Raw genomic sequence first — 57129 nt, 5'->3', positions numbered from 1 at the left:
AGAGAGAGAAGCCCTCAGCACTGCATTCCTGCAGATTCCCACAAGCTCCCGGGCCAGCCTCCTCAACCACGCTGTTAGTGGCGGGAGGCGGTGGTTACAGAAGCCATGAGTCAGGCTGTCGGAACCAACCCTGCCAGTTCCTCCTTCTATCCAACCACAAAGTCAGCAAAAGGCAGTCCAGGGGTTGGCTGGAAACCGCTGTCGCTACATACTCCGCAGGTGGGCAAGGCAAATGGAATCTGCCCGTGTGAATTGTCCTCCCTCCGGATGGACCACGCCTTCCTTTCCCCGACGGCTGGCAGCAGCGAGTCTTCTTGTCTCCTGCAGCAGGGACTCCAACTCTGGAGCACTTGCTGGAACACAGAACAGTTGAGATTCAAAACCGAAGTAGAGCCATCCAGAGCAAGAGAGGTAGAGATTGCTGTGTTGACACTGCTCCCCCTACCCAGCCCAACCCCGGCCAATGCCACCAACCCACCTGGGAAATGAGCGCGAGGGTCCAGCAGCAACCAAAGCACCTCCAACCAGAACCTTAGCCACTGGGGTGTGGGTGTGGGAGCGGAGGAGTTAAGGGATCCTGACATCATTTGTACAGGCTCACAGGTGCTAAGTGACAAAGGTGTGGATTTTGGAAGCTCTGAACCAATGAGTTAAGTAGTTTTCTTTGCCCGAGATCTCCAGAAGCTTTACTGCGCCGAGTTGTTACGGGGCAGAGAGAGTGGGGGAGAGAGACAACACCAAACCTTCCCGTGAGCCTCTGCAGAACGCTGGCCAAGGAGCCATCGGGGCTGCGGCCTCGGATTGTTTAAGCTCACACGCGGAGAGAGATTTCATATTCCTAAGCCAAGGGCTCCCGGAACACACCGTGGCAAATCAGTACACAAGGAGAGCTCTGTCTCTGCTAAGCCTGTGCTGGGAATGAGGCCTTGTGTGAGGACCCTTGGCAAGTCCAGCCCTGTGCCAGCCACGTGAATGGGCTGGTACAGGAGCAGGATTCGGGTGTCGGACAGGTCCATGGGCTGCTCTGTTGTTCATGGAACTGGACATGCTCTCTTCTCTGTCACCGGTCTGTACCAGGGGGCCTACGGTCCCAGACTCTGCCTTTTCAGGGACTGAACGCCTCAGCAAACCATCAGTCAGAGGACCACCCTTTGAACTGCAAGCTTCCCGGAGGGGCGGGCTAATTCCAATGGAACAACCTGCATGGGAAAAGCAGAAGAAAGTAGAGTCAGGGCTGCAGAACGGCATGAAAGTGGGAACAGTTTAACAGCGAGGCAGGTTCCCGCAGCTGAGGCATCAAGGAAGTCAGGTCCTACGGAGACCTGGACCTTACAGATAGGAATAGAAGGGGAGACTGGAGCAATGGCTGCAGGATGGACAACATCCAGTCATTGGCGAATCTCTCACAGGCCCACATTTGTGACAGACAGTGATGGTACCGGGACCGGAGACCATAGCCGGGGTCCCTGCTGACCCCTCTGTTAACAGGCATGATTGGGCTCCGGGTTCCTCTCTTCAGAAGAAATCTCTGCCTTCCTGATAGGAGATGGGATGTCATCAACACCTTTTACCTCCTGTAGCTGGTTGGCTACACGCAGCAGGGAAGCGAGGCAGCATGGGTTGACTCACCCCACCAGGATCGTCTTCCCATGACCTGTAAGTCCCAGGCTTGGCAAGGGGAAGGAAAGGGTGGGAGGAGGGGCCTGACTACAGACACCCTGTGGCTCCACAGGGTGGGAGGAAACGGGGACCTAAACTGTGGGAAGCTCCGGGAAGCGGGTAGGAGGGGGAGCACTACCCTGGAGGAAGAACAGAGGAGGCCAGGGGACATCCGCCATCCCACAGTGTCCCAGAGATCACAGTGGATGTTCACATGCTTCCACCTCGTGCTGTTTTGAGGCTGATATTTACACAAGCTCGTTTAATCCCCACAAGAACCTGGTGAGGTCATTGCTAATATCATTCCCATTGTGTAGAGGAAGAAACCTAGACATCGTAACGCTGCCAAAGCCACTCAACAAATATGTGGGGGAGGTGGCATTGAACCCGAGAAGCCTGGTGCCACAGCTTGGTGCCTCCAATGACGCTCCAGAAGAAACTGATTCTGGGCAACGCGTGACATCTCCTCTCCCTGCCCCCCCCCCCTCTCCTTGACCAAGTGAGCAGAATGCAGAACAGGTTGCTTGCTGGTGGCCAGGAATGACAGTCTGCCCTCATGAAATCTCTTCAGGCAACCTCTTCTTCATGAAAGCTTTTTTGCTCACTCCCCTTCTGGCTGAAGTAACCCTGGCTTTATCCTAGACGGACCTCCTCAGACATCCAGCGGCTCCCACCCGGGCGGGGGGGGGGGGGGGGCTCCAAATCTGTTCACCTTTCAGAGTAGCAAGACTCTGTCTTTTCTAGAACACCACGTGTGTGCAACCTGTTCAACAAGAGGCCAGGACTCTGGGAGAGAGTCATTCATCATTCCTCATACCCAGAGAGTAGTCACTGCGTGTCACCAAGTGCCACCGTGTGCCCAGTGAACAAAAGGCCAACCCCGGCTCTGTTGTGCTTTCGCTCAAGTGGAAAGACGCCGTGAAGACAAGATGAGCCAGGGCAAAGAACAGCATGTAGCAGCAAAAAACGAAAACTCCGAAGGGAGCATGAAAGGGAGAGGGACAGACAGACCGACAGTAGAGCGCACGCGCAGAGCCGGCTTTGGTAGCCAGGGGTGGCCTCCCTGTGAGCCGGGAAGACCTGAAGAAGGTGGGGTTGGCCATGCAAAGTTTCACTCATGCTCCCAGTGGTTCTCGCCCCTCTGGGGGCTCGGCCCGCTGGACTGCGGGGTCTGTGACGGCTTCCAAACCACCACGGTCGCTCTTGCTTCCCACACTTGAGCTGTTGAGACTCCCTGATCCTGCTGGAGCTTGCTCGCCAGTCCGCTGTTCTCCTTCCTCCTCTGACCAGTACAGACTAGCCTGTGGGGTGAACCGGGAGGTGGCGGGCCACTGCCCTGTCTGCTGCCGGGAAAGGAGAGGGCTGAGTCTTGGTTTCATGGCTGTCTTACTGCTACCCTGGGGTAGATGATCCAGGTTCCTCTGACTTTGTGCCAGACTCGGAGAGGGTCAGGGGTAGGTGGGCGCAGGGGCACACAAGGCCTGTCGGGGGCCAAGAGTGAGTGTCAGTCCCATACAGCAGCTTCAGGGACTGGAGGGTCTCCCACCAACTCTCCAGACCCCAGCCCTGGGCCAATGCTGTGATGCATCCATCATCTTCAGGAAAGGCACCTTGTCATACTGCCTGGCCTCTCATAGCTTTCCACAATCAACCCCTTCAAACTACGAGGGTAAAGATAGTTGCTTGGAGCCTCTAGAGGTAGGAGAGATTCAGCCAGTTGTCCCAGGGCCCTGATTCCACCATGGCCTCCAGAAGTCTAGAGGATGTCAGGAGAGCTTTGATTGCTAGACCGTGAGAGGTAGGCCTCCCCTAACAAGACAGGGCCATCCTATTCTTTACTAACAGCCATCCATCTGACTCTACAAGGGACCCAGAGTCCATCCCAGTCCCAGATTCAAGCCACACACTGTGGTTGTAAATTGCTTGCCTAGAGCCTGGGCAATAGTCATAGTCTAGAACTATTTGGCAGGAAATTGGAGCTTCTGGGGACCCCAAGAGTGGCCTAGGACATCATTCTTAGAAGAAAAGAAAGAAAAAGAAAAGAAACTTGGTTGCAAGTTTTTCTTTCCCTGAAGTAGAGACTTGAAGCCCACTGGCCAACCACCCTAGCCTCCTTGGTGAGTTCTAGGCCAGTGAGAGACTGTGTCTCAGGAAGCAAGTAGACAACACCAGGGGAACAATTCCTGAGGCTGTTCTTATGTCCATCTTATGTATGTGCATACATGTACACATGCACCCCTGCACTCAAATAAAATAAGATTAAATAAAAATAAAATGCAGATCCCAAAGACAGCCCCAGCTGCCCAATATAAGGGCGGTGCTGTAGGGAACATCATGAGGGAAGGGAGGGGAGAGGAGAGGAGGAGGGGAGAGGAGGGGAGGAGATCCTCAAAGGCAGCACATCTCCTCTTCCCTGATTCTGGGGGCTTTGCCTTCACCGTCCCCCACCATTCTCTGACTCCGCTTCCCACCCACATCACCAGCTTGACCCACCAGACATGGCATCTGGTCCAGTCGTCCTGTGTCCCTTCTGGCCCTCCTCCAACCAAAGAGATTTTTAAAAGCATAAATCAGGCTAAACTAGTCATCTGTAATCGCAGTACTCAGGAGGCTGGAGCAGGAGGATTGCAGGGAGTTAGGGGCCATCATGCTCTGTCTGTCTGTCTGTCTGTCTGTCTATCTCCCTCTTTCTTTCTTTCTCCTCCCCCCTCTTTCTCTTCTCTCTCTCTCTCTCTCTCTCTCTCTCTCTCTCTCTCTGTTGTAATGTAGGAGCTAGATAGTGGCACAGATCTGTACTATTATCTCAGTACTTGGGTGATGAAAAAAAGTATCTCAAGTTCAAGGCTATCTATCCTCAGGTACATAGAGAGTTATAGCCTGAGCTAAATAGGCCTTTTCTTATGAATGATAGGTGATAGGTAGATAGATAGATAGATAGATAGATAGATAGATAGATAGATAGATAGATAGATAGATAGATAGACAGACAAGATATACGAAGAGAGAGACAGAGACAGGCAGGCAGGCAGACAGACAGACATGTAAACCAGTGTGTTTCACTCTTGCTAAAAATTCTCAATAACTTCCCATAATGCCCTTCCCCATGTCCTGCAAGGACTGACATGATCCTGGCCAGGCCTGGCCTCTTCTCCCATCCTCTCCAGCCCCTCTCAGTACCTTGACCACATCACATCCCCTGCCATCTCTCTGCTACCAACATCCTCTCCACTCGCTTCCTATGGCTAGCTGCTGTCAACCCAGAGAACCGAATCCAGGGAAGGTTTCTGCAAGGAAGCTTGTTCACCAAACCTTCAGCTAAATCAAGTCCCATGCCGAGCATTTTCTCTTTCTCTTGGTTTTTCTTCACAATTTGAAACAGGCATGCACAGCTTTAACTGTATATATGAATTATTTATAACATGTCTTTCTAGCTTCCGCTGGTGTAGTGTCTGCTTATTATCTCTCTCCCCTGGTCTGTGAAGATCAGTCTTGGTCTGTCACCATGATAACCTCATAATCAGACAGTAGCTGGCATAGGGATGTGTTCAATAAACATGTGTTAAATTTATAGATTACTGAATCGATGGATTGATAAGCTCTCTTAAAAGAAACACCTACACTTAACAGACCCAATGCTTACACTGACATGTGTATTAGGTAAGTACATTACTCCCCTTTGTTTCTTTTTTATTTTCTGTGTATGTTTTGCCTGCACGTCTGTATGTGCATCATGTGCATGCCTGGTGCCCAGGGAAGTCAGAAGAGGGAATCAGAGCCCTTAGAACTGGAGCTATGAATGGTTGTGAGCCACTGTGTGGGTGCTGGGAACCTAATTCAGAGCCTCTGGAAGAGCAACAAATGCTGTTAACCACTGGGCCATCTCTCCAGCCCCATCACACACACACACACACACACACACACACACACACACCACTACCACCACCACCACCAACAACAACAACAACAACAACCATGCTGCTTTTTTATTTTGTTTGTTTGTTTTGAGACAAGCTCTCTCTATGTAGCCCTAGCTGTCCTGGAACTTACTATGTGGACCAAGCCGGCCTCAGACCCACAGAGATCTGCCTGCCTCTGCCTCCCGAGTGCTAACATTAAAGGAGTGTGCCACCATGCCTGGCCACATGAACTTTTAAGAGAAAAATTGTTCTTCTAGAGCAGGAATGCCTTTTGACATAGTGAAATGCTATTGTTATCTACAAATGCATTGGGTCGTGACTATCACTTTCCTGGGACCCAGGCAGTCTGTGACCTGCAATGTGGGCAGCTTGTTATAAAAAGCTATCGCTTTGATTCATTACAGGACTCTGTAACTGCAAAAGATAATGTCTGTTTTGCTGTGTGTTTCAATCATGTTATAGTTGATGTCCACAAACCAGGTTCTATGCAGGTTACCTACTGTGGGAATGACTTCTGGACTCACTCAGTCTGTTTGGTAGGACACTAGGATCTATGAATGAATGAGCTAGGGCTCTAGGCATCAGTTTACATAAGAAGGGAGAAGAGGGGATCAGTAGCCACAACTAAATGAGAAAAGGGCTTTAATTCACAAGCCATGACCTGATTGACCAACAGTGATAGCATCTGACTGGCCAGAGAGTGATCAAAACTTTGCAACTGATAGATTTGTACATTATTTCACACAAGTTTTCACATGGCAAGGGTTGGAATGCACATATTTTGCTTTGCATAATCAGAAATCATTCGAATATTTGTTGGCTAGAATACTAAGTAATCTCTTGAAAATAGACTTCTTTTGTCTTCCTTCATCAGATAGAAAGTGTGTTGTGCAAATAATCTAAAATCATAATAAAAATGATCCTATATGCAATCATAATAAAAGTAATCCCAGCCCTATGTGACCTAGGATGAGTCACTTAACTTCTCTGGGCCTCAATTTCCTTGTGTATAAAATGGGTTTACTTATGTAGGACCTAACTTTGCGTGTTACTGTAATTAGAGTTTACATAGTACAGTGCCTAGCACACTATAGACACCTGGTTCATGGGAACTAATATTATTTATTAGTATTATCCGTAGCTCATAAACTATACCTGCGTCTCAGCGGAATCCATCACTCACTCCGTCATCCTCTGTGAGGGCCTAAGTCAGTGAGAGATGCCAAGCTAAAGGGTCCCCTGGGTCAAATTCTCAAGGAAAAAATACTTTGTTCGTTCCCCTAAATCTTCATCCCAGTTGCCGGCCTCTTCTGGGAGCTGGCAGGGCCTGGTGGGTGGGAAGAAGATGAACCCAGACAGCTCATCCTCAACAGGCCTTCAGACCTGTCACTCTGTTCTGCCAGCCCAGCACAAACTCAGCAGGTCTCGGCCTGGGAACCGCCCCACCCCATGCCTTGCCCACCGCTTTCCTCAAGAGCACCCCAGCCTGGCCCAGGCTCTGCATTGCCCAGGCCTGACTTTCCAGAGGAAACTACTTTGAGATTGGCATGAGCTTAAGGTGTGGCTCCTGTGGCCCTGGCCAGCGCTGAGTGTAGAGCCACAGGGTGGAGCAGGGGCAGGGTGGGGCGGGGTGGGATGGGGAGACACAATGCACACCCACTCCCCAGGGCCTGGGTGCTTTGCACAAGTGTGGAAACATTTTTCTCCTGAGTCTTCAATTGAGAGCAATTTAAATTCCTGTAGCTGTTGGGGTGGAGGCTGAGAACCTGGGGTGAGCTGGTGGGTGGAGCCAGGGAGGGAGGGTTGAGCGGGGCACCCAGACCTGACTTCGGGGAATCACAACCTGGGTAGATCCTCAGTGCGGGGAAACTGAGGCCTCTCCAGGGGAAACAAGAGACACTAAGGACAGACATAGTCAGAGAAACAGGGACTGGCCGCAGCCCAGAGAAACAGGGCCAGGTGAGCTCCGGAAGGAGAAGCAGTGAGACCAGGAAGGGCATTGCAGAGGCAAGAGTGGATAAAAATGGGGTGAAGGGAGCTGTGAGATGCCTCAGGGAGTCAGGGTGCTTGCTGCCACCTCTGAAGACCCGAGCTGAATCCCTGGAACCCACATGGTAGAAAGAGAGAATTGACAACTCCTGCAAACTGTTCTCTGACATCCACACGTATACCCACGCATGCGCACGGGCACACACAATGTGATTTTCTTTTTTAATTGTTAAAGATAATGCTGACCCCCCTTCTCTCTAGAAATAAGATGGCAGCGGCAGCTTCCAGGATCCACTAATCCTTCACCAACCCAGGACATAAGAATGGGCTATGCACTCCGACCCACCCACCCACCAAGAGAAGGCTACCTGCGCATCCTATGGTTCCTGAGAGCCCTCTTCAGGCTGGCCCCCCTCTGCTGGACCCCACATCTCCCATCAGGTCCAGGGCAGGGAGAGGAGGAAAGGGGCAATGGGAGCTGAGTCCCTGGACTCAAACTCTGTGCCCTGACCCAGGTAGACCCGCAACTAGTTCACAGGAGACGCCGACTCTGGCCCAGGTGCTGCATTTTGAGGAGGCTTGGAGTGCTTCTCAACCTACAAGGTCCAAGCGCAGAGAGGGCGTGAACTGACCCGGGTCGGTAGCGGTACCCCTCTCATACCCCACCTCCCTCAGGAACAGAAGCAGCAAGAACTTGCCCAAAGCTCCCAGAGTCAGACTTGGCAGAACCAGAATTTGACAAGTTCTCGGTCCAGAGCACGGGTCTACAGCTTCAAGAGTTGATCTCAAGGCAAGCGGACCCCTCGAGGCCCCTGATTTTAGTTGTCCCTCCTCTAAAGTGGGCGTAGTAGAAAGGCGCTCTGCCCAGGACATAAGATTGAGAGCAGATATAAGGGCATGAGAGCAAATCTGTTGGCAAGATGGAGCAAGGATCTCTACTGCTCCAATCCGGGGCCAAGTGGGGCATGTGAGTGGACAAGGGGCACCCAGAGCTCCTTAAGGCAATGGGTCAGGGACCCGGAGTAGCGCAAGGTTGAAACTGAGGGGTCCAGCAAGTAAGTTGTTCTTGGGGGTGTACAAGAAAGATGGGCACGCGGGAGTCAGGGTGCCAAGTGTGCATCGGTCCTACCCCCGTCTTTCTGACAGTCCCCCCCCCCAGCTCTAAGGTAGTCATGAGGCCCAGCCCATCTTGGCCATCCTGGCACCTCTGGTGTTAGACCCAGTTCCACAGTAAACACAACAGCGATGTCTGGAATGGACGAAACACGCAAGGCTGTGTCCTTGTGCTCCGGAATCTATCTGGGTGTTTCTGTGCACATGTCCATGGTCCCTCTCATGGTCCCTCTGTTCCCTCAGAGTATCAGGGATAATGTGGAGGACCACTTGGCCTCAACACATCCCTTGTCTGTTGAATTTAGAAGGGCTCCCTGCCCTGGCTCGTCACCTAGGTACAGCCCTGCACTCTGGCATTCTCTTGTTCTCTCCTCCGTGAGTAAGATAGGTCAGGGCCAACTCCTTTGGGCTCCACTTATAAGTGAGTACTTCATGACCCATGAAGGCCAGGGACTTCAGCCAGACATGGGGTCTCACTTGGATCTAGAATCTAGAAGATTGGAGCTAATAGGGAGACAGTAGAATGGGAAGGCAGGGGATGGTGTGTAAGTTCTTGGGTTCTCCCAGTCGATAATAATTCATTGTGTGTCGTGCATTTCAAAATAGAACAGTCTTCCAGTTCCTGAGGAAAGGCTCTCTCCTTCTCGACACCTGGAACAAGGCTAGGACCAAGACCTACCTACATATGTGGTGGTTTTCCTACCCACGCTGAAGTTTTGCTTGCAACTTAGGCACAGGAAAAGACTAACAAAGTAAGCAATAGCAAACTAGAACAACAGTACTAGTATATACCGTAATAAAGAGTTATTTGAGTGTTCCTCCTCTTTTGCCTCACCCTCCCCTGTCTTGATACCTTCTTGAAATGCTTGTGGTCACACTTCTTGGTGGCGGAGAGCGACCGAAGGACTGTGTACTGGGGTCCGGCCGTGGGAACTATTGGAACCAAAAGCTCATGACAAATATCCCCACTACAAAGAAATGGTGACCTTCGGAGAAAAGATACGTTTGGGGGCAAGTTCAGAGCAGAGCAGGAGAACAGGCTGCCTCCTGTTTCTAAGATTTGTAGACCTCTCCCCACCCATACACACCTCCCCCCCAACTGCCCCTGCTTCCCACTAGGACTCAGTAGACACACTTCCCTCCAGAAGTCCTCCTGCCTGTCACGGCTCTGTCTTCACCTTTTATGCCCATCACAGCCACTCCGTGACTGGCGCAGTGTCCAGCATATAGTCAGAGCTCAGGACATGGTTATGAGGGATGGGTGTGGTATGGTTTGAATGGGAGATGCAGCCTTCACACACACACACACACACACACACACACACACACACACACTTCTCTGCCTCACATGCACACCGGCTCATGTGTTCAAACACTCCATTCTCCAAGAGTGACACTGTTTGGGGACGTCGTAGAACCTTTGGGATGTGAGGCCTAACTGCCAGGCAATAGACCTTGGAGGTGGGACTGGAGGGTTCGAGGCCCACTCTACCTATCCTGTCCAAGCTGCCTGTGCTTCCTGATCCACAGAGATACGAGCAAGCCGCCTTACACTCTTCCCTGTGGTTTTCCCACCATGATGGACTGTGCCCTCCGCTGTTGAAGCTGTGAGCCAAAATGAACCCTTCCTTTCTTAAGTTGCTTCTGTCTGGTATTTTTTTATCATAGTAACGAGAATAGTAACTCGTTAGAATAGAGAGCGCTGAGTAAGTGAAGCCATGACCACAGGCTAAGCCCCTCGGATGGTATTCTTTTTTTTTTTTTTTGGTTTTTCGAGACAGGGTTTCTCTGTGTAGCTTTGCGCCTTTCCTGGGACTCACTTGGTAGCCCAGGCTGGCCTCGAACTCACAGAGATCCGCCTGGCTCTGCCTCCCGAGTGCTGGGATTAAAGGCGTGCGCCACCACCGCCCGGCCTCGGATGGTATTCTTTTCATGTCTGTATCACTGATGTCTGTTACAGGAACGTAGCTCAGGATAAATAGGGAGTATGGTGTCCCAAAAGCAGGACAAGTGATGCCTGTAGGAACAGGCTGACCAAGTAGTGTGGGCCGGAAGATGTAGATTGAGCCCAGATGCTCAGCGCAATGAGAGGTGAATCCACTATGCTTGGGAGATCCCAGGGAAAGTTCTGAGACAGGACTTACAGGTGTTGCTGATGGATGGCACAGGGAGACCAGGAGAAAGGATTCCAGCAGAGGGAGGTCTGAGAAAGGCCTGGTGGTACAGGAGAACCTGCCCCCTTGGGGGATTGCCCTAGAGGGCTGTTGAATTGGGTGTTCTACTATCTCTTGTGGATTATCTATCTGTCTGCTCAGAAACTGTGCTACCATGCTGTCTTCTTAGCTCTGGGATTTTTTAAAAAATAACTTATTTAAATTTATTTTATGTGCATTGATGTGAAGGTGTCAGATCCCCTGGAACTGGAGTTATAGACAGTTGTGAGCTGCCATGTGGGTGATGGGAATTGAACCTGGGTCCTCTGGAAGAGCAGCCAATGCTCTTAACCTCTGAGCCATCTCTCTAGCCCCAGCTCTGGGATTTTTAAGCCGTGGAAGATATGCAGATCATGGGAAAGGGGAAACTGAGGCACTCAGACTAGCCCAAGCCTCTTGGCAGCTCTGGCCTGAACAGCTGCCCAATGAAACCATCCTTCCTTCCTCCCTCAAGGGCTCCCTGCCCCTCAGACAGTGGGCTCTCAGTGCCCAGGCCAGGAGGAGAAAGAAAACAGGAACCATCCAAAGAGGCTCCATTGTTCCCCAGCAAATGACTCACATGGGGAATGCTCCCTCCCTATGTGACAGGCCTCTTCTCCAGTGTGCTGTTCCTGGTGACTCAGAGGCTAAAATCACAAACCCTGTCCTCTGTTCCCACCTCCCTCCTGGGCCCTGAGAATGTATGTGCATTACTCAGGCACCAGCTCCTCTCCTGTAGGTGGGTAAAAGCTGTAGGTGGGTAAAAGAAGACCAGTCTGGCATAAGTTCCTCCAGATATGGCAGATATGAGGTCTTGATTCCCTGTGACGCTCGGGAGAAACGACAGAAATACCACTCCGCGTGTGCAGTGTGCTGGCCTTTTATTCCTGGAGTGGTGCAGGCATAGGGGGGGTCGGCAGAGTACGGGCTTCTAGCTGGCCCAGCTCCCGCTCTCCAGACGGGAGTTTGCACTGGGTGCCCAGGAGGACCCAGAGCTGGGGTGCTCAGGGCAGGGACGCAGGCAAGGGGTAGAGCTTTGGCGAGAGCAGCACCATCTCTATTTCCAGCGCCCGGTGACTTTGGCCTTCCCACGGGTTTTGGAGCTGCAGGAGAAGCAGACCCCGTGAGATGGAGGGAGAGGGGGTAACAGTTCCCAGTGGGGCAGAGGGCAGGCGAAGGAAAGCTAAGGGTTGAGATGGACACCCTGGAGCAGGGGTGGGATATGACAACGGCCTTGCCCCGCCCCATCCCACCCTGCACGGGTAAGCAGTGGCTAAGGCTGAAAGAAGGAAGCTGTGAACGCAAGGAGAAGAGGGAGGGCTGGGGTCCGAACCCTCACAGCAGGACGGGGAAGAGAGAGGCAGGCTGCACCGTGAGAGAGGGGCCGTGGACACTTACACTTTCTGGTTGTCATTGATCCTGTTTCGCAGGACGTTGATCTGGAAGGGAAACAGGGAAGATAAAGGCTAAAGTGGGGGGTTCATTCAGTGAGGTCTGGGAGGGGGAAGGGGGTTCAGCATAGGGGTGCAAAGCGGGGGGAGGTAAGCACCAGAACACTGCGGGGGAGGGCTGAATGAGTCGAATGGACTGATGGAGGACAGGGAAGGAGGCTTTGAGGGTCAGCCTTGGTGGGGAGCAGGTCAAACCGGACCACGACCGAAGGATGGGCACAGTGAGCCGCTCACCTCGTACTTCTGCTGCTTGAACTTCTCCTGCAGGTCGAACTTCTCAGCCTCCAGGTTGTGAATGCTCTGCCACAGCTCCTTGGCCTTCTCTCTGCGGGAGCCGCAGTGGGAGGGGAGGGGGGCCCAATAAAGACCGTGGCTTCGGCTTTCCCCCTGGCCCCGACGGGCCTGCACGGTCCCCCAGCCTGCCCTCGCACATTCAGGTCTGCAGAGGGTGCCTCCAGCCTGGGCTATGGGCCTGGCCATTCTGAAATTCTGGGTCCCTGCTACTGTGCCCAGTGTTCAGGGACAGACACCAAGGGCTGCCAGAGCAGAGTTCTGAGAGTCCTGGTACTGTAGAGCATCTAGTTCAACCCTCCTTCCCCACCTTCTGCGTGAAGGTGGCCAAGCAAGGGCTCAGTTCCTCCCTGTCAGCAAAGCTCCCCCGGGAGGCCTGACCTGTGAGGCCCAGCACCAGCCCTGGTCATGAGCCTTGGTAAATGCGTGAGGGAGTGCCTCCCCCTGGTGGTTTGCAGTAAGAAGTACCCTCCACCCCACTCTAGAGAACACGGCCAGAGGCCCCTCAACCAACTGGGCCCACCTCAGCTGGTCTTCATTCAGGTGGTCGATGGCCAGCGCCTTCCTCCTCTCGGCCAGGATCTTCTTCTTCTTCTCTCGCTCGGTCTGTCTCTTCCCACTCTTGCGCTCTGTCTGAAGCCGGCGGGGAGCAGGGGCACTTGTCTGGAGATGGCTCCTCCCTGTGCCCTGACCCTCCCTGTCCCCTGACCCTCCCTGACCCCTGACCCTGGGGACATAGGGCCAGGTCCCTATCCTGTTGCTCTAGCAACATGACACACCATCACCTTCTAGATCCCCCCCCCCCCGGAGAAACTGAGGCCGGGGCAAGGAGGAGGCTAAGTGCCCTCCCTCCTCCCACCACAACTCCTCCAACCAGGTGTGCTCCCCTCCCAGGGAGCACTCTACAACTAAGGGAGGACTCGAGGTTTTGTACCCACCTGAGCTTGCTAAACCAGGAAACCATGAGAGAAAGACCCCGAGAGAAAGACCAAGACCGCCACAGAGACACGGAGAGAAGCAGAGTGGGAGACGGGAAGACAGTAAGGACAGGGTGATTCGGCTGCTCAGCAGGGGCTGACTGCTGTGCTGAGCACAGGTCTGGGGCTCAGGGAAGGGAAATGCTTAGAACATTTGCCTGGTATGGTCACTGTGAGGACAGAGACACAGGGGCAGAGCTGGGGGCTTAGGGTATCTAAAAGAAAATATTCCGATGCCTCCATGCATAAAGAAAATCGGGCCTGGTTGGGCACGGTGGCCCTTGCCTTTAATCCCAGTACTTGGGAGGCAGAGGATAGGTGGATCTCTGTGAGTTCAAGGCCAGCCTGGTCTACCTAGTGAGTTCCAGGACAGTCAAGGCTACACAGTGAAACCCTGTCTTTAAACAAACAAACAACAACAACAAAAAAGATGAAGAAAGAAAATCAGGCCCCAGCCCTGACGGGGTGGGGGGCTGGGGGGCCTGAGGGCGGGGTATCTAGTAGGCGTGAGCGTCCACGAGCAAACCACCTCACATCCGTGCAGCACACACTTGCCATGCTAGCTCGTTGCCTCCCTGAAGCTGCAGGGCAGGCAATACCAGGCCATGTGAGGAGACAGGATCGGAGGGCATAGCAGGCCATGCTGCTGTGTGTGGCAGAATCAGCTCTCCAACCAGAGCTCCAGGACCCATGATTCTCCCGGTTGCACCCAGTCACCTTGGGGAGCCAGCATGAGGAGGCATATTAGTGTTCTAACCTTTGCCCACAGCAGAGTGAAGCCACGGTCAGGCTGATAGCCAGCTTGGGGTGTGGGGGCGTGGGGGCTAAGCATGGGGAGACCTTAGACTTCAGCACAGCAGTTGGGAATTTCTTCATGGATCCAGGCAGCCTTGAGGATACACTGAGATCTCCTGGCGTCCGATGCCGCTTCCCACCTACCTTCTGGATGTACCCTCCAAAATGCATCATGTTAGACAGAGCCTTCTTCTTCCGGGCCTCATCCTCAGCCTTCCTCCTGTTCTCCTCCTCCTCGCGCCGGGCCCTCTCTTCCTGATTTCAGGGAGGGCAAATGAACGCATTAGTGTCGAGGGTTGGAATCCAGATTCTGGGTTGAAGCTGGTGTTCTTTACAAATGAGCTCAGCTTTCTTCCCATTGGACAAGGAGCTTTCCGAGGTACGCTCTGGCACAAGATGGGCAAAGTGGAGTTTACTGAATGGGTAGATGAACTGTTGTATGAATGAGTTAATGAAGCACGGATTCACATCTGTAAAATCCCACCATCCCACCATCCCCCCGCCCCCCAGGCTGAGAGGTCCTCTGTCCTCACATCCTGTACTAGGGAAGGGATAGGGGGTTAGGGGATCTTAAAATCATGAGCACAAGGCCCCAGCGAGTCTGTCCTGTTCATTGGTGTGATGCCAACACTGCGCCAATGACCTGAACTTCTGTGATAAATGCTGCCTCTCAGACTGATGCCTGTGAATAGAGAGGGCACTGGGACTTGTGGGTCTCCCTGGCTAGCATGGTCACTCACAGCCAAGCGGTTCTGCCGTTCCTTCTCCCGCTCGTTGCGAATGCGCTGCTGCTCAGCCCGCTCTGCCCGCCGCTTTTCCTGGGGAGAGAGGTAGAAACTCCTGTGTGTGCCCAGGAGGGGTGTTATCCCCAATCCAGGGACTGGGAGGTGGCCCTCTTCCACACGCTTCTGCTCTCAGCCTGCTCCAGGGACGCAGATGGAAGTGGCCCATCACAGGTGGAGACCGTCTCCATTCTGCGGGAAATGCCAAGTAGCTTCTCTTGTCTCCCTTAAGGGCTGTATCCATGCTCTGGCCCCTGTCCCGGCCCTGGCAGCTTTTCTGTGCTCAAAGATACATGACTGGAGTGCGCATCTGAGGAAAGCAGGCCGGGTACGGAAAAACAAGGAATCATATAATCTCCTCTCTCAGAGTGGAATTCTGGGTGTCACCTAGGATTGCTCAGGCCGATCCCGCATCTCCTCCAGTAGTGAGGCAGCTATGCCCCATGGGTAGGGAAGAGGAACAGGGAACACAGACTTGACTGCTGGTCCACAGCCAGTGGTGCCTGGTCAAGCCCAGCTAGAGCCAGAACTTATCAGGCTGCTATTGGCAAGGAGCATCCGTACTGATAGGCAGGTGGCAGGGACCCAAGGAGAGCAGCATCCAACAGGTTGGCAGCTTGAGGCAGACTGCGGAGGGGGAGCGCGCGGAGGGGGGAGGGCGGGGGAGAGCGGGGGAGGGCGGGGGAGGGCGGGGGAGGGCGGGGGAGGGCGGGGGAGGGCGGGGGAGAGCGGGGGAGGGCGGGGGAGGGCGGGGGAGGGCGGGGGCGGGGAGGGCGGGGGAGAGCGGGGGAGGGCGGGGGCGGGGAGGACAGGGTGGACTGTGGAAGATTGACACCTACGATCCTGTCTTTGAGCGAGATCAGCTCCTCCTCCTCCTTCTTCCGGTTCTCAAAGTGAGCCTCGATCAGCGTCTGTAGTTCATTCAAATCCTTCTCCATGCGCTTCCGGTGGATGTCCTGTGGGGAGAGCCTGGCTGAGCCTGACGCACCCGTGAAAAGAGTGGGCCCAATGCAAAAAGTACTAACCGGGCATGGGACCTGAACCTCTGCCGTCCCTACAGCGTCCTGCCCACGGCCTGCCCCAGCCCACAAGATCAGGAGCTCGGTCACTCATATTGGAGTCCTTGCCCCCACCCCAAGCCGGCCTGCTCGACCCGCAGCCACCACTCACATCAAAGTCCACTCTCTCTCCATCGGGGATCTTGGGTGGCACCAAGTTCGGCATGAAGAGCCTGCTGCAGAGAGGAATGGAGAGTCCAGGGGTCACCAAAGCGACTGGGGAGGTGAGGGACCATGTGTTCCTGGAGCCTCTGGGGCTGGCTCCCAGCAGGAGTGTTCACCTCTGTGATGATGTCAGCACCAACATCTACCTCACTTGCTCAGACTTTCAGCGAGTTAATTTCATTTTGTCCTCTCACTAGATCCCAGAAGGGGGCAGCGCTGAGCCCCCCCCCCCCCATCAGGAAAATGGAGGCTTAAAACTACACAGCGGGGAAGCGGAAGAGCTGAGCTTGGATGGTGTGTCCGTGTTTGGGTGCCCCCCCCTCCCCCCGTGGATCTCTGATTCTTGATTTCCTCACATGCTCTTGGGCCTTTGGGAGCTAGAAGGAGATGCTCCAGGATATGCAAGGCAGCTAGCCAGGAGAGGATGAACAGAGCTAAGACCCACACAGGCCACTGGAGGCCATGAGGGTGCTAAGGCGCCATCTGCTGGCGGTATAAGCATTGCCAAGAAGGAAATGCTCCGTCCCAATGGCTCCCCACTCAGAGCCTCCAGATGTGGTTCCAGGTACAGGACAAAGCTGCCCTGTTCTGCCCATTGGTAGCTCCCCGGAGCTGTCATGCCTAGATTGGCACGGTTTCACTGCTCGGCTCCCCGGAGTTTGCGCCCCTTTCCCCCTAGGTCCCACCCTAATTGAGAGGGAGGCCATCCTGTGGGATAGGCAGCGTGTCTGTCCAAGGCCATGACTAGCCCTTCCCCATTCTGTAGATGAAAGTAACTCCATCCATGTTAGGGCATAATTGGTAGTGAAGTTCAGGGTGCAGTTCATCCCCTGTTCTCCCCCGCAGGCAGAGATCTCTGTTCATGCTCGCTATACCACATGCCCGCCTGCCTCTTTCTCATCAGCCTCCCTAACTGCCCTCTGCCCCCAGGGCTTTACTACAGATAGGTGCATCCCACTCACCTGGGCTTGGGTTTGGACTCCTCTGCTGGACCGTCTGGAGGAGGGAGAAGGACGTATGGAGTCAGCAAGCCTGAGTAGTCCCAGCTCCACCCTGAGCTGGACACCTGTGGGTCTCTGTTTCCCCGCCAGCACAGGGAATCTCCCCCAGCCCTGGCAAATCTGGACTTCCATAGTCACCAACAGGCACGAAGGTCGCCTGGAGGTGAGGTCACAGAGCTTGACTGGCTGTGTCTACAGGGACACTAGACCTGGGGCCTCAGAGCCTTTGCTCATCTGTTCTGGGTTGGAAGATTGCTTCTCAGACGTCACAGTAATGCAGGGTCTTGTGGGAAGGTTCCCAGGGGGCTCCAACCCTAGAGCCTTTCTCAGATTGGCCTTAATGTTTTGGGCCCTGGAGTTCCTGGTGGCCACAGGGCCAGGGAGGTAGTGGGCATGATTCCAAGGCCTGGCTGGCTATCCCCCCCAAACCCCCAAGCCCCCAGCCTCAGTGACTGGAGCCAGCTGATAGAGGCTGCAGCCTGCCAAGGACCTTGATGACGATGTCGCTACAGCATGGAGCATCTATGTCTTGGAAGTCCATCCTACCAACACCAGACCTCACCGGCATTGCCTGGGTGCCAGGAGCCTAGGGTGTGAATGTGACTTCTGAGTCCACTACCCTTCACAGAGTAGGGGGGCTAGATGCTGGTTCCTTCTCCTTTTGGGCACTAAGGCCCCTTCTCTGAGGTAAAGAGGACAAAGGTTCAGAGCCACCCAACCCCTGCAAGTGCCACCAAGTTCTGCCTTCTAACCCTTTCCTGTATAACTTCCGGTGGAATCCCCGGGCACAGTCTTCCTCAAAGCTACTGTGAGAAATTCCCCTGTCATGTCTGACTCCTGTGCTGATACCCAGCACTTACCTTCAGCGTCTTTGGCTTCTTCATCTGGACCAACCTCTAAACAAAACACGAACAATCAACAGAAGTCCTATTCTGAGCTCATTTCCCTGGGAGTGCGCCCATGGTCAGGCATGCACGCCTCTTCGTTTGTAGGGTCAGCCATGAAAGAAGCACTGGACTGCTGCACACACACACACACACACACACACACACACACACACACACACACACACACCCCAGCCCAGCCAGGAATGGCAGGCACACAAGCTAGAAAGCACCTGGCCAACTGGCTTCTTCAAACACCACCCCTGAGGCCCTTGTCCCCTTACCCCGGCGTACCTTCTGCTTTGGTCTCCTCTGTCTCAGCCTCACCCTCGGGCTCAGCCTCAGCCCCGCCATCCTCCTCCTCCTCCACTGCCTCCTCTTGCTCTGGAGAGGTGAACCAGACACCATGATCAACCAGGCCCCTCTCTCAGCAACCAGACAGCACCCCCAGAACAGAGATCAGCCTGGGAGGGGTGGGAGAGGACTAGTAATATCCAGGTTCGCATGATTCGGGAGCCTTGGTTCGTTCCCGGTTGGCACCAGAAGGCAGCAAACTGGAGCTTACAGCCACACCCAGCCCAGGCCAACTTCTGTAAGCAAAGGTTCTGAGGCACACAGCCTCATTCACTCATCCACACTCTCATCCATGGCTCAACCCCACAAGTGAGGGGGTGCAGCTGGGACTGTGGGTCCTGCCAGCCCGAAGAGTTCACTCTCTGCTCCTTTGCAGGAAAAGTGGGACCCAACAGAAGGGTACCATCTGGCTGGTAAGTGTCCCAAATTTGCCACCCCGGGAGTTTGGAAATCAGAATGGGGTCTTCCACAGTGTGGACACCCATTTGCCACCTGGAGGTTTCTGGACAAGCCAGATAGTTGAGGTGGGAGCACGTGATGTGGTGGTGGGTGCTATAGGGAACACCAGTGATGGAGGACAGCAAGACTCACTGCTAGGGAACAATTGGGGTGAAGGACTATCCAGCCTCTTTCTGCCCAAGTTAGAACTTGCTCCTGTGACCTCCCTGGTGATATGATTCCATCATCTTCCCTAACTTTTCACCCTGGAGGCTCCAATCAGTGTCTGGCACCACAGGACAAGTCCTGACTAAACTGAGGTGCCAGGGAAGGTCTGCTGTGAATCCAGGGACTCTTCAAATCTACAGACCCTTCCTCCATGTCTAGCAGAAACCAAAGCCACGAGGTTGTGCGGGTGGATGAAACGCCCAATATTTAGAGGGTTGTGCTACCCAAAAGGTTGCCAGGAATTTCTATTTTCATCATTTGCTTGGCAGGATGTGGACCCCGCCTCTCCCAACATTCAGAAGGGACAGACAGATTAGAGAGGCAGGATGCCATCCAGACCATGACTCGGCTTGGCGGAAGTGCTTGTGACATTCAGTGATGGATAGGCTGACAAGTGGTGGCCTTGGCAGAGGGAGGAGAAAACATCTCATGACAGAAAGAACCGCCCGAGGGAAGAGGGCACCTCCACACGCTCTGCTCATCCCCTCCGGCCTCCTTTCCTAGGACTGGGTCCTCATTGAGGTCTGGGGTACTTCTTTCAACCCTGCAGGAGGTTTGCCAGTAGCGTGAGAATAGAGGAAGATGGCCAGTTCTGGGGTCCGCCTTGAGGCCACCATGCTGGCACCTCTTCCATACACCCTAGGCTTCATCTCTCTGTGCCACGTGCCCTTGGTCCCGTGGTCACACACAAGCCCAATGAGCAGGTCACACTTAGGGCCTCCCTTGGACGTCACTGTGGGAAAGCTGGTCCTGAAATTAAGCCCCATTCTGTCTCCTTTGCCCTCCTGTTATCCCTGCGAGCAAGTCCAGCCTCCCCCCACCACTCGGCAGCACACATCTGAAGGCTTACATCACACCCTCTCTGCTCTGGCTCTTCACAATCTTCTCTGCTACACTCTCCAGCGACTTTGTCCTCAGAACCCTAACCCCTTGGCCGCTGTGCCTTGGGCAAAGCAGGGAAGGTCCCCACATGGAACACTGCCATGCATGGCAGAGCAGTTGGGTGGGGTTCATTCGTGCCATAAGAACCCCTCTGTGACCACACGTGGAGCGCAGCCCAGATCCTTCCCACTGCCCACCCCAGAGAAAAGCCAAGAAGGAAAGGAAGGAATGGTCAGGGGGTCCTAGGGTCCTGGCTTGAAGTGACGGACCTTCCTAGCCCAAGCCCAGAGCCCAGGGGAACGGGAGAGCAGGGGAGAGGACAGAGGAAGCTGTATACCGTCTTCGTCTTCACTCCAGTCTTCCTCTTCCAGGCGCGCAGGAGGTGACAGCCGCAAAGGGAGCAAGCGGAACAGGTTAGTGTGCATGCGCAGACAGCCTGGTGGCGGCAGCGGCGGTGGTGCAGGCCACAGCCAGCCCAGAGTTAGGCCTGAATTCCCATCCCCAAGCCAACACTCAAGCCACATGGCAGGCTCACTCCTCAGCGACATCCCCACGCCTCAAGTAAACAGACACCATGACACTCAGTTCCCGATCACTACTGAGAACAGAACGCCTAAAACCAAGCGGAGCCTGGCACCTGAAAGTATTCAGCCCCGGCCTGCTTCTAGGCTACAGGTCCCAGCTTCTCCCTCACTAAGATAGTGGACCCCAGTATCAGAAAATGGGAAAAAAATTTACTCCCTCTCCATCTTCTCCTACATTCCTGCCCTGAGTGAGTTTGGGGACTATCCCACAGAACATTCACAGACTCCCAGAATCACATCTAGGACCACCACACTGGGGGTCATACCAAGGGAGCCGGCCTGGCCTGTTGGAAGGCATGGACTCATAATCTGAGGGGGCTGACTGTGTTTCCCCATTGTTCTCCATGCAAATCTCTGCTTAAGGAAGACTTTAAGACACCAGCAATGGTGGCACACGCCTTTCATCCCAGCAGGCGGATCTCTGTGAGGTAGGTTGGAGGCCAGCCTGGTCCCCAGAGCTAGTTTTAGGACAGCCAAGGCTACCCAAAGAAACCCTGTCTCGAAAAACCAAAAAAGATATGTGTGTGAGAAAGAGAGGTGGTGAGGGGAGGTATCTTAACAGCAATGGGAAGATCCTTTGCCCTAGAAAAAAAGACCCTTAAGACTCTCTGCCCTGTAGGTTTCAACCACTCATCTGGACCCTTCTTTTATGAGCCAGAGGCGGTGCCTTGGACCATGCAGGACAAGTAAGGCAGAGGCAGATGCTGCAAGGCGCTCACTCCACCGAGAACTTTGACTCCTAGACAGAAGCCGCTCTGTGTGAGTGTGTGTGTGTGTGTGTGTGTGTGTGTGTGTGTGTGTGTGTGTGTATAGTAGCCAGGCTGAAGGTCCCAAATCTAGCTGAAGTCTGTTTCCCAAACCCTACCACCAAGAGCCTGCTGTAAAAAATCCCCCAAGGCAAGGGAATCCCCAGAAGATGGAGTCCCTTCTATGGGGAAATTGCAGGCAGCTGGGCTCTTGATTCAAAACACCTTTTTGAAGCTGGACATGGTGGCTGTGGCTCATGCTTGTAATCCCAGTACTGAGCTGAGGCAGGGAGATGGCCACAGCTTGAGACCAGCCTGAATTATAAAAAAAAAAAAGCCTTGGTCTGGAGATTATCTCAGTGGTGGAAAGCCAGGTGGGCTAGGATGAGAGATCTTTCTAACGGCTCCTAAAAACCAGAAATGGCATCTGTGGACCCTTTGTGCTTGTGGCTCCTATTTGGCTACATGACCCCAGAACAGGCGTAAAGGAGCAAGAGACTCCTCACTTTTCCCAGAAAGCCTGAGGAGCGAGGGAGGTGTGGCTCCCTAGACAGTCAGAGACCCTTTTCCTTGTGTCCACACAGGACATGACTTTCCCAAACCACGGCAAGCCGGGCTGCAGACTGGTGTGGTATAGAAGCCAAGAGCCACAGGGTCATTCTGGGCCTTCCAGGAGGAAGAGGAGAGGGAGAGGGAGAGAGGGAGAGAGGGAGAGAGGGAGAGAGAGAGAGAGAGAGAGAGAGAGAGAGAGAGAGAGAGAGAGAGAGAGAGAGAGAGAGAAGAGCCCAAGCCGAGGAGGGTGACATGTCATCATATCTAAGACGAGGGGACAGCAAGATGGACCTTTGACAGGTTATAATAAAGCTTCATGCCCATAGGAAATGTCCCAGGTAATGGAGCACTTTCATAGCCACATTTTCGAAAGCAATCAATGGAATGTGCTTCGGTTTGTTCATGGCATTATGGCTGTGTTTGTTTGATGGACTTATTTTTTCTAACTTTCAATTTAATTTAACCTTTTATATATATGGATGTTTTGCCTGTATGTCGGTGCACTTGTGTGCATGGTGCCCGTAGAAGCCAGAAGAGGGTGTCAGATATCCTGAAACTGGAGTTACATATGGTTGTGAACCACCATGGGGGTAGCAGGTATTGAACCTGGGTCCTCTGGAAAAGCAGCCAGTACTCATAAGTGCTGAGCCAACTCTCCAGCCCACATATCTTGAGATATGTGCTGAAGTAATAAAGTGCGTATCCGGGAATGGTTTGTGGTGCCTCCTCAGATCAGCTGGGGCAGAGATGAAAGGTTGGCCACATGGTTATGATTGCGGAGGCTGGGTGACGAGAGCGTGAGGGCTCGTTATTCTTCTCTTCCTGTCTTTATACATTTCGAAGTTTTCATGGTAAAATACATGTATGTATGTATGTATGTATGTATGTATGTATGTATGTATGTATGTATGTATGTTTTATATACATCACACACATATATATATATATTATATATACATATATGTGCAAAAGTGATTACTGGGGACATCTCTGCTCAGCTAGGAGTTCAGGGCAAAGAAAGACAAGCTATTATCCCAGAAACACTGGCCTCCCAAAACTCCCCTCTGGCTCCCCATGTGCCCGAGGTACATACCTTCCACAGCTTCTGTTCAGAAGAGAAGACCAGGGCGAAAGAGAAGAGAGAAGAGGTGAGTCAGTTTCCAGCCGCACTGCCCTGCATCTGTGTGAGCATCCCCATGAGCGCTTACCTTCCTGTTCCCTGCGTATGAAAGAAGACACTGTCAGAACCGCTGCACATGCTACACACACACACACACACACACACACACACGCACACGCACACGCACACGCACACGCACACCCTCCACACAATGACCTTTCCTTGAAGCCAGCCAGCTGCCTTTTCCACTCCCTTCTTGTGCAAATGGCACCCCATCTTCTGGCTCGCCCTGCGAAGGCCCCCAGCAGCCTGACCCACCCTTCCCAGGCAGCACTATCTGCCACTGTCCCTAGCAAACCTCTAAGTCAACAATCATCTCAGCCTTCTTCCCACTTCTGCCTCTCACCTCACCTCTGAGGTTCTCCCGGGCAGTGCTCCTTTTCAGAAAGCCCTTCCCTCCCAAGTCTCTCTACAAAGGCTGCCAGGTGAGGCCTACCTTCTCCACACAGCTGCCTCTGACCACCCCAGTACCCACTCTCCCTCTTCCCTGAGCTCCTGCAAAACCTCGGCCACATCTGCCCATTACATCCCTTTGCTAAGCCCTTCCGTGGTTCACATCTCAGCGGCCCAAATGGAAAGGAGGTTCTGTGTGGGTCCATCTGACCTCCCTGACAGCATCTCTACTCAGAATACTTGTTGGAATGCCTAACTGTAGCTCATCTTTGGCTTCTCCAGGACAGGCCTGTAGATAGGCACTATGAGGGACTAGGGATCTGAGAAGGAGTGATACTGCTGTGCCCTGGGGAAGGATGAGGGAGGCCACCATTTCTGTGACCTCAGGAGAGCTGTTGAACTGTTAGCAGTTTCAACAGGCCCAGCTACTCAGCTTCCCCCCCCCCCCCCCCGCCCCGATGGCCAGGGCACTAGCTAGTAAGACCCTGCTGGTCCTGGAACTGGGTCCTGTGTTCCCAAAGTCCCCAGTCTGAGGTTGCCTGCTATCCAGAGCTACAGAAATGGGAAGGAAGGGGAGAAATCCCAGCTCCAAGTCCTGGAAGCAGGTGTAGCCCCTCCCACCAGGTCGTGGGGGTTGCTGGGCAGCTCACTGGCTGAGTATGAGGAGACAGTGCGCGAGGCGGGACGCTCCGATACTTACTCCTCCTCGTACTCCTCCACCACCTCCTCCGTGTCAGACATGGTCTCGGCTCTCCCTCCAGAAAGAGAAAAAAACATCATTGCAGGCAGTCAGAGAGAGGCGGCTGCCCTCTGCAGGAGCCTTCTGCACCTAGCTATACAGGGCTCCAAGAAGCCTGGGGATGAGTTCACTGTGTGACCCACGGGACAAAGCCAGTACCTCCTTCTGCAAGGAGGCAGCCAGGACCCCTGAGTCACCGCAAGGCAGCAACTGGTGTTCCCCCATTCCTGGCCCCTGAGCAGGCATGCCACCCTGGATTTCTTACGTTCCTCTTTGTAAGTCCCAAAGAAACGTTAGTTGTGTTTCTCGCTTCCCAGGGGAGCAGAGAGTCCTAGTGGATGGCGCCCTATTTCTGTTCTCACTACATAGGTCGTCCTGACACAGAGCTCCCTTGGGATACGGATGACACCAACTCTAGCCCTGCACAGCACGGAAGTCAACAATTAAAAGAGATAAACAACTGGTCTGTTCTCTCAAGCTACGGCTTGAGAAAAGCCAACCGTGATGGTCATACGCTGTGTGACTCCATTTATAACTTTCTGGAAATTGCAAGGTTATAAATGTGAAGAGTAAGTCACCAGGGCTCATGTGGAGGGCAGGAGGGAAGTGGACATGGTAATAGTCATATGCATGAGGGACCCTTGCTGGCCTTTTTGAAAATTGCATAGTTATTTATTTATGTGTGTGCACACGAATATCACAGTGTGTGTACAGAGGTCAGAAAACAACTGATTTTCCTCTTCCACTATGGAGGTCCCAGGGATTGGACTCAGGCTGTCAGGCTTGGTGGCAGGTTCTTTTACCTCTGAGCCATCTCCCAGGTCCCCTTGTGGGTCTTGACTGCAGGGATGAATACATGAACATACCCAGGTTAAAACTGTGTGGAACTCAACCCACACAAAGCGCAATTGAAGCTGGGGTGGTCTAAGTGAGAGCGTGGATGGACTGGATCTGTCTGCACACAAGTTGTGATATCACATTATAAAGTTTTGGAAGTGTTTTGTCTGGGGAATGTAGACAAAGGGACACAAGAAACTTCTCTGTTTTCTTTCTGCCTTTTTGGGGGGACTTATTTTTATTTTTTATTATGTGTGTCTGTATGTGAGGATGTACACATATGAGGGCCGGTGCCTATGGCGTTCAGACGAGGAATTCAGATTCCCCAAAGCTCAGTTACAGGTGGTTGTGAGTCACCTGACGTGGAAGCCAGGAATCCACCCTGGATCCTTAAATATGTGCTCTTCACTGCTGACCCATCTCTCCAGCCCTTCTGTATTACTTCCTAGACTTGAGTATCAATCCGCACAATCTCAATGAAGATTCCAGCTTTAAAGCTTTCCTGGGAACCCAATTGAACTATTCCTGTAACTGTGGCAGCAACCATGCTGGGTTCCGGCTCTCCTGTGTTAGTTTGCAGAGATGTGGGTGTGCTTGTAGCACAGCTGAACCACGGTCCTCTCTGAATGATGGAGGGAGTACAGATACCCTCAATAAGGGCCTGTAAGAGGATCCAGCAGATGTTAGTGAGTGGACGCCTAGGCATGGCCAGGTGTAATAATGTCCATTCATAGTCACAAGAAGCCACAAGGAGAGGTGGAAAGAGCAAGGCCTCAGTGCGAGGGTCACCTGGTGCCCTTGAGTGTGACCTTGGAAAGGTTATTTCATTTTCCTGCACCACAATTCTCTTTGGGAAAGTTCTCCTCCCCTGCGGTGTATGCAACAGAATGGACAGATTGGAGATAGTGTAAAGAGCCTGGCCTGAGAACAAACTCAACCCGTATTATTACAAGCCAGTTCCCGGAGGCATATCAGTGCCTAACGCGGGGACACTGTCAGGTTGCCTGAAATTTGGACAATGCCCCCTGTTGTTACAAAGGAGAAGGAGCACACAGTGTGGCGGGCTCGAGCAATAGAAGCACGCTGATTGACAGGACCACCCCACAATTTTCCCTTGTGCCCTGCTTCCTGGCCGCACTGAAGCCACCCCCTGGGACGTGATTGCCAGTATGGAAGGGTGGGACCTGGATGGTGCTGCCCCTGCCTTCTCCAGCTGTCCCTGTATATCCCAATGCAGGGAAGAGGGCTGAGACCCAAGCCAGGCACACACACATCTATGGACATCCATGAAAGGCAATGTGTTGCGAGATTGAACTGATGGTCAGCACAGAGCCACCCTTGAGCCTGGGCTGTTTCCAGAAAGCTGGCGCTCGCCAGATGTTCTGAGACTCAGAAGTCACTGCAACTTGTTGGGATTGGTCCAGGCCTGCTTGGTTGGGGACAAGCACAGCAAGTCCCCACTCTGCTCCCTCTGCTGGAGGAGGACAAAGACAGTGGGGATGGCATGGGGGGGGGGGGCTGCTCAAGTGGAACTCTGGACAGCAGCCCTGTGCAGAATAGGGATGTCAAATGTGTAAGGTGTCTCAACGGGAGGTGGGAGGGGGGGAATTGGGGGGTGGAGCTGTATTCTACTGAGAGAAGACTTGAACACCAGGTGACCTCCACTTGGATCTCAGAGTGAGCACGGCCACTCCTGAGCCCAGGAGTCTGGTAGTAGACTCACCTTGGGTGAGACAAACCCCAGGGGTAGGCAGTCAGAGCCTGTGAGGCATCGGGGGTGTTGGAGGTGACGGGAGAGTTCTTGGGGGGAGGTGTGTGGCCGCCCCAGAGCTTCTCTCCTGCCCTCCCACCGGCTTAGAGCCACTGGACATCTTGCTGAGATCAGAGGAGGTGGGATCGACTCGAACTCCCCACCTTGTCCCCAGGAACACCATCCAGCTCCCCAGATAGCACAGACCACAGACTGCAGAGTCTGAGGAATGCTTCCTTCCAGCAGAGGGGGCACACCTAAGCCAGGGAGGCTGGGAAAAGGAAAGGGGAGGCTGAGCCTGAACAGAAGGAGATGGGGATGCTGGAGGGACGGATATGAGCATGTCCAAGGGCCCTACCCTCCACCAGCTTCTACCATCTGCCCTCGCTCTCGGCAAGCCACAGGGGTCACCTTTCACTGGTAATAAAGCAAAACTACAGAGAAACCAAGAAGACCCTCTCCGGGGAGCAAAAGATCCACGGTTTAAACCCAGCTTTTACTGTGTGGCCTTAGCTAGGTCACTAAACGTCTTTGAACCTTTACTTGATTTACCTATAAAATAGATTAGCTTCAGATTCTGGCCTTGCAGTTTCTGAGGCGTGTAGGCTCTGTCCTTCAGCCCTGGTCCACAGCATCGAACTGGGATCTTCCTAAAGCTACAGCTGTTAACCCAGGGGACGGAGGAATCAGCACAGGGTGAAGGGAGGGGCATCGGCAACTTGATCCCCTCAGATTTTTCTGCCCTGAGAGGAGGAAGATCTGCCCTGTGAGAAGAGGGTCAGAGGAGGAATCCTGGAGGTCAGGGAGCTTCCCAGCTGGACTCCCCGTGGAATGTGCTAGAAATTTCTTCAACTCCAAGCAATTACCTCCCAAACTATGCTCAGAAGTCAGAAAACCTGCTACAATTCAAAGGCACAGAACAAGAGCAAGTTGGGGTGGGGCAAAGGTCACACTGGAAGGGACATGGGGGTCCCAGGGATAGCCTTCCAGGGTGGACAAGCTTAGCTCGCCTCTCCTGGGAAAGGGATCTTAACCACCCTTGACCTCCTCCAGGAGTGGAATCACTCCCGGTCCCAGATGCTCAGTGGATACAGCGCATCTGCTTAGAGAAGTCCCATCAGGCCCACATGCCTCTGGACATTTGACCTTTCCCAGGGCTCCCAGGGCAGCATCTTTCCTGGACATGAGAGCTGGGTCACCAGGATTCTTGGGCAAATATAGCCATGGTCTTACCCTGCTCTCTAGGCCTCTAGAAGAAAGGTTCGGGTGGCCCTTAACCTGACCAATCTGAGGATCCCTGTTGGCAGGGGTTCTGTTGTATTTAGCGGCCCAACAACGATCTAGGCCACTCCGCTCATGAAAAAAAGTAAGACCTCTGGGGAGGAAAAGCAACCTACTGCAGACTTTAAAACCACACAGTGTCTTTAGTGGCAGATTGGGACCTCCCACTCACTTCTCATCGAGAACGCAGGATCTCCCCACTCCACGGCTCTCATGCTGGAATCTATCCTGGGGACAGCTCCTCTGAATGTGGAGGTGTTCTCCCCCCTAGAACGGGCCATGGATTTCCACCAACCTAGTGATCACTCAGAGTGGACACAAACCCGGGTCAGGGAAAATGCCAGCGCCGAATCCCTCGAATTCTCCTACCTGCCTCCGCCTTTCCCTAGAACCTCCCCCCAGTCTTACCTCTGAACAGGGGCTGCACACAGGTCCTGGGGTATCTGCTCAGCCTCGGGCAGGGACTGGCCGAGGGCAGGGCATGGAGAGAGCTTTAAGCAGGCATGTGGGCTGGGGCCTTGAGAGCCAAGCCCTGCGGTGGGAGGAATGTGCAGCGGGAGATGGGGAGGGGGGAGAACGACACAATGGAGGGTGTTGGCTGCTATTTTGGCAGGTGCCAGGCGCAGGGCGAAAGGAACAAGTACCCCACGCCATATAAGCTCATGTGGTCCTCCAGCTGCCCACATAAGCTATTTTAAACCAGAGCAGATATGCTGGGAACATAAACCAGCTGTCCCTCTTGAGAATCCTGATAAAGCAGATGCCAAAGCCCGGTGGGTGGGGGAGGGGCTGGGAGCAGGGTGGGGGGCAGAAGTCAACATTAGAGACACTTCAAGAGCCCTGGGGAGCAGAGGGCAAGAGCTGGGGGGCAGACATCTGGGCGGCTGGCTGCTGGCTGCTGCTGCTGCTGCTGGACCAAGAGGCCTCCGGCAGATGGCAAGTTCTACAGGCCTTGGAAAGAGCACCTGGAAAGAAGTCTCCGTGAGCCCCAAGCCACATGCCAGGTCCTCCTCACAGGAGTGGGCTCCAGCAGCCAGAGGAGGTTGGGCACGAGAATGGCGACTCTCCTTAGCCTGGTGGCAGGAGTATGAGTGGGGTGCGGAGAACCATTGGGGTTGCCCTCCAGGGTTGGAGACTGGGGTCCTGGTGAGCAACTTTGTCCAGCTTGCCCACTAGATCAAAAGGCCCATAAGACCAGGACCCAGCTTTTGCTGTAGCCGGAATGCTTAGGTCCCTCAGCCCACAGAGGGTGACTGGCACAAGGTGGGATGCAGAGTGTGGTGGAACTAAAAGAAGAAACTAAGTTGGGAGGCAGCTGAGCTCTCTCCCAAAGTCTCTCTCCCTCCACCCCATCTTCTCAGTAGGTCCCACCGAAGTCCTGAAGAACAAATACCTCCATGGACCAGGCCCAACTTCCCAGATGCCCCGAGCCCTAAGATCCCTGACCCTTCCAGACATCGTTAGTGACTCATCCTCTGCTTTCCACACCAGACTCACCCAGCCGCTGCCCTTCTCTTCTTTCCTGACCGTACGCCCAGCCTCTCCTTTAGTTTCCACCACTTAAGAGGGACGGGGCTGCCCTTGTGTGAAAGTCCTTGTCAGGACCCTCTGCACACAAGATGTCCACACTTCTAGCCAACCTACCCATTATTCAGCTGACACCATTCCCTTCCCATGGTCCCCAGCAGCCTCTGAACCCAATGACTTTGATCCCCAGCTCCAGGCTTATCCTGAGCCGTGTGCCGTTCTGCCAGCAGGTCAGCAGCAGGACCAGCTGGAGCCACAGGCCTGGGGGCAGCATCCCAGGAAAGGGGGGGTTCAGGAAAGCTAGGGGGTTGGAGCGGGGAGGCTTGGGAAAGGCGGAGGGAGGGAGAGGACTAAGAAGGATAATGAGACGGAGCCAAGCTGGCCTCATAAAGAGCATGGCAGTCTGCTTCCCTTTCGAGCCCACCAAGCTCCATTTTGCATTGAATCTCAGTCTAGAATCTGCTGGAAATCAGGCGTTGCTCTTCCTAAGCTCTCCCTGAACTTAAACTACTTTCCAAGGAAGCCCATAACCTTTCAGACAGGCCATAGCCAGTCTTCATGGATGCCCGAAAGAGGAATCTGAGCATCTACCTACAGAGAGCACCCTCCTCTGGAAAACTAGTAGGTTCTTAGTATCAGGAGACTATAGGTGTGGGGCTTCATCCAGACAGCCACTGCTTGGCAGCCATACTGGTATATTGCAGGGTAGTCCCAGAAGCAACTTAGAGGCCAAGTCATGACAAATAATGAGCAGAAAATCAGAACTGTGATGATCTGAAGAAGCATGTGAGTTGGTGTATGCACACTGGGGTACACACCCAATGACAGGATGCTCCTTGGGTCCCCCAGGCCACTGCAGCAGCAAAGTGGGGAGGTAGACTTACGTCCAGGGGGCACTCAGATGTCACTTCCTACACACACACACACACACACACACACACACACACACACACACACACAGACACACACACACACACACACATCTCTGAACCCAGCCACCTCCACACCCTTATGTAATGGCACGCAGGTAAAGCCACGGAAAATGTGGCAACATATAGATTAACAGAAATGGGCTGAGTTTATGCATATCAGCTAGTTAGTAGTAAGCCTGAGCTAATGGCTGAGCAGTTTTAATTAATATAAGCCTCTGTGTGTTTGCTTGGGTCTGAGCAACTGCGGACTGGGTGGGACACAGGAAAACTTCCAGCTACAAATGGTGCCCACACGTGGTGGCAAGAGTTTCCACCTAAAATCTGAGAGAGCTTAAGAAGAGATTATAAATGTAGCTAAGAGCACCTTTCTAGTTCATGTCACTCATGGCAGGCCTAGGTACAATGTTGTCCCCTGGCTATGGCGGGATCACAGCATGCAGGCTGGAGCTACAGCATGTTGGATTCCTGCTGAGTTACACAGAGGTTTCTGTAAACTGCACAACATGATGCATGGTAGATACAGCTTTTGATAGTTAAAAAAAAAAAAAAAAGTTTCTGGGCTACATGCTGCTTTGATAGAGGCATAGACCCACTGCCTCCCAGAGTCGGTGGAAAATTATCTCCGCTGTGTTGGAAAGCTGAGGTGGGCAGAGCCAGCAGCTAAAGCTGCCATTTCAGTCCTAGCAATGCTGCAGTTTAAAGCAACAGATTCACAATAAAACAGATTCAGATGAGATAAACCCTAAACTGTTTACATGTGTGTAAAAATGTACATAGGCTTTAAAAAAAAAAAAGAGGAAAAAGGAGGATAGACAGTTATATAAAGAAATAGATAGTTTTAAAAAATAAAGTCTTTAAAGAGAAAGTAAAAGTAATATAAAAATAAGTCACATAAAGATGCAAATCACACAGAGTCTGGATTATGTTGTCTTTGGGATTTTTAACTGCAGAGAGATATTTGATTGTAAAAAGCTGCTGAGTTAAACCAATATATATATTTTAAAGATAACTTGATTTCAAAATTTATGTCTAAGGATATGTTGCTTTGGAAAAGAGGTTCTGCTTTTGTTTCTACAGAAGATGAGAACCTGTGGATTGCTTCCAGGCTAATATGGTTTGACCAGCCAAGACCCCCTGAAAGGTCTCTGATGACACCATGGCTCAGATGATCCAACATCCATAATGGCTTCATGGCAATTGTCTCAGACAATGCAGCCTCACAGACTATTCCAGTCAGGACTTGACCATAATTCTTAATTTTCTCAGGATCCCCATAAGACTACCAGTGCCCTCTATCAGCAGGAAATAGCCTAGAAAACTATGCCCACATTCCCAAAAAATGGATTATCGATGCTTGCCTTTGTTTTAGTTGTTGGTTACAAATTGTTATTGGTCATAGTCAATATCTTTCTAAAAGAAGAAAAGGGGATATGATATGGAAATATAGGATATAGATAGGATAGGATAAAAGGGTAGATTGTCAAACCTACTTTTAAAGAGCAACTTGTTTAAAATGGTTTACATTGGTATAGATTTTAGTTTATTGATACAAATTTAAAGTTAATTTTGTTATACTGTATGTATATTTACTCTTGTTTAAGATATTATGTTTGTGCAGCTCATTTAAATTGTAATGTATAATTAAGAAATACAGATTAGTAATTAGTCTTCTATGACAGTCAAACTTATAGTCATGTTAAGTTTTCTAGGTATACATAGATATAATTCAGTTAGGTAGGTAATCTTCAAACAATTCAAAGACCTATCGAATATGGCATTTTAAATGTTTTAAGAACTTTGACTTTCTGGAAATTGAGACATGTCTGCTCCTGGCAGCATCGATTTACTTCAAAGAGGAAGATGGGTACTGAAGAAACTGATTATGGAGTTGGCTTTCTTTGTGGCAAAAGTTAGCCACTGGGCAAAAAAGTGCCCTTGTATTGATGATTGACAATATGTTGTATTAAATGGACATGCACGACCCATAGGAAGGTGACCACTGAACTTTGCAAGGCGAGATGTTCCTTCAGGTTCCCGCTTCATAGAAGAAACTGCCAGACATTCTACAGGACACACACGGACACACACGGACACACACAAAATGACTGAGAGACTAGGCCTATGGGCTGAAGATGGATGCCCCCAAAGCTACAGAGGAACTTTGGGTGACTGTCTAGGCAGGCAGCTGTCTCTGTCATTCTAGACTTTTGGGAGTTGCTTACAATGCTCTTCCTGTTTACTTAGGTAAAATTGTATCCTTCTGAGTTTTTTTCCCCCTTCTGAGGTTTTTTATGTAGTTGAAGACTAGATAGTTATAATTTTCCTTGGTTATGATAAAAGACAAATTAGATATAAAACTTTAGATTTACAAATATAGGAAAGACAGAATATTTTCTTTAATTTTGCCAAATACAAATAGACTAGATATTGTAACTGTAATTCTTGCTTGATAACTGTTTGTTATATGTAATTTTAATATGTTAAAGTTAAAAACCTTTCTTTTTAATTAAACAGAAAAGGGGATAATGCTTTTGTACACTGGTTTAATAAAACACTGATTGGCCAGTAGCCAGGCAGGAAGTATAGGTGGGATAAGCAGACAAGGAGAATTCTGGGAAGAGGAAGGCTGAGTGATGAGACGCCAGCCTGCCGTCCAGGGGGCAGCATGTAATGGCACACAGGTAAAGCCATGGAACACGTGGCAACATATAGATGAACAGAAACAGGCTGAGTTTAAGTGTAAGAGCTAGTCAGTAGTAAGCCTGATCTAATGGCCGAGCAGTTTTAATTAATATAAGCCTCTGTGTGTTTACTTGGGTCTGAGCGGCTACAGACCAGGAGGGACACAGGCAAACTTCCAGCTACACCCTTGTTCATCAGCTGCCTCCAAAGCAGAGCAGGTGGCAGAAGAAATCGTGGAGTGGAGCGGCTGCCACACTCTCCCCAGCAGCCTGCTCACAAGGGCCATCCCAAAGAGGGGATGCAGGCAGAGGTCACACCACTTTGAGTCTGCCCCTGATGAGCATCCCCTCCATTGTCTGAGGGGAGCACCCATGAGTCTCTCCTAAGAGACTGTAGGACAGCTCCACCAGCTACAAAAGTTCACCTGCCAAGGAACTACTCAAAATCTGCAACACGAACATCCCACAGCCATTTGAGGTCGCCTGCTTGAACTCTCAGGATGCAGAGAAGGGAAGGGCATGGGATCATTCATAGTCAAGGTGCTCACCAGAACCAGAGCAGCCACAGCCTCCATCGTCCAGGTGACACACAGCCACCTCATCTGCCTTGCCCAGAGTTCCAACCCTCAATTGCGGATCAAGTTCTTGGCAGGATGTACAGGGTGTTCCAGGCAGGTCTTCAGGGTCTGCTCTCCCCCCCACACCCCCATACACCTACCCCAGCCTAGCAAAAGTGTGAGACCAGCTGCAGGGGACCCACAGAGGTAAGCCAGCTCTGGGTATGAACAAATGAGCACATCCTGGGGCTGAGGGTCTCTGTCCTCGGGACTAGAGGGGCCTTCACCCAGGACACAGAGACAGGTGGCACTGGCTGCCCCATCAACTACGGAGCAGGGGGCCCGTGCTGTACTTATTAGCCACGTTCTGAGAAACTGTGGGGTTGTCTCAGGCTGCAAAGTGGATATGGGCAGCCTTCGAACCCATTCTCCCTCAAGCTGGTTCTAGGTGAAACCAGAGCAATCAACCTTGAGGGAGAGCTGTAATGACTGAAGACCTCCTTTAGACTCCAGCCATAATCGGGTTGCAGGGCACAGGATTGCCTTTCTCAGTTTGCTGTGCATTTTCGGGTGGCTCAGCATTCTATACACACACACACACACACACACACACACACACACACACACACACACAGGGCCATGGTACTGGACTGGGAAGAGGAAGCCTGGGGAGAAAGATGGGGTGAAGGTAGGTGGCAGTTGTGTGCTCTTAAATGGTTTTATTGTGTGTGTGCTCTGCTTACATGGATGACTATGTACCATGTGCACGCGGTGCCCACAGAGCCCCTGAAACTGGAGTGTCAGACATCCGTCAGTTGATATGTAAGTGCTGGGGACTCGAACCTCGGTTCCCCTGGAAGAGCGACCAGGGCTCTCAACTGCTGAGCCATCTCTCCAGCCCCCAGTTCTGTGCTATTAAGTCACCAAGCTAGGACCATTGAAGACAAGCCTAACATCTAAATATGAGAGAAGATGGGAACAAGGAGCGTGATTCTCCTTCCACAGAAGCCGGGGATCCACCTCTGCCTGCAGCTGACCCGGAAGGAAAGCAGAGCTGGTGAGGTGATCCACCTCTCTCTGCAGCTGACCCCGAAGGAAAGCAGAGCCGGTGAGGTGATCCACCTCTCTCTGCAGCTGACCCCGAAGGAAAGCAGAGCCGGTGAGGACAAACCCATCAACATCACCAGCCACTTACGCCTGAGGATGAACGAGTTTATCAGATCCTTCCTGAGAAAAGAGTTTTCTGAGTGAGTAAGGCTGGTGGTAATACAAAAAGGCACTGAGCTCCGGATAAGGGGAGGGTTTTGGGGGGGGCAGATAAAGCAGGGAGTTGCAGCACATGGGCAGTGAGCGCCTGGTGACTCCTTTCCTTTCTGGCTTGAAAAAGCCCCCAGGAGCAGTGACTAGGTCTAGGACTTAGTTTGGGGAACATCACGGGCACACAGAGTACCTGCTGGGAGCAGGCAGGACAGATAACTCTGGAGTTGGCAAAACAACCCAGCCTGATGCCGGAAGTGAGCAGGAGGAAGAGGCAGTCTCTAGACAGGACATGGAGACTCCATGACTGACGTGCCAGGGCTGTGATCTGGGTCCTTCTGGGTTCAGGATCTATTGTGCCTGCTGCACAATAGAACATAAGAAAGCTCCAGAACATATCCACCCCCAGGCAGGGCTGGGGAGGGGCCGGAGGAGTGTCATTCATGCTCCTGGCCCCCAGGGGCCCTGACCAGACTGGCTGAGGGGCAGAAAGGGAATGGGACATCAAGAGTCAGGAGTGCCTCAGAAGGGTGGCATGAAGAAGGGCCCTTGGGGTACATGTCTGCAGGGCTGTTCTGGCAGGGCTTGTCACACCTGTGGGACAAAGGCCAATTAGAAAAAGGGAAAGGGGTCCCTGGTGCCCTGGGGGAGGGCACCTCTGGACAAGAAGATAACCCTTTGGACAAGCAAGCCTCCACCCACAGTGGGTAAGTACCCCAAACCCGATGGCTAGATGGGAGAGGCTTTGCCAAGCTACGGCTCAGCCAAGCCAGGGTAGGACTCCCATCATCTCATGGGTGAATCCTCTAAGCACACGGGGTTCGACAAAACCTGGGTGCTGAGACCACACAACTGCAACCCACTTAGAGTATGCATTTTAGATGGATTGGGGGGCCTTCCACCGTATCCCAGGGCTGGGCCCCTTCCGGCTCACTCACCTCCGCATCCAGGGACACGGCCGACTTGTTTGCCCATTGAGCCCTCCTGGTGACAGACACCTCTTTCTGTGCCTCCTGATTAGGACATCAGAGTAGAGACCAAGACCTCAGGGGTAAGGGACTTGGGACTCCCGCCTGTCCCCTACTCCACGTGGCTTTGTTCTTCCTGAAGTGACAAGGACCTAGACCCCCCCACTCCTCTCTGTAGCTCTCACCCACAAGCTGTGTCTCTACCCTCTACCCTCGCCACTGGCTCCACTTCTGGAATGACCCATCGCTGTCAGGCCCATCCCTCCTCCGACCTGACATGCGGGTAAGGGTACCTGAGGGCCCTGGTCTCCGGAGTCCTGGGTCTTGCTGATCCACAGGTTAAGTCTTGATGTCACAACCCCTGACAGTCGCAGATTCTCCTGGAAAGAGAATTCCCACCTTGAGGTTCGGAGTCCCTGACAGCACTAAGACTCTCCCAGAGGCCCCAGAATGGGGACAAGATTCTCTCCACCACAACATCCACTCGGCACAAACTATGTGTGCCTGGGACAGGCCCCACCCTGGGGAGGTCTGCACCCGGTTAAGGAGACTCAATACAGAACGATACAGTTTCTAACACTGTCGAGGCCGAGGTCCAGGCTTCGAGGATGTCAGTCTAGAACCCTGGCAGCTGGGATCTGGCCCTCACCTTTCGGATGGTTGGTTCTGCACGGTTCTGGCCTGCCAGCTCCTTCTCAAAGAGGTGGCGCTTGCTGGCTACACCAGCAGGAGCCACAAGGACCTCAGTGCGGGAGGAGCCTGGAGACCTGACGGATTCGGATCTCTGCAAATCAGAGATGCGAGAGGTTGAACGGTGTCTGTATGTTCATAAATAGTGCCCTCCACCCTGGCGGGGGCTCTGGGGGATCACTCTGCTCCTACCTGAATGGCTGTGTGGTATCTCTCGAGTTTCTCTCCTAGCTTCAGTGTGCTAGCCGGCAGCCTCACACTGGCACTGGAGGATGGGAAGACAGATTGAGATGAGCCAGCTGAGGCTCTCACCCCGGGGAGGCCAGGCCTGCCCTCGGGGCTTGAAGAACAACCCCCTCATACCCCATCCTGCTGGCAGAGAAGGATGGGGACTGACGAAGTCGCCTCTCTTGCAGAGCGGATTGTAATGGTCAGGGTGACGTGTCTCCAGTCTCCAGACTCTAGGGGCTTTCACACCTCTGAGGAACAGCCTGCCTGCTCCAAAGGGCATCTCCGGATCGGCAGCACTTCCCACGTCTCCTCCTCCCTTCTCCTTCCACACCCTGTCACTTCCACTCACCTCACAGGTCATCATGGCCCCTGTGCGCCCTCACCTGCTGGCCCTGCATCTGCCTGCCTGGGTGGTTCCCGGTTTAATGGTCTCAAGTGAGTTGCTTCGGGCTAGCCACTGACTTGTCTTTGTTCTCCACCTGTCCCAGCCCCAGCCTAGGAACCTAAGCCCTTATTAAAGGTTTAGCAGGAGGTAAGCACATCAAAGGTGGATGGAACTGGTAACACCAGCACCAGATTTCAGATCTTATTTACGTTTGCCTCTCCTCCCTGCCCCACGTAATGTACCATTCTCCATCTTCTTGGCTCAGTGTTCCAGGGGAGTTACTAAACACTCCGGTTACACACACACACACACACACACACACACACACACACACACACCGACGCTAGGCCTGCCACCGCTGAGTCTTTCCCTTCTATGTCCTAACCATAGTCTCCCTTCTGGAAAGTTCTCTCACCCTTTCCCACCCCAACTCCAAGACAGAACAAAGTCTCCTCCCTCTTCAGAGACCCATCAAAGCTGCATCCAAGCAACTCTGCCAGGGACCATAGGATGCGTACTCAACTCCCTGAAACAGCACGCTGGCCCCACATTGGGCAGCTTCGTCCACGATCTCAGCATCCAGAACCACAAGGTAGCCAAGAGGGGCCAGCGTACATTCATCCCAGGTCTTAAGCATCCCAATGACCACGCCCAGAGGCTGGTACCTCAAGGTCACAGGCAGATGTAACAACTACAGCTGCCTCCCTAGGGGCGATGCTTCAGGGCATGGCTCACACAGCCACCCACCCACTGCACAAAGCTCTCGTGACACTTCCTCCGGGCGTCATCCCACCCAATCCCAGGACCGCCTGTCAATCCTGTCACCCGGCCGGATCTAGAGTCACAACTCACTTGAGACCATTAAACACACTATCTGCCCCTCCCCCAATGTGCGCTGTGGCACAGCCTGGCACATGACAGCAGGTGACAACAATCAGATAACCCGACCAGAGAGAGTCAGGCCTCCAGGCAGCTCACCTGCGGGTCAAGGTTGTTTCTGAGTTGTCTTTCCTGGGGCTCATCTGAAATGAGAAGGGTGAGGTTGGTAAGTGAGGGTCTGAGGGAAGTCCCTCTCCAGTGAGGCGGCTAGCTCTCAGGATGCATCTTGTTCCTGAGATAACCCCACCCCACCCCCACACCTCTCTACCCCGGTGCAAGTGCCAAGCCTTCATTAAAAGTCTTAATCTGGAAACACCTGCCTTGGCCCTTCAGTGTGGGTCCAAAGCCCTTCCTCTGCCACCCCAGCCTTGCCAAGGTACCTGTCACAACCTGTATTCCTATCTGCCTCTCCACTAACCAAGAGCCTTGGGGGTACTGGTCAACCTCAGGCATGTGGCCCCTTTCCCAGGGCCTACATCAAGGCACAAGGCAAACTCAAGCAATGGATGAGCAGATGACCCCGTAAACAAAAGGACCAAGAATAAGCACTGAGACAGACCAGATGAGACTTTGCAATCTCATCACAGGGAAGCAAGGCAGGGGGAGAGAACACTGGAGAGAAAAACCTGCAGCTCTCTCCTAAGGAAGATACAAGACGCCATGACAGGCCAGTCTGGTCTGGCAAGTTCATCTTCCTGCAGTCCTGTTCTTATCCACTAGGTGGGGCTGCTCACATTTATTTACACACTCCCTCCCTACACACATTTTCTAGGTCTTCAATCTGCTCTTCTTTATTTAAAATTTCTCGTCTAGTTTGGGCACCCATGGAAATTCAAAGCCCTTCTCTATCCAGTCTCTAAAGAGACTTCTGGCTGTGTAACAAAAGCTCTTGCTTAATGGGCACTGGTTTCCTTTGCCTGCTCCACAGTGGATGGATGACGAGGGTTCCCGGCTCTTACCCGAAAGGAGATGGTCCTGGGGCTGGAGCGTTTGAGGGAACTGCTGAAGGTGAACAGGGTAGGCGAGGGTGTGTCTGCCTCTTCGTCCTTGCTGGGAATTTTTACCTGAGTGGAGAGCAAAGGTGTCTGACAAGAACTCACCTTCCTCAGGACAAGGGGAGGGTGCTCCTAGGCCCCAGCGGTCCCAAGCCCAAACTTCCAGAGGGACCTCGGGTGGCCTGGCTAATCCCAGAAGCTAGAGATGGGAAAGTCAGTCCAGCTGCCTATGCCTCGCTCTCCTACCCCTGCTACGAAGTAACCACATAGACTCATTCATGTAGCCCGGCCACCAGGCGCCCGGCCACCAGGGCTCCATCCTTTTGGAAGGATCTCAGGCTCCCTAAGAGCTTGCTATCTAGCCTAAGGCTCCCATGCTTAATGAGTGCCGGTTTCTTCGGAGGGCTCTGAGGTGGACAGGTGACGAGGTTACCCTGGCTCTGAGCAGAAATAAATGGCTTGGGGGGCTGGAACCCAGGACCTGGATGAGGATGTGGTTGGAGACCCCAGGCGCTCTCTGCACACGGCTCCTTTCGGCTCCAACAGTCTGCCTCTGACTCGGGGTCCTATTCAGACCATAGCTAGGAATTCTGACTTGCTAGGTAAGAAAAAAACTGCAAAGGCCAGCCCAAAAGCGGGAGGAGAGGAGGAAGTGGGGGAAGTAGGGGCCACGGGGCCGCCAGGGACGGCAAGGGAGAAAGGGGCAGTGCCAACCTGGAGTGTGATGGGTGGGAAGCAAGAAGCCTTAGTCGGAGGGTCTGCTGTGCCCTGCTCTGCAGAGGAAGGTGGGCTCTTCCCAGGGACGGCCCTCCCTCTGGGCTCCCTTGTGGCGGCCTGGCTTCCCCCAGGGGCCTGGGGCTGCTCTGAGGCTGCTGCCTTCTTCGGAGTCAGCTTCGTCTCTGAGACCAGTGACTTCTCGAAGATGGATGCCTTCTCGGACACCAGCCTCCTCTCTTGCATCTTCTCAGAGACGATGGCTTTTTCTAGAACCGGAGGGGACCTCTTCTCCGGTGCCGCTGTCTTCAGAGACACGAGTGTCTTCCCGGGTACCGTCGACTTCTCTGACACACTCGCTGTTTCCGGAACCAACTTCTCTGGGCTGCGTTTCTTCTCAGTCAGGGGTGCTTTCTCTGTGGTCGCCCCCTTCTCTGAGGGGCAGGCTTTCTCCGGAGCCAGTCTCTTGGTAGGCACCGGAGTTTTCTCTGGGACAGGCAGTTTCTCAGAGAAGGGGGTCTTCTGCTGGGCCCCTGACTCCTCCGGAAGCTCCTTTTCCCCTTCCCCAAGCTCTCTGTCCTTTGGGTGTTCTTCTTCCTGGGCCCAAGGGCCTCGCTGCTCCCGACTCAATCTCCGGCGAGGCAGGGGCTCCACTTTCTTCTTAGGCACAAGGGGCTGGGGCAAGGTCTGCTCGGGGCCGGACCTGTCCCTTTCCCCCTCCGCCTCCAGCCTCTCCTGCGCCGGGGTCTGGACAGCCTCTACCACATGCCGCCTCTGTCTCCGTTCCTTCCGAGTCCTCAGGATGGCCTGGAAGTCCTCCTCTTCATCTTTGGAGGCTGGGGGTGTTGGCTTGGAGACGACCTCTGCTTCCTCCACGCTGGGCAGCCTGAGTCAAAAGACATGGGGACCCAAGGTGGACAGAATCAGATGACGTCAGGAGTGAGGGTGACCCGGGGTGTAGCTGACTCAATGAGACGCCCCCGGGGCCACCAAGGAGGAAGCAAACAAGTTAGACCCTGCTCTCCCAGCCCCACCACCACTATTTTCAAAATAATCACTTTTATCTCTTCTGTACGCTGCCCTTCCAAAGGGGGTCACTTGAACAAAGCACCCCGGGGCTCTAGAAAAATCACAGAGTCCTGTACTGCGTTCCATGTTCAACCACAATCACTAACACTGATCAAGCAACTGCTTTATAGGTTCTGGGCCTGGGGCAACATTGGCCAAGAGGGCTCAGGGGAGCAAGTTCAGTCCCTGTCCATTAGAGCCTAGAGGAGCCCGTGGGAGCGAACTGGTAGGAAGCTAAAAGGAAACCCAAGGCTTCTGAGGCACCACTCTAGTATCCTGGCCATTGTAGGGCGTAGATCTGGAACACGATGGCAGTCACGCGTGTGGGACAGCCCACAGACACCGCCTGGTCTTTCTTCATCGGGATATGTAAAGGAACAACTGCAGGACTCAGAGGCCCTAGACTCCAGCTCAAGGAGCTGGGCCTCCTGTCACCCCGCTTTTCATGTGATTTCAGGCAAGTTAACTTACTGTCTGAGCTTTTCAAACCTGTAAACTGAGCTTGTGACCTGCGCAGCGAAACGAGAGCCATCCCGTGAGAGCAACGGCCTTAGCCCGCAGGCAGCATTCGGGAAGTTCTGGGACCTTCTCTTCCTTTCCCTCATAATCCCCAAACCTAGATGTCAAGATTGGTCCCCTCTTGCTCCCCCTGGAATGGGGAGGCTCCGAGTATGGGGAGATGGCCTGATTAAGGGAAGTTTGACGAAGCCGGATGAACACTTGTGGCCACACACACACACAGGACCTCGACGGGTTATCCAAGCATGCTTCCCTGAGTCTCTCCCACTGTAAAACAAGCTATTAACAGTGGCCTCTCAGACATCCTGAGGACCGAGGGAGCCACATACATAAAATGTCCAGCAGAGGCGAGCTCATGGACAGGTTCACCAAACAGCATCTGTGAGTGTCGATGAGGAGGATGGGGACCATGGTTGGGCCGAGGCTGGGTCTAGGGGTGATGAGGAACTTGAATTCCATCTTCCCACCATCAGCCTTACTCCTGGACCAAATCTCTAGCAGGTCAAACAGATTTCACAGAGTCTTCTGGGGGCAGCTAGGTCCCTCACGCGCACTCAAACTGAAGGAATGATGTTCAGCTCCTAGCCCCAACACATACCTCTCCACAGGTCTCTGAGCTCCATTCTGGGTAAGTTTTGGAGATTCATCGTCCGTGGTTGAACTCAGGTTGCGATGCCTCCGCCTGCGTTCACGCTCCTGTTCCTCCTCATCCTCCAAAGTCCGCTGCCGGGCCAGGCTGAGGGAAGGAGGCAGGGATCAGCACAGGCCAGAGAGACTGGTGAACATCTTCCCTAGCCAAACTCCAAACTCCCACAGGCTTGGAAACGACAAGTTGCCTCTAGGCAGCCCTGCCGCCAGTGGCCCTGGGGTTCTGCCGAGCAGGTGACTTGGGACAAGAATGTTAGAAGTACACATACACAGCATATTTCCAAGACCCAGGATGGAGAACAAAGTGTAAAAAATTTCTCATTGAAATAGTGTAACTTTCTGTGATGGCCTGTATCTGTAGTTCCAGCTAGCTAGAAGGGTTGAACCCAGGAACTTTTAAGTTCCCCTGAGATACACAGTGAGAGTCTGTATCAAAAAGAGAAGCGGGAGGGGTTGAGGATTTAGCTCAGTGGTAGAGCGCATGCCTAGCAAGCGCAAGGCCCTGGGTTTGGTCCTCAGCTCCGGAAAAAAAAAAAGAAAGGAAAAAAGTGTATATAGAATACGTGTTGAAATGATTGCTTTAGGGTATATTAAAGCAAGTGGAGATATATCATTTATTTTTCCCCTTTTACTTCTTTAACATGGCTGCTAGAAAATTTAATTTTTCAGCACAGTTCCTTTCTTCACAGCTTGCAGGGATCTAGTCAGAGCGGAGTTTCTCCCGGTTGGCACCCCTGACATTTTGGCCAGGTAATTTTTTGCGAGGAGCTGCTCTGGACTAGAGGAGACCAAGCAACACCCCTAGACGCCAGCAGCAGCAGCGCCCAGTTGGGACAACCGAAGACATTTTCCAGAATTACCAAATAGCGCCTTGGGGTACCGATGCCCCCAGCTGAGGACCACTGTGCTGGATTTTACTGTGGGAGCAGAACGTCTCTCGATGATGGGAACAGGGAAGGGGGCGTGGCTCTGTCTGAAGGAAGAAGGTGACCTTGACAAGGGCCACTCTCTTCTGAGTTCTTGACAGACAAGAACTGAGGAATTACCTCAAAGTAGCTCACAACCCACAAAATTCCTTAGCCTCTGGTGGTAGGGGGGAGGGGTAGACTCACAAATAACACAGAGAGAAAACCACCATACATACCCTTCCACTTCTCGGGGCCTCTCTCGACCTTTAGAGCTATCTTCTCCCTGCCTGGAGGAGCAAGGGAACTCCACATACTCTACATTTGGTTTCTGCTCCTGTGAACTTCCATTTGTGGAACTAACTGGACACTTTCAGGCAGCCGAACAACCCCCGGCTAATCCATTCCCGCAGCCAGCCAGTCATCTGGCAATCCATTCAACCCATGTACCTGCTCTTCTCGCCATCTTTAAACACCTACACACCAGAAAGGCACCTATTGCCCACTCCCAGCCCATCTTCCCTCCATCCACCCAGACAAACAACAAATAAACACTCAAGGGCTCTCATGAACGGCATCCTTAGTCCATAAATTTGGGTATGAAGGAAAGTATGCCTTGACATATTCCTTTTTCTTATGCATAATTCTGTCCTTGAAGCAGCAACTTTTTAAAGGCAAGTTATGTTGGCTTGCAGCTGAAAAGGGGAATAGAGAGTAAAACATTCCTCAAGCTTGGCGGTGGTGGCACACGCCTTTAATCCCAGCACTTGGGAGGCAGAGCCAGACAGATCTCTATGAGTTCGAGGCCAGCCTGGTCTAGAGAGTGAGATCCAGGACAGGTACCAGAACTACATGGAGAAACCCTGTCTCGAAAAACCAAAAAAAAAAAAAAGAGCCGATGCTCAGAGGAAGATGGTAGACTAGGAACAGTCTACAGAGAGCTGGGACCAAGGTCAGAGCAGCGGGGTGTGAAGACCTCTGGTGTCTAACATGGAGACCAGCATATAGCAAGTGCCAACAAATGTGGAAGAACAAGTGTAAACGTCACTAGCAGAAGCCAGGACTCTCCTCTTCCTGAGAAATCGCCAACTTCTACCTTGATGCAGAATACAGAGAGGGAGCCAGTAGTGAGCTCCTGGAGGCAATCTGTCCATCTCTCTACATAGGGAAGGGGGTGTCTGCTCATTACCCCAAGGAAAAGAGCAAGCATAGTAGAGAATCTTCTGGAATATCCCAGTTCTACCATTATGAGGGCAACCTCAGTTCCTCTGCTCATCTGAGTCATGATTGTATTCCACCTCAGCGCAAATGAAAAAGGGCCAGGGTCTTTCCCTATGGCCTTGACCGTGGATCTTGAGCGGGACTCCCCTGGACCTTCACCCGAGCCCCATAATCTTCATGTATTTATGGACCAATCCTTCATTCACCCCCACACTGCACACAGTCTCTTACGAGCCAGAGCCTGGGGTCCCGTCTCTCCTCTGCCAACTTCTGCTGCCTTGCAAAGGAGGACACTGTTAATTCTCTCCCTCTGCATGCACGCTGCTCCTGTCCTGGTTTGGGAACAACTCCTACCCTCCAGAGAGGGTCGGCAGCCAGAGGAAAGTGCACACTCCCCACCCACACCCAGCAGAGCTGGCTGGATCCTCCAGGATTCCTTGACCATGAGCAACACCGTTCTCATATGGTGCTCACTGCCCTTGAGGAAGCAGGGGCTTTGTCTTCTCTCCTCTGGGGCCCTCTGCGGTGCGCTGTCAGCCTGAACCAGGTCTCTTCAAACATGACTCATAACCAGGTTGGGCCAAAGCTGGCTGCAGAAGTCAGGGCCCGGTGTACCTGAGTGTTTCCAAGCGTTACACCCAGACCCCAACACTCAAGAAGGGTGATAGGGTCACCAAGAGCTGCAGCTCAGAAATCACGGGGCTACTGGCACCCAGCAAAACATGAGTCCTTTCATTATCTCACCCCAGCCCGGGGGAAGAATGTTATCTCCAATAAGCAAAGATGATTGGCCTCTAAAGGAAGAAATGGACAGAAATGGAAGAGAAGGAAGGCCAAAGGTCAGCTTCCCTCGCAGGTGCAATTACTGGAACCCCGGAAATAAATCCATCATTTGGGGGGGGCCTAAAACAGGGCTTGGAATCCAAATATGGTGAAAAATGAATCGATAAGTAAAAGAATGAAGGAAGACGGGGCGGCACTACTGTGTCAGCGTTTACTATAATGCCAGAGGCTGGCCCAAGCACTTTACGAAGACCACAGATGTTAATCCATACCAGGCTATGAGCAAGCTGGGGCTACCCACCTCGGATTTGAGAAACCCGGGGCTTGGAGGAGCTCATAACTTTCTACAGAAAGCATGGCTACTGAAAAGAAGGAACCAAGACCTCCCACCTAAGTCGTTCTCTCAAAGCCTCGTGCCTTAACCAAGACACCAAGGGCCAGGAAGGAGGCCCTGCCAGGGCCGCTCCTAAATCAGAGCAGCAAGAGCTGAACATTCGGAAGGAAAGCGGAGCCTAAGCAGGAGCAGGGCCAGCCAAGCTCAGGGTGCAGTTTCGAGGACAGAGGTTTAGGGAAGGCCGGCAACCACGGAGCCCTAGAGGCAGGCCCTATGGGAAACCTGCAGGCTCCAACAGCCCAGAGGCTCGGCAGCTGACCCTGCAGGCCAGCCAAGGAGCTCGTCATTCACTCCCTTCCACGCCCTTTCCTCCACCTCCTGGCCGTCACTGGGGGATGCACGTCCCTCTCTGCACCTCCAGAGGAGACTGCTATCCCTCCCCATTCCTGATTCACCAACCCCACCCTTTCTCGTGGATGCCTAAGACATCACTGCCCTGTTACACTTAGGAGTAGACCCCATTTCCCCCATTGGTCACAGAGAAGCCTCTTACAGGCTCAGCTGCTCTAGTTTAAGTAGCTAGAGGGTTTGTGAAGATGCCCCAGAAGCATGGGGTGAACCCTGGGACTCAAAGACCTGGGCCTGAGGAAGGGGAGAACAGTGGAAGAGCCCTCAGTGTGGCTGTGACTTTGGGCCAACCTTCAGCTCCTGAGCAGGCAGGCCTCAGGCTCCCCTTCCACTTACTGAGGAGCTATTGTGGGTGATCTGAGGTCCCTTCGGCCCCAGACAGTCTGAAGAAAGGTATCAGGAGAATCCAGAGAGGCATGAGAGGTGAGAGGGCCGTTAAAGGGCCTGGCAAGGAAATGATTAACCACTGGTCACTTAGTCCCGGGGCTCTCAGATCCACCCCTCACCCCCCACAGACAGGCTGGCATATCCTCACTGGTCACCAGGTCAGCACATGGAGGAAAGGAAAAGACTGACCCGGGCAAGCAGCTCACCACTACCCTATCCCAGGCCCGCAGCCTCTGAGCCTCCCGGCTGAGGACAGTGGGTACAGGCTCACATCTCCGCCTTGGTTCTCGCTGAGGCCACCCTTGTCACGCCCTCAGCACAGGCCTCCCCAGTCTGGGAGGCTCGGTTGGTGGTGACTCACAGCCCCTTCCTGCAGCCCGCTGAGGCTTGTTGCTCACTCAGAGAGCAGAGCAGGAGCGGTCCTCTGTTCCAGGTGCCTCATCGGGAAGACTGTTGGCAGCAGCTGCATCTGCCCACGGGGTTCCGTGAAGGCTGGGCCTGGGCCGGGAGGCCAGACTCGGTCCCCCAGTGGCAGGACTGGTTCCCCAGGGGTTCACTACCACTTAGCCTGGACATCCCATGGGAACTCAGCCCCACCCCTCAGCCACATGAGTCTGTCCGAGTGAGCAGGTGGACAAGCTAAGACCAGACCTCATTCCCATTAAAAATCCGAGTGTCCCCAGCCAAATCCTCTACACACACACACACAGAGAGAGAGAGAGAGAGAGAGAGAGAGAGAGAGAGAGAGAGAGAGAGAGAGAGACAGGCTTTTAAACAAAAAAAATAAGTACATAAAATAAAAATCACAAGCACCCTCAACAGCCTGGGCACTTGTAAGGAAGTAAGATCTGTTTTGTAGTTTTTAGCTAATATGCAGTACTAACACCTTCAACAACCATTTCGATGGGGCACACTGGGAGCAAACTCAGCTGCCCACACAGATGTCTCATCTCTACACGGGCCGTAAACACGCTCACCCACACAGAAGCGGCACTCCATGTATCTGAGCGTGCATTCATAGGCACTGATGTGCCCACACCCAGAAACAAAGACACTCCCGCCACAACCCCATGCACACTGACCCACAGGCAGAGTCCAAGGCCTGGCCCCCCGCACCCAGCCCCACCCTCAGCACATACCTGCCTTGGGGTGTGTCTGACCTCTAAGGCAGCCTGGGTTCCCTTTCCAGAGCGATGGATCTCACCCTCCTTGGGGCTTACCTTTCCCCTTCTCTAGATAGCATGGGCCTCTCTGCACTGAGGCTGAGGGGACCCATACTTCAGAGCAGTGCCCTAAGGGTCTGAGGAGGTAATCCTCAGACCCAATGGATGAAGTTCTGTGAGAGACTGAGACCAAAAAAAACAAAAACAAAAAAAACCTGAAGCCCTCAGGGAGACCCTGAGGGGCAGCTGATCTTAGGTGATGAAAAATGTGTGAAAGATGCCTTCATAAGCAAGGCTATGGTACCCATGCTGCTGGAGTTGCCGGGGTGCATCTACAGAGATAGCTCTGACCCCACGGTAGCCTGAAGACCAAAAGCCCACTTGAGAGAGGCCAAGAAGCCATTTCCACCCTGACTGGAGCCTAAGGAAGAGAAAGAGCAGGGCTCCGGTGTGAGCCTCCGTTCCCTTAGGACAAAGGATGCATTCCAAATTAGGGACTCAGTCAAAGGACATGGGAGAAGAGATGCTATTTCATCAGTCCTGGAGAGGGAGGGCGGCAGCTCGGAGAGGAGGCAATAGAGGGCTGCCTCTCTGATACCCACCCTCCTAGGCTTCTCGGACCCTGATAGGCTGTCCAGCCGGCAGGGAGAGCAGTTACAGTTTCTGACCCACTGGGACCAGATCACGAACAGGACCAGCAGTGCAGACAGGGATAGCAAATGTCTTGCCCCCAGCGTGGATGCCACCCCAAATGCGAGCTCAGAATTTGAGCCTCTCTTAGGATAGGGGAGCTGCTTTCTCTGATCCTAGTCACAGTCTCCGGCTCCGTTGACTCCATTAGGTGGGGCTAAAGGACGCTTCCCAGACTCACTCTAAAACTCTTAACGGAGGCTCAGAGACTCGGGGTTCACTCAAGCAGAAGGCTTGGGGTAACTCATGAACCTTCCCAGCCCGGTAAAATGTTCCTTTGCCCTCACAGACGGTGGCACCCTGGGCTGTCCAGGCTGCGGACCAGCCTTCTCCTAGCCCATTCTTTAGGACCTAAGGGGATAGGAAGCTGCGGAGCAGGGAAACCACCCTCCCTGTCACCTGAAGGGTCCAGAGTTTGGTCTCAATTCCGTCCCCACCCCAGAGCAACAAGACCAGGATCCCGCTTCGGCAGGGGAGCAGGCCTGTGTCCGGGAGAGGAGATCCGAAGGGGCGAGGCTGTCCCCCCGGCCCCGGCCCCCCCGGCCTCGGTGGCGGCTCTCACCTGGACAGCGCGGACCAGTCCTTTCTGCTGACCGACATGCTGCCGAGCCCCGCGGCCGCCGCGTGCCGAGCTCCGCGCTCCGCCGCTCACCTGCGGCCCCTCCCCCGCGCCAGGTAGGGTCACATGGCCGCTTATCTCAGCCCGGCTCGGCCCCGCGCCGCCGCGCTCCCATTCGCCGGCCCCGGGAACTGCCTCTGGGGTGTGGACGTCCCAGACAAAGCCGCGCCGATCTCCGCCGCCGGGGCGGGTCTCTCTCCAGCGCGGCCGCTCTGCCGGGGACGGTCGCACCGGGCTGCGGGCTGCACCGAAGCCGGGGCTAGCGCGGGGCTGCGCTGTGGCTGGGGGCGAGGGCGGGAGACTTCCTGCTCAGAACCAGTTGGACCAGCTTGGCGCCGGCCCGCGTCTTCTCTCCGAGTCGCGGTCCCGAGTGCCAGGGAGTGGGGCGGGGGGCGGGACCCAAAGATCGGGGTCAGGTCCTGAGCTCGCTGCCTGGAAATCGACTTAGCCCGCAGAAACCCAAGAGCTGGAAGCTGAGCAGAAAAGTTAGAGCGGGTACCGTAATCTCGGGTGTAGAGTGCCAGCAGCTGTGAGAAAGTGGGGGGGGGGGTCCCAGAGCACACCCCAGGAGTCAGAAACTATCTTGAAGACTCGGCTGAGATGAGCAGACACTGTGTGAGAAACATGTCCTCTAGAAAGTCAGCCTCTACCCAAAGGAGATGAGACTCAAGCCAACAGGGAGTGCACACAGCTATTTTAAAAAAGGCAAGGTCCTTGCTCTCTGATACCCCACGGTGGGCTAAGGGGCAGGGTTTAATTGTGACATGGAAGCATACTTTTGCTCCCCCAGGAAGAAAGAGGGCCGTAGATAACTGAAACTAATATTGCTCCAACCTAAAGCAAGTCGGACACCATCCGTGGACACCCATTCGGGCGGGTGCAGCATCAGCTACTTCCCACTCGGGAACCTACCTCCTGACTGAGCAAGCCAGGGTCAGGTACCTGGATGGGGAATTTTATCTTCCCGGAAAGATCAGGAATGGAACCAATGACTGTTGCAGGCCCTGCTCAGAGAAGGTTGGGGTGCTGCCCAGGGCACAGGATGTGAAGTCGGAGCTGGCATGATCGCCTCCCGAGATCCACTTGCCTCTGCCTCCTGAAGGCAGGGAACGCTGGAATTAAAGGCCACCACACCGAGCTAGGGGGCTCTTTTCGTAATCTACAAAAGAAACGAACGGGGGGGTTAATCATAGGTAGCATTGTGCAGGAGATGGAGTTAGCAAGAGCATCGGAAAGTTGAACTGTCGGCCAGAGGTGATTGACAGGGCTGGTGACTCCTCTCGGCCTAATGAGAGAGGGATTGAGTCCAGTCAAGGGATTCAGAGAACCAGGGATTCCAGAGGACTTAGGGAGGAAGGTGGCTATGGACCACAGAAGGTGTCTTGATATTTTAACCTGATAATTCTCGGTTTGGGGAGCTATCTCCCACATTGTCAGATGGTCAGCTGCACCCAATGCCCATTTGAATTAAAAATCTCAGAAGGAGCTGTCCGGGAGATCTTTGGATGTTGGCGTGGAGCTCAGGAAATGGCTTGGCATTGTGTGCCCCATAGCCCAAGGACAGGGGTTGGGTAGGAAAGAGGAAGGAATGATTTTTCAGCAACACAGAGTTGGTATCTGTGCCCATGTCCTGGCTTCCCAAACATCTTGAAAACGAATCTCCCCTCAGTGTCCCCTTAACACTTGGCTGAGCACACTGGGTGCTCGATGGCAGTTTGGAGAATCACACTAATTTTCTTTGAGAAGAAAATCTGTACCACTGAAGGTGGCATTTGTAGTCTGGGTCATGGGGAAGCTGAGATCAAGGGGGTTCTAGGCGTCCAGGACCCCTGGCCTCCGGGATCAGGTAAAGTCAGGGTGTGGTGCCGCAGCAGCTCCCAGAGCTGCACTGGAGTGTAAGTGGTACAGCCGGCAAAGGTGACTATGTTCTCGTTCTCCTCCAACTGCATTCCTGGACAGAAGAACTCTTGGACATGAACACCAGAAGAGAGGCCCGTGAATATTCAAAGGCACACTACCCGGAAGCAGGAGCCGGAAAGGGAATGAATAAAGGATGGTATCTTCATCGTTTCATCATTTCTTGGCAGTGAAAAATGAACAAACTGCAGACGGGTGAATTTCTGATGCAGCGTTGAAAGAGAAAAAGCAAAATGCATGCATTTATCTATCAAGCTTACAGGAAGATGTGAACCTCAGCAATGCAATGTGAACCTCAGCAATTAGGGGTCCATAAATCTAGCAGTTATTGTTATATAGCAGTCCCTTATCCTCAGAGGATCTGGCTAGGATTTCTAGCGAGTGCCTGAAATCACAGATAGTACCAACCCTGTATGTGATGTGTTTCTTATGCATGCTTAAGAGAAAGCTTAATTTATAATGTAGACATAGTAAGTTACAAAGAGTGGCTAAGCATAAAGGGCTGCCAGTGGTGCTCAATGGGAAAACTTAGGTTTAGCTTTTATAAAGTCCTGGATGCAATCACCTGCACAGAAAACAAGCAAACAAAAAACCTAACGAAATAGAGGAAGTTGGGTGGGGCTCGTGCCTATAATCCCAGCACTTGTGAGACTGAGGTAGAAGGATTGCCAAGGGTAGAGACCAGTCTAAGCTACATAGTGAGTTCCAGGCCAGCCTGAGATACAGAGGGAAAAAACGGTGGGGTGGGAATGGATGGGGACACACTGTAATCACACACTGTGATAAAATTGCCACTGTACAGCCTTTTTGCTTTGGAGCCATTGAGAACACAGGGGTGACTTAAAGACAGGAACTGTGATACCACACAGCTTACCCGGGAACAGAGATGGCCACATGGCTGGCACACAGAAGCTACACCTGGGACACAGGACAAGAGATGATCCAGGTCCTGGGCAGGACGGTATAAAGTTCATTATACTACTCAGAATAACATGTGATTTTAAATGGATGAATTACTTGTTTCTGTGATTTTTTTTTCCTATTTATTTAGGTCAGAGTTGACCACAGATAACTTAAATTGTGGAAAGCAAAATCTTAGAGAAGGGAGACTCCTGTAAACACAAAATTGAAGATCATGTTTATTTACTTTTATGGAGAGGAAGGCATTATGAGGAGGGAGGGGCCCAAGGGTTTCAAAGGTATTTCACAATATCCTGGATCTGAAACTGAGTGGTTGGGAGCTAAGTTCCATGACTGAGATCTTGTCTGCAGGCCCAAAAGTTCAAGCCACGGCACCATAAAAATAAAAAAACGGTCCATAAAGGGTTGCTCACTTTATAATTCTTTATTTGCACATATGTTTAAAATGTCTGCATCTGATGGCCACTTCCTTCAAGGAAAATCCATCAGGGCAAAGCCTGTGTGACTGGGAAACCCCTGACCAAGGGCAAGGGTTTTCTGCCATTTCCCAGGCAACAATAAGGAAGAGGTCACCCCTCTTCTTCCCTCCCTTGAGGTTCTGAGGCACCCCACAACAGACATCCAGGCTCCGGAATCCCCCCAAACACAAGACTCATAGGGCATCTTTTCTGGGGAGGCTAGAATGGAAATCTGGGGGATCCCCAGCCCTGACCAGCTGACCTGGACACCCTGAGGTTTCAGTTCTGGCTCCATATTTTTTTATCTCCACTGGGCAGCCACTGTGCCTTTGGGCACTGCTGGAGAAACAAATAAACAACAACAACAACAACAACAAAAAAACCTAAAACAACAACCACCCACAACCTAAGGACCCCAGGTCAGTGGTCCCTGGCTTTTGGTTATTGAAGTGGTTGCCAGTTTCTTTTTTTTTTTTAATTATTATTTTATAACTTAATTTAATTTTACATATCAGCCATGGATTCCCCTGTCCTCCCTCCTCCCTCCACCCTCCCTCCAGTCCACCCCCCATTCCCATCTCTTCCAGGGCAAGGACTCCCCTGGTGATTCAGCTCAGTCTGGTAGATTTAGACCCCTCCTGGAGGCACGTCCAGTCCCCTCCTCCCTTCACCTGGGCTGAGCAAAGTGTCCCAGCATAGGCCCTAGGTTCCAAACAGCCAGCTCATGCACTAAGGACATGTCCCGGTCCCACTGCCTGGGGGCCTCCCAAACAGTTCAAGCTAATCGACTGTCTCACTTATCCAAAGGACCTGATCCAGTTGGGGGCTCCTCAGCTATTGGTTCATAGTTCAGTGGTTCCACTAGTTTGGTTATTTGTCCCTGTGCTTTTTCCAATCATGGTCTCAACATCTCTCGCTCATACAATCCTTCCTCTTTCTCGACAGTTGGACTCCTGGAGCTCCACCTGGGGCCTGGCTGTGGATCTCTGCATCTGCCTCCATCAGTCATTGGATGAGGGTTCTATCACTACAGTTAGGATGTTTGGCCATCCGATCACCACAGTAGGTCAATTAGGGCTATCTCTCGACCATTGCCAGTAGTCTATTGTGAAGGTATCTTTGTGGACTTCTGGGGACCTCTCTAGCACTTTGCTTCTTCCTATTCCCATGGGGTCTTCATTTATCATGGTCTCTCTTTCCTTGTTCTCCCTCTCTGTTCTTGATCCAGCTGGGATCTCCTGCTCCCCTAAGCTCTCTTCCCCCCCGCCCCGACCCTTGCCCTTCACACACACACACACACACACACACACACACACACACACACACACACACACACCTCACGGCCAGTTGGTTGCCAGTTTCTTAATTTGTGACTTAAGCCAGAGTGCATGTCTCAGGAAGATCTGAGTTCAAGGTCAGCCCAGACTACAAGGAGACCTTGTCTTAAAAGACATCAGAAAACAATTAACACACAAAGGTAGCAACTTGGAGGCATGCATGCCTTGGAACGAGGGAAAGCTCTTTTCCCTTTTCTGCATTAGTTCTGGGATCCCCAAGCATCTGTGGTACAGGTGCCTCCGCAGAGCACAGCCAATGAGCTAGCGTCACAAACAGCCATTTGGGAGGACATCCTCAGGGGAGCGCTGGCACCAGACCACACAGTGTGTATACCTCACTAACCAGTGGCAGCCGGCTCCCCGTGGTGTGCCGCATAACCCAGCTTACCCTTTCTCTAAGCAGCCATGGCATTCACACACTTTCCCCCCCAGGGGCTCCACGGTGAAACACCTGCCTGTCACCCAGGGGAGGCACACCTCTCCTGAACCCAAAGTGAAGGGCTGGGAGAGGCCTCTTGCTGGCACGGGAGTCTGGCGGGGGTCCTGAGATGGGCAAGCTCCTCAGAACCCCAGCCTCAGCCTCTGGCTGGAAAAACCAAGCAGGCTGGAGTGAGGGGACCCGTGTCCTAGTCCCATGCAACCTTGAGCAAGTCATTTTCCTTCCGAATGCTTCCACACATTGACCCTGGCCAGCACTCTGTGCCAGTGCCTTAGGGACACCGAAGTCCATCCTGTCCTGCTCCGGCCTTGGTCTCGGGGTCTAGGGCCACAAGCCAGCTTGGGTATATATCCTGGGAATAAAGAACCCCCTGCCCCTCCTTGCAGCACAGGCCCCACGGGCTGGTAAACATTTTGAGGAAAAAGAACCCTGAGGGGGTCAGCAGAGGAAGCCGCCATCTGCACTGGTCCCAGAGACCTGTCCCAGACTTCAGCAGCTTGGCCACCCACCTGGAACAAAACTGCCCCCATGGCTGCCCAGCCCAGAGCCCCGTGGGGGGTGTGACTCACTTCGCGGGGGGCCATTGTGGCTAACGTTTAACCTGGCCCCTCCTTCCGAATGACACTTTAGCCCCAGAAACTCTGAGCACAGGTTTACCGGGAGTGTGCCAGCCGCTGAATGAGATTCAGACACACCGCTGGGCTTGGGGCCCTGGGACCAGTGGGAACTGGGCACCTCATGAAAGAAAGGGAAGATACCAGCTGGCCTCCTGAGGACTCTAAGATAGGCAGGGTGGTAGCAGGTGGCATCCTGCCCTGGTTGTTCCTAACCAGGAGGGAAGAATATCCTGCCATCGCCAGCTGCAGAGAGAGGCATGCCCACACAGCTGTTGTGGGTTTGTTCACACCAGGCATTCCCCAAGAAGGTCTTGGGCTTGGGCTTCCACTCTCAGCCTAGGTCCAACTATTTGAAGAAGGCCTCCCTTTTGCCCATGTGGGTCTGTCTTGCCTCTCACATAATGGCTTCCCCTTTTGGTAGGCATATGGGAAGGATCTCCATGGTATACAGGCAGGACCCTAGTGGAGACCCTCCTAGACAGTTGAAGCAAGACCGATCTTAGAAAAGAGTCACCCCCAAGGCAAGTGGAACTGGGGTCCCCTGTGAAGCCCACAGCCATCAATCTCTGGCCCATATAACCTAGTGTCCCAAACCTTCCGGAGCTCCATTCCTAGAGGTCTACCTCCAAGCTTTTTCTGAGAATGTGTGACAAATTCTGATAAAGCATTTGGCATGGTACATTTGGCATTGTTATTACTGGAAATGGTGCCGAGGAAATAGTGAATGAGAGTCTGGATGCTGGCAAACTTCCTCAATGAAGTCCCACCTCCCTCCTCCCCCGCTTTGGGACCATGGGAAGTCATTGGACTCGCTGTAACTCAGCGCCTCCTCCCAATAGCACGGGGGTGTCTCACAGGGCTGATGTGAAGGTTAGCCGACTACACTATCTAAAGCAGTGCCTGGCACATGGTCACATGCTCCGTGTGGGAGCTGCCAATCAGCGGGAGGTCCCAAGGCTCACTCCTGCTTATAGCCATATCCAGTCGTGTGGACTGTGGACCTCCACGCAGAGTCGGGACTCTATAGATAAGACATTTCCCACCCCCAGGTTTAGAGCAAAAACCCTTTCCAGAGTTCCATTGCTGAAGACCATCTTCTCCTTGCCAGGCAGGGGTTCGGTCTTCCCCAGATACGTGTGGGCATCTGTCAGAGCGCTAGTCCATCCTCAAGGAGATGGCTCAGGGCACCGGAGGCAGAAGAATGGGGCTGGTGACCTTCTGGAGTTCTCTGCCTGGGTCCTCTGCCCTTTCCCAGAGGGCCATAGGCTTGGGTGTGTTGGGAGCCCCACCCCCACCTCCCAGCAGCCCTCGGTATAGCATGTTTGCTTTGAGTGAGGATTGGGGCCCGGACTCCCTCCTCTATAGGGCAGGGTGGAGACCCCAATCTGTCAAAGCCCCGGGTTAATGGTCTACTGGCAGACTGAGATTTGCCTCGGGAACTTAAGGCCAGGTTCTATCAAAGAGCTGGAAAGAGACAAAACATTGAGACATGCTTTGGAGCCAGGCCAGCTGGGAGGAGCCCGTGAGGCAGGGAAGGGTGGGTTTCTTGGCTGCCCAGGCACGAAGCCTCACCCTATGCTCTGTGGCATGAACCAGCCCTGTCAGGTTCCCCGGCGATCTTTCTCTCTCTGTTTGTGTGTGTGTGACTGGGCGTATCTATGACTACAGGCATGCAAAAGTGCACAGTAAGTGCGCTCTTTGCACACCCCTCACTCCCTGCCTACTGATGTGTTCGTAGCAAAAGCCCTGTGGCTAGGTGCTGCCTTTCCTAACGCACCCCAAGTTGCTGGTCCCCACGGCCACAGGCAGGCTGAGCATGCCTGCCCCCAGACTGTGCCCCAGGAGGTAACCACACTGCACTTTGCACCAGCCATTGGCATTCGTGACAGATAATACCCGGGGATCAGAGGGTAGAGCTGGGTCTCTCCAGGGGCAGGTGAACGGGACCGTCCAGACCGCTCAGCTTCTGTGGGGGCTAGTCCTGAGGACCAGCTACTTCCCTGTCGGCTTAGCTCAGGAACTGCCATTGACACCACCCTAAAAGCCAAGTTCCACCCTGGCTCAGAATCTTGCTCTTTGCTCCTTTAAGGGGCTGCGTGGGGGCGGGGTAACAACTCAAGGACCCAGGGCTGTCCCCTCACTACACCTACTCCTCTCCCCCTGGTTTCAGCCCCTCCCAGATTTTGGGCCCAAACATCATCGAGATAGGAAAAGGAACTGACCCCAAAGGTCAGACCACGGGCAGGACCGCCTTGGAGAAAGAATGAGTCTTGGGGATGTTTGACTGGGAGTGTGGGGAGAGACTGGGGTCCCTGACACACGCTTGCCCTCTGGGGAGGGACAGAGGGCCCATGCAGAGGACTCAGGGAATGTTCCTCCTCCCCTCCCGCGCCTCCAGTAAGAGAGGAAGTAATTTGGAGCAGAGAGCAAGGACTTAGGACCTGAGCAGCCAGGCAGAGATGAGGGAAGGAGTCCCCTGGTGGCCAGACATGGAACTGCAGTATGTCCCTCCTCGGAGGTCAAAGTGCAGACCGGAAGAGAGGGCCCTCCTGGCCCACTACAGTTAGGTACAGGAGAAGGCACCAGAGAGTCCTTGTTTGTGGCGGCTAGGGAAATCAGACAGGGTACGCTACAGATGGGA

General features: G+C 53.1%; 2 protein-coding genes across 6 annotated transcripts; both read right to left on the bottom strand.

Annotated features, from left to right (window-relative positions):
* Positions 1 to 11734: 11734 nt before the first annotated feature.
* On the bottom strand, positions 11735 to 24386 carry Tnnt2 (troponin T2, cardiac type). Of its 3 annotated transcripts, XM_076547457.1 has the most exons (14): positions 24332 to 24386; positions 23267 to 23277; positions 23152 to 23163; positions 18569 to 18658; positions 18251 to 18286; positions 17352 to 17385; positions 16337 to 16397; positions 16006 to 16122; positions 15125 to 15202; positions 14529 to 14639; positions 13136 to 13245; positions 12556 to 12646; positions 12269 to 12309; positions 11735 to 11973 (listed from the first exon to the last, which is right to left on the bottom strand). In XM_076547457.1, exons 1-14 carry the CDS (start codon positions 24370 to 24372, stop codon positions 11928 to 11930), a joined length of 879 nt encoding a protein of 292 aa, XP_076403572.1. In that variant the 5' UTR covers positions 24373 to 24386; the 3' UTR covers positions 11735 to 11927. The 3 variants fall into 3 exon arrangements, with proteins under 3 accessions (XP_076403572.1, XP_076403570.1, XP_076403571.1); XM_076547455.1 differs by lacking the exons at positions 23152 to 23163; positions 23267 to 23277; positions 24332 to 24386 and adding an exon at positions 20514 to 20739 and having other exon boundaries at positions 16337 to 16400; XM_076547456.1 differs by lacking the exons at positions 23152 to 23163; positions 23267 to 23277; positions 24332 to 24386 and adding an exon at positions 20514 to 20739.
* A 10248-nt stretch (positions 24387 to 34634) lies between these two features.
* Lad1 (ladinin 1) lies at positions 34635 to 49149 on the bottom strand. 3 transcript variants are annotated; one of them, XR_013043281.1, is made up of 11 exons: positions 48743 to 49149; positions 42240 to 42377; positions 40055 to 40940; positions 39305 to 39409; positions 38445 to 38488; positions 37043 to 37115; positions 36810 to 36944; positions 36454 to 36540; positions 36131 to 36205; positions 35007 to 35786; positions 34635 to 34955 (listed from the first exon to the last, which is right to left on the bottom strand). XR_013043281.1 is itself a non-coding variant. In XM_006982431.4 (10 exons), the coding sequence occupies exons 1-10, from the start codon at positions 48778 to 48780 to the stop codon at positions 35781 to 35783; spliced, it is 1587 nt and encodes a 528-aa protein (XP_006982493.1). In that variant the 5' UTR covers positions 48781 to 49149; the 3' UTR covers positions 34635 to 35780. The 3 variants fall into 3 exon arrangements, 1 of the variants encoding a protein (XP_006982493.1); XR_013043282.1 differs by having other exon boundaries at positions 35058 to 35786; XM_006982431.4 differs by having other exon boundaries at positions 34635 to 35786.
* Between the last annotated feature and the right edge of the window lie 7980 nt (positions 49150 to 57129).

This window comes from Peromyscus maniculatus, chromosome 11 (genome assembly GCF_049852395.1).
Source record: "Peromyscus maniculatus bairdii isolate BWxNUB_F1_BW_parent chromosome 11, HU_Pman_BW_mat_3.1, whole genome shotgun sequence".
NCBI classification, from domain to species: Eukaryota; Metazoa; Chordata; class Mammalia; order Rodentia; family Cricetidae; genus Peromyscus; species Peromyscus maniculatus.
This window is presented reverse-complemented; position numbering and strand designations above follow the sequence as displayed.

Bases quoted from the DNA above. Each gene is read 5' to 3' on its own strand.
- Tnnt2 (XM_076547455.1), bottom strand. From the start codon at position 20,724: ATGTCGCTGAGGAGTGAGCCTGCCATGTGGCTTGAGTGTTGGCTTGGG. The intron at 16,401-17,351 runs GTGAGTGGGATG...TCCTCTCTGCAG, and splicing joins GAGTCCAAACCCAAGCCCAG to CAGGCTCTTCATGCCGAACT. The intron at 12,310-12,555 runs GTGAGCGGCTCA...TTTCCCTTCCAG, and splicing joins TCAAGCAGCAGAAGTACGAG to ATCAACGTCCTGCGAAACAG.
- Lad1 (XM_006982431.4), bottom strand. From the start codon at position 48,780: ATGTCGGTCAGCAGAAAGGACTGGTCCGCGCTGTCCAG. The intron at 38,489-39,304 runs GTAAGAGCCGGG...TTCTCATTTCAG, and splicing joins CCAGGACCATCTCCTTTCGG to ATGAGCCCCAGGAAAGACAA. The intron at 36,541-36,809 runs GTGAGGGCCAGA...TTCTCTTTCCAG, and splicing joins CAGAACCAACCATCCGAAAG to GAGAATCTGCGACTGTCAGG.